Below are 62,686 nucleotides of genomic sequence, written 5' to 3'. Positions count from 1 at the left end.
TCTGAATAACCCTTAGAGAGAGAGAGAGAGAGAGAGAGAGAGAGAGAGAGAGAGAGAGAGAGAGAGAGAGAGAGAGAGAGAGAGAGAGAGAGAAGTAAATCACCAAGAAAGGGAAGAATTATGATATCCGGCCAGGGTCCAGAACTGGCTATTACCAGTCCTTTCTTTCTTCATGATTCCCTTTGGGTGGTGCACAAAAAGGCTCGGGCTTCCTTGCATAATTTGCATAATAACAATAATAACCGCAAGGCCTTCGACTGCGTGCCTCATAGTAACAAACTTTCTAGGAGAAACGATGGCGAAATGGAGTACCATCATTAAGGTCGAAAACATCACAACCAGGCCAAACTCTATCATGAGAGGAATCTTTCAGGGAGATGCCCTGAGCCCATCCCATTGTGGTTCTGTCTTGTACTTAACCCGCTGTCCAGTATGCCCAACAGTAGCAAGTACAGATATAACCTCAAAGAAGGAAGAACCTGTACACCTTCACCCACCTGTGTACATTGATGACATCAAGCTCTACGCGGGAACCGAGAAGCACCTCCAGATCACCGAAGAATTCAGCAAGCAATGATATTAAGGTGGAATTTGGTCTAGAAAAATGCCTACGGATTGCACCAGGGAAAATTAGACAACAGAAACTACCAGCTGCAGACTGGTAAAGAGATCGAAGCCACAGCAGAGGGAGAGGCCTACATATACTTGGGGATGATGCAGGCTGAGCAGTTACAGCACAAGGAAATTAAAGCCTGCCTGACCGAAAAATACCATCAGAGACTCAGAAGCCTGCTGAAAGCAAAGCTGAATGGAGGGAACACAGTTAAAGCCATAAAACGTATGCAGTTCCAGTGCTAACATACTCCTTTGGGGGTCATAGATTAGACTAACACCGAGCTGGAGGATATCATGAGAAAGACAATGATGACCAAGATCCACCAACACCACCCGAAATCTGCCTTGGAAAGATTGACAATTGCCCGGTCTGATAGAGCTCATTGACGAACAGAAGAAGCAATAGTTAACCCCAAGGATTACTTTCAGAAACACAGACATCAGGAGTCTAGTAAGTCATAAGGAAGATAGACAAGCGGTATACTCCACTTAATCTAAGCGAGGAGTCTCTCCCGCCAACCAGGAGGCAAAATCGAAGCTAGAAAGATACGCAGAAAAGACACTCCATGGCAGACAATACAATGGTCTAAAAAAAAACAAAATATCTTATAAAGGCCACACGAATTACTAAATTCATCTGCCGTACTGTGTCTTATGTCTGTTAATTGCGTGTGTTCTATGGTCGATTTGTACAATTTGCTAGACGAAAAACCCTGACTCTTAAGGAAACTGGACTTCAAACCTGGAGACCGATTAACTCGGCCACGGAGTGAAAAAAGCCCATTAGAATTCCTGGCGTTATCGACCGGATTCGAACCCGGGCCTTTTCCACCTGGTGTGGCGAGGACAGTGACGATACCAAGGTGATATCCGCACAGACACTACAATGATATCCACGAATATCACATAGATAAAATGTGACGTAGACATCAGCATTAGCATTAGTAGAGGCATAAAATCCAAGAAATCAAGCTTATGCAGCATCGTCCAAAAAAAAAAAAAAAAAAAAGCACTCCCATTTCACCCCTCTGTTCTCAGTCAGAGGTGAAAGAAATTCTTGCACTGCTTCTATTGGAATGAGCAGAAGCCTGAAAAACAAGATGCAGTATATTTCAGAGACTGCTGGGGGTCATTGCGGTACTAGTAAACACATGGGTTGTGTTAGGGTAGCTAAGAATAAAAATAGGTGCATGTATACTTGCGTGTACACCAATGCTAGGAGTTTAGTAAATAAATTTGAGGTATTGCTCAAAACATCAAAGGCAGATATTGTTGGGATATCAGAGACGTGGTGTCACACAGATATAAGGAATGCAGAACTGGAATTTGGGGAGCACAACGTCTACCGAAAGGATAGACTGGATAGGAAGGGAGGAGGGGTTATGCTATTAGTTAAGAAACACATAAAATCCAAGGAAGTGAAGCCAGTCGACATCGCTGGACAGTGCAGTGTCGAGTCAGTTTGGTGGGACATAAGCATTGGGAGATCAAAATTGAGAGTAGGAGTGTGCTATAGGCCTAATGACTGATGAGTATAATGAGAAACTGTACAGGGAAATAGAGTGGGCCAGTAAATCAGAGAGTCTTATAATGGGAGATTTTAATTTCCCAGATATTGACTGGAATTTGGGGGCTGGTCACTCACACACTAGCAAGGCTTTTGTGGATTTATTGTATGATTGTTTTCTACATCAGCATGTTCGGGAGGCAACTACAGGGAGGAATACTCTTGATTTGATTATCAGCAGTGATTCTTCATGCATTAAGAATCTGCAGATAAATGAACCACTAGGTGGCAGTGATCACAGTGTGCTGAAGTGGGATTTACTCAAAGAGGTAACTACCATTAGGGGTAAAGGGAAGGGTTATTGCTTTCGTAAAAGCGACTACGATGGACTGAGACAGTATTTAAATTCTATACAGTGGGACCAACTGATGATGTTACCAACAGCAAATGCAAAATGGGAAGCATTCAAAGAACTTATCTTGGAAGCTACTAGGCTTTACATACCAACTAAGAAATATTGTTCAAGGTTTAGGCCTAAATGGATGTCAGATGAACTGATGAGGCATATGGCAGAGAAGAAACATGCATGGGAAACATACAAATTAACACCTGACACAGAAGCCTATGATAGATACAAGTTGATCTGTAACCAAGTTACAAAGGAGGTTAGTCAGGCGAAGGCAGATTACGAGAAATCTTTGGCAACGGATGCAAAGAAAGACAACAAAGAGTTCTTTACTTATGTAAACTCTAGAAGGAAGGGGATGAATCAGATTGGTCCACTTGATATCGATGGGTCAACTGTTGATGATCCTGCTCAGGTAGCTAACAAACTAAATGAATATTTTGCATCGACATTCACACATGAGGAGTTATTTAGAGAGGGGAAAGCCAGAGGTGTATTCAACTCTAGCAGTAAGCTAGAGAATCTTGTAATAACTGAGAGTAAAGTGGAGTTTCAGACTGAGTCCAGGTAGCTACGATAATACACGAGAATCTAGCAAGGAAATAGCACTCTTTGATCTAAGAAGGTGTACCGTACTATAAGTACGAACCCCAGGCAGTACTAAAGACCCCAACTGACAAGCTCTACTGGGACCGCGCCATAACAACGGATATGACAATCCCGCACATAACCCTTGTGGAGAAGAAGAAAAAGGCTACCTATCTGATTGACATAGCGCCCAACACTGGCAACCTGCAGAAACCATTGGGAAAATCAAGAAATTCTCGAACCTAATACAGGAGATCAAAGTGATGTGGCATATGCTATTAAATGCAACAAGTAATGACCATCCCGATCATCGTGTCAACGACAGATATGGTGCCAAAGTCCCTACATAACTGCCTAGCAACAATAGGTGTCCCTGCGAACACTTACAAGGAACTCCAGAAAGTCGCAACCCTGAACACCTGTGGGATAGTCAGAGTTCCTCGACCAACAGTGTGTACATGGTAGCAATACCCATCACGAGGTGGAACCCCCAAATAGGGAGAAATAATATAAAGAACAATAATAATAATAATTTTTTGAAAAATTTAGACAAACATTGCTGTTTACTGTTCACATTTGGACATTTGTTATATAAATAAAAAAATAAATAAAAAATATTAAAACAGATATGTATGATATTATTATTATTATTTTTTTTTTTATTGATTTCAGGTCCCGAATTGATCCTGAAAGTACGGCCCGCATATTGTGATAAGCTTTAGAAATTCCGTAATTGGTTTTTTTTTTTTTTTTTTTTCCTTGTTTCTTTCGTGGCTCAGAGAAATGAAATGTTGTGTTAGTAACCCAAATTAGGTGGAAATTTTGCAATATGCGATAACCTTGTATCTACAGAAGTGTAACATATCTTAGTACTCTGTGGTTGTATCCATATGAAAATCGTACAGTATATGGGACAAAATGGCAGACAGATTGACTCAATTGCAGGATTCTGTGAATGCGGTAATGTCAATTTATATGAATACGCAGGCTTATGTTAATTTCGTTAACAGGTGAAAGCATTATACGCTTTAGCGAAAGGACGTGTGTGACCATTTGTTTACGTTACTGCGGTTTTAGAACCGTTTGTGGAAATTGGGATTTTCGAACTGGGTGAACTGAAGTCATAATTACACCAGCCAATAAGGTTTAAGCAACCTAAAGGAAACTTATATTTTTAAAATTAATTTTGTTTTATTATTTCCGTATATGGACGCCAACTTTACAGCATTTCACACGATAGTACCTTTCGGGGGGAAAAATGCAGTAACTGTTGGTTTTAGTTGGTATAGGGTCCTAAAAACAAGGACGCATGAGCCGTGAATCAATATTGCATTGTTGATCCATTACCTTTGGTTCTTGGTAGAACCAAAGGTAATGGATCAATTTGGTTGGTTCTTGGGAGGAATTGCCTTCATAAATTTGGCAGTGAATATGGTGATTAAACTAGTGACCAAAGCAGAACGCTTGCTTATAACAGGCTCGCTTCTGCGAATATAAAATATAATATGTGAATATAAAATCAATAGACCAAATTTCATTCTCTACAGAAAAAATGCATTCAATAAGAGTATTATTTTCCTTTGGTTGTAGTACATGGAACAAACTTCCATCTGTCCATTGTGGAAGTTAATACGGTAGCTTAAATAAATTCAGTGCACTTTGTTTTTAAAAAAATTGCCCACCCACATCATATAAATCTATATGATTTTGTTCCATCCTGAAATTTACAATATTTAAATGCACCTAAAATGTCTAATTATTTAAAATAGAAAAATAAGGATAAATATCACAGAATTACATGCAAACTACATTGTGCCGAAATGTGGCCTTGTTGCTGAGTGAGAGGTAATGAACTTATGTGAGAGAGGAAGTTTTTGCACATTAGAACAAAGTCCCAAAGGGGGGGATGATATAAATTTAAGAACAAAGCACAAAATTCAAATTAGTTGTACTTGAGTGTTTTTAATAGGTTAGGTTAGCCTTCTGTGTGCCCCCAATTTAATAAAGATGCTCATGTGGTATATGTGAGACACCTGTTTTGTTTTAATTATAAATTTTTTTTGTTTTCTTACTGATTGAAAATGATCTATTAATTATTATTATTAGTAGTAGTGACAAATGATGCAAGGAAGCAATCTAATGCAGCAACAAAAGAAAAAGAGAATCTACTCACCTCATCTATCCATACCCTCTAATATTATTCTAATTCTTCCTTAAATTTATTTAAACTATCCATTTCCAAAACACTAGATGGTAGTTTCTTTCAACAATCAATTACTGTACTTTCTGGCTGAAAGCACATTTATCCTGCAGCCATACTCTTTCAATTCAGGTTTATCCTCTTGTGTTAGTTGTATAAGAAAGAGTAAGAATACTAAAATCAAGTTTACTTAATCCATAAAAACTTCAGATTTGCTTAGTTTGCTCTCATTTGCTTGCAAATGCAAAGTTTGCATCAGTACCAAAGGGGAAGCATTATGATTTGTTACTGAATAAATTGATAAATAGTAATCTGTTAACAATGATATATTAAAACTCAACTAAAAAATAGTGAATGACAATAAACAAGTAAAACCAATAATGGTAATAGTTTTTATTATATTTTTTAGAATTTTCAAGGCTGTGTGAATTCAGATTTTTTTTTTTTTTTTTGTGTGTGTATATATATCATTTACAATGAAATAATAATGTCTAAAACATCCTTATTATCTCTATTTTCAATGCAGTTTTACAAATCAAGGCAGAAGTGTGTGTGCATATATGTTGCTTATCATGATGTGCAAAAGTTATTGATTGTAGGGATTGAAATGGAAAATTTTATGATATGGAATGCTATATAACTACTTTATTTTTAATAAGTATGTGCATGATATTACTAATGTGTGTGTGATGAACTTGAATGGTATTCCAATGCAATTTGGTTCCATTCTGATTACATAGATAAAAAGAAGAGCATGCCACTCACAGTTCCACTAACATGGTGTAAAGCAGGAGTGGCCTACTTAATTTGTGATGTGATCTACTTTTTTCCTTCAAAATGTGCCGCGATCTACCATCTCAAAAATTACATTGCACAAGATGCACAAATCGAGGGATGCTATATATTTAAAATTTGTCATGATCGACTGAAATTAAATCCGCGATTGACTCGTTGGCCACCCCTGGTGTAAAGTAACTGGCCTTAAAGAGGACTGCTGTTTCTGACTACAAGATTAAGTTTTTTTTTTTGGTGAGGAGCAAAAATTAAATAGGATATCAAAACATTGCTTCTTCAATAAAGCTGGTCCCATGTGAAGATCTTAATATTCCTGTACCACCAAATTGGAAAGAGCTCCTCATTTTTGATTAAAAAAAAGACTGAGTAGATTCAAGTCATATTCCACACCTAATTGAGAAAGTGAGCTTAAAAAAGAAAAACTACACATTTCTACAAACACAGATGGAAGTTTATTCTAACAATCAACCACCTGCTGGCCGAAGACAAACTTCCATATATTCTGCATCCTTTCTCAGTTTGAATTTGTGTAGTCTGAGCAAGAGGAAGAATGCCATCAGCATTGAACTTGCTCAAGCCATTCAGAGACTTAAACACCTCAATCAGATCACCTAGCCTCCTAGTCACAAATGCCTAGTCCGCAGACATTGCAATTTGCAGTGTCTGGAGACTGGAGATAGCCTTTCTTGGTAAGGCAACCCTTTTATTGCTCTTCTCTACACCCATTCCATCAGATCTACAACCTTCTTAAAATGAGGCCTCCAGACCTATATGCAGTACTCACGATGCAGCTTTGTACAATGGAATAATCACATCCTTATCCCTGCTAGCAAAGTTCCTGTATGTCATTGACAAGACACCATGAGCTACTCTTGCAGCCTGTCTGCATTGCTCAGAGAACTTCGTATCTGACTGCACAATTACCCTCGGGTCTTTTTCATTTTCCACTGCCCTGAGGTGTAGCCACACAGTATGTTAATCTGGGATTACTGCTACCCATATGCAGTACTTTGCATTTGTCAACATTAAACTTCAACTTCCATTTCTCAGCCCCATCTGTCTAATGTTTTTTTTTTTTTTTTTGGAACTTGTTGCAGTAGTAGCTTACCCTGATTACTGTTATTAACCACTGTGCCAACTTTTTGGTTAGCAGGGTGGTTAATGACAGTAATCAGGGTGGTTAAATCTGCAAACTTAGACATTAAGCTTGATATATACCTTCATTAATGTTGTGAACATTTTAAAGCATACAGAATTCTCCTTGTATGTGCCTAGATATAAATGGATTGAGCTTAGATTTGAAGACAGCGCAGAAGAATGGCTATATATAGAAAGAGGTGAAACTATATGTAAGAAAAAAATATATTTTCTTGAATTTTTAGCAACTTTTATATTTGTTGACAGTTCAAATTACATTTAAATTCGTAATGCATGTGTTCTTATTAAATGATATCATCTGTGCATGTGACAACTTTTCTCTTGTCTTTTTCATGAAATAGTTGGTTTTGTTGAAAGCAGTGTATTTCATGCACATTATCAAAAAAATCTGTTACCTTATTTTACTGTCGGTTGCATTTATCAATTTGCTTTAATCTCCCCTTTTTGATGCGAAACATCCTTGTGAGCACATCAACTGAGTAAATCTGATCGATCATGAAAAATGTGACGTTTAAGTGATGTCATCACTTCCACGTACCCATTTGATTGTAGCTATTCAAATGGCTACAATCAAATGGGTAATTACGCTGTTGGCTTGGATTTTGCTAACATTTTCAAAGCCAAGGAGGTTTTACCTAAAACCATGAATCGTACGTGATCGGCACATTCGCCATTTTTTTCATTGATGGTAATACAGTTTACCCACCCCATTTCTGTCCCTTTTGTAGAAACTGAAAAGCATTTTACAAATCGTACTTCAGTTATTTAATAGTTGGGGGATATACTATTGTAATGTCCCATTCTATATAGTATCCCTCCAAGTGTAATATACTTTTAGTTGTACTTAGTAACAATATGGTGGTATCTGTATGTGTCACTAATTTGAAAAGGTTCAAATCCCCTTGTATACTGAAGGAGTTTTCAACAGCTTCTTGAATCATGATTGTATACACACAAACACTACCAACTTGGTAAAGAATGGACAGGACAAAAAAGTTAGTTAGTTAGTTAGTTATTTTGGTTTTTAGGAGCATTAGCAACTAAGGCCATATTGCTCCGGAATATGCGGTGGTCATTCCCTGACCTTTCCACATCCTCTGTATTTGGTGGTGACGGGCTCGAACCCCGGTCTAATCAAGAAGCATGTGCTATGCACTGCTGCTCCTTCCCACCTGGCTACGGAGGCGCCTGACAAAAAAGTAAACCCCTGTTAGTACAGGGGTTTACTTTTTTTGATAATTAACATCTCTATTAAATAAATTGTGATATATTATTATGTAATAAATTAAATAATATTATAATATTATTTTATGTATTTATTTATTTATTTTATTTTTTTTTTTGCTTACTAGCAAGCAGATAATTTTTGCAACAGTATTGGAATTCTTCAGCAGTTTGCAACGCCAAGTAGCTTTCCTGAATTTGAAAAATCAGCCTCAAAGCCAGCTCAGAGCCAGGAAGGTATCAATATGTTTGTTCTTTTTTGGTTATTCTCTTTACATTTCAAGGATATATTTAAATAGAAATAAAATTTGTTCTTTTCAGGTTCTCTTTGACAGAATTGATTCACCACTTGTTTCTTGTTTGGCTGTGTCCAAATAATTTGGAGGCTGGAGGGATTGTAAAATCCTCTTTATTTGAGACTAATTAGCTAACCTCAACTGGGGGGGGGGTGTAGGGTTCTCCAAGGATTAATACAGGTTGTCAACTTCCCAAGACAACCTTAGTAGTACAAAAATGATCTCAGCACTGCCACCGGTTACCTAGGATTTCCGTAGCCCAAATGTACACAAATGTAATAAGGTTAGATTACCGAAATTTGCATAAAGAGAAGCCTGCAAATCAGAAATTCGCCATGTAGCCACCACCCCAACATGCCACACACAATGCCACAGTACACTATGGACATTGCTATGGAATGGTTTGCGGTGGCTACATGTAGAATGCATTAGCAGTAAGCTACAGACTGCCGTGGCACAGTTCGTTTTTACTCTTCTTGCTTAGTCGATCTTCACCGCATCAGTCACCCAGCTGTTTTTGCAACATTACTCCCTTCTTTTGAAAATACTCAGTGTAATTTATTTGTGCAAATGTGTCCCAAATTCAGGGAAGGGATTAGAGGGTGACACGAGTAATTACAGACCTGTCAGTTTAACTTCTGTTCAGGGGAAAATAATGGAGTCACTGGTTAAAGGAGTACTGTAGGATCATCTAGACAAGACTACAGTTATAGTTCAGACACAGTGTGGTTTGTTAAGGGGAACTCTTGTCTGACCAATTTTAATGGACACTATGATGTGGCTGACCGGGCTAGCTGGGTGGTAAAGTGCCTGCCTGGCAACCCAAAGGTTGCAGGTTTGAATCCTGTCTCGGGCTTGGATCAGAGTAGTGCAGAAACCTTGGGAGGTGCATTATAGCCACAGAAGCCGATGCGCCAACGACTAACAAAAAAAAAAAAACAACTATGATGCGGTTACAAAGGAACTGGATGCAAAAAAATAATTTTGTTATCGTACACTTAGATTTTAGGAAAGCTTTGGATACTGTTGCAAATGGAAGGCTACTGTACAAATTGGAGCAGTATGGCATTAAGGGCAGGTTGCTGCTGTGGATAAAGGAATGGTTCAGTGGGGGAAAACAGGAGTGGTAATCAATGACCACTGCTCTTTTTGGACTAATTTTATTAGTGGAATCCCTCAGGGTGTTGGGCCCATTGTTGTTATCTGTATTTATCAATGATATTGATGAAGGTATATCAGGGTTAATGTCCAAATTTGGAGATGATACAAAGATTGGTAGGGTTGTTAATGACACCTCTCAGCCTTGAATGGGTTGAGCCCGCTGAATTCTGATGGGATCCTTCCACTTGTTCAGATTACGAACCTAAGGGGGCATAAATTCAAATTAAGAAAAGACAGATGTAGATTAGATGTGTGGAAATTTGCCTCTAGCCAGCGGGTGGTTAATTGCTGGAACAAACTTCCATCTGTCGTTGTGGAAGTTGATAGGTTGAATAAATTTAAGGAGGAACTGGACAGGCATTTGGAGGGAATAGTGTGATTTTTTTTTTTTTTTTTTTTTTGGCTGATGCTGCATAAGCTCATACACTTGCTTTCTTGCATCAAATGCCGCCGCCACTGCTGCTGCTACTACTACTACTACACTACTGGAACAGGATCTAGAAAGTTGAGCAGATGGGCTGAGAGGTGGCAACTGAAGTTTGATTTTGACAAATATAAAATACTGCATATGGGTAGCAGTAACCCCAGAAGTAACCCCACGTACCAACTGTGTGATAATACACTTAAGGTAGTGGAGAACGAAAAATACCTGTTGTAATTGTGTGTTTACAAAAAGTGCAGATAGGCTGCTAGAGTAGCTCATGGTTTCTTATCAATGATATACAGGAATTTTACTAGCAACGTTAAGGAGATGATTATCCCCTTGTATAAGGCAATGGTCAGGCAACACCTTGATTACTGTGTGCAGGTTTAGAGGCCTCACATAAGGATGTAGAGCTGCTGTAACAAGTACAGACAAGATTAGCAAATAGAACAAAGGGTTGCTGTTACCAAGGAAAGCTTAAGCTCTGCAAATTCCAGTCTGGAGATTAGGCACTTGCAAGATGATCTGATTGGGATGTATAAGGCCTTGAATGGTTTGAGCAAGCTCAGTGCTGATGGAATTCTTCCTTCTGCACAGGTTAGTCACCTGAAGGGACATAAATTCAAATTGTGAAAAGACAGTTGTAGAATAGATGTGTGCAAATTTGCCTTTATCCAGCAAACTTCCATCTGTCGTAGTGGAGGTCGACAACTTAAAGTTCAAGGTAGAATCAGACAAACATTTGGAGTTAATGGATGGGTGAAATGGGAAGTTAATTATTATTTTTTTTTTTTTTTGGCTGATGCTATATAAGTTAGCTTTCTTGCATCATATGCCCCTATTAATGATAATAATTGGAAAATATATGACCATCCTTTAAGTACACACCAAAAAAAAAAAAAGAAGCATTTCATCAAGTTGTCACTGGCGCCTCCGTAGCCAGGTGGGCAGGAGCAGCAGTGCATAGCACATGCTTCTTAATTAGACCGGGGTTCGAGCCCGTGCCCACCAAATACAAAGGGTACTAGGAAAGTTTTGCAATATGACGCAACAATGAATCACAGGAAGCTGCTTGTTGCTGCATGTTGAGACATGTTCATACGTGCATAGTAGCCGCTGCGCCAAGTCGATGGGCTCAGTTATTCATTAGTAGTGAGAGTGTAAAGTGCTTGCGATGGCATCGTGGTCACGAAATGAGATAAGGACAGTTTTGCGGTATAATTTCGTGCGTGGTTTAACCATAGACCAGTGCTTAGAAGAAATGACTCTTGCACTAGATGATGATTGTCCACATCGTACAACGATATTCAGGTGGTATAGAGAATTCCAAAGGGGAAATTTCACTCTGGAGGATTCTGAGAGGCCGGGAAGGCCACGAACATCAGTTACGGAGGAAAACGTTACTGCTGTGAGGAAAATGCTTGACGAAAACAGGCGAGTGACCTACCAACAGATAGAGGATACTTTGGGCCTAAATGCACCAGCAATTCGTTCGATTCTGCAAGATCATTTGCACATGAAGAAACTTTGTTCTCTCTGGGTGCCTCATCAACTGACTGAAGAGCAGATGACACGACGTGTGACTTGGTGCCGGGAGATGTTAAAAAAGTTTGATAAGGGACAATCTCGGTATGTGAACAACATCGTGACAGGTGACGAGACTTGGATGTACTATTACGATCTGCCGACCAAGGCTCAAAACAAAGTTTGGGTCTTTGATGATGATGACACACCCGTAATTGTCAGAAAATCCCGATCTGTAAAGAAGAAAATGATAGCTGTATTTTTCAAATCGAGTGGAATTGTGGAACGTGTCGTTTTGGACACGCAGAAGACAGTCACAGCTAAGTGGTATACTGAACAATGCCTGCCTAAAGTCATTGGATCTATGAAGAACCTGCAGCCAAAGTCAAGAATGGACACCTGGTACCTCCATCACGAAAATGCTCCAGCTCACCGCGCCAAAGCCTGCACCGAATATTTGACCACGACAGGACTGAAACTTCTCGAGCACCCTCCCTGCAGTCCAGACTTTGCTCCCTGCGACTTTGCACTGTTCCCGCATGTGAAAATGAAGCTAAAAGGGAGGCGGTTTTCCAGTGATGAGGACCTTCTACGGGCTTGGGACAACGAGTGTGCTTTACTCCCTAGTGAAACTTGGCAGAATTGGTTTAAAGATTGGTTTCGGAGGATGGAGAGGTGTATTGAATGTAGAGGAAATTACTTTGAAAAAATTAAATAAACAAAGCTGTATTGCAAAACTTTCCTAGTACCCTTTGTACGGAGGATGCAGAAAGGTCAGGGAAAGACCACCGCATATCCCCGGAGCAATATGGCCTTAGTTGCTAATGCTCCTAAAAACCAAATAACTAACTAACTAACCAAGTTGTCAAGCAAGGTACTGCAAACACTTTGTGGAAGTTGACTCTCAGTACTTACTAATCTGTGGGTTCTTCCAGTGGGGTTATTTTGGTTTTTTCAGCTCACAGAATGCCATCTGAACTGTTGCACCATGAACAAAGTAATCGCAGCCAAAAACTCCAAACAAAAACAGAAAAATTCAGGAGTAGTATCCCACATATTGTTAATGCATTCAATGTGTATAAGCAGTCAATATATCAGTGGTGTAAAAGTAAGTCTAATTTTTCTAGATCTCGTTACATAGTATAAACTGATTTACTGTCATAAGAAATTAGGCCTGTATACCTTCATCAATGTCATAAATAACTATGAAAACAATAATGGGCCTAGCAATGAACTCTGAGGATTGAACTAATAATATTAGTCTCTGAACAGCGGTATCCATTAATAACTACCCTCTTTTTTATCCTACTCAACCATCCCTTTATCCCTAGCAGTAACTTGCCCTTAATGCCACTGTGCTCCAGTTTCAAAAGCCTTCCTGAAATCCAAATATATGATATCAAAATTATTTTTTGCATCCAGTTCCTTTGTTACTTAGTATACAACATCACTTCGCAATAAATGTGTGGGCAGGTATGGTCAGTGACTGCTTAGTCGGCCCATACCTGTTACCATCCCGCATGAACTCCGCTAAATATCGGATCTTTCTTGAACAAGTTCTACCAGGGTTACTTGATGATGTTCCAGCAAATGTGAGACACAACATTTGGTTTCAACATGACGGGGCGCCTGCCCATTATGGAAGGTGTGTTCGTGACCATTTGAACAGACGTTTTGGGCGCCGATGGATTGGCCGTGGTGGACCCGTTGCCTGGCCCCCATGCTCACCTGATTTATCGAGCCTTGATTTCTTTCTGTGGGGGCCCTCAAATCTATTGTGTATGAATCGCCTGTGGAGACAGAAATGGATCTCATGGCGAGACTCGTCTGCGCTGCTGCTACTGTGAAACTTCAGGTGTGTTCGACCGTGTCCGCCAATCCATGCTGCGTCGGTGTCACGCATGCATCGCGTCTCATGGTTGAACCTTCGAGCATCTGTTGTAACATCATGAAATGCATCCATCTCGTACTCCATTGTTAATATTATGTCAAATAAATGTTTGCCACTAATTTCTGTCTTGTGTCATTTCTGCTTCTTGTGCCTCTGCTACTACTTTCCCGTGACATTTCCGGTTATGGGTTCCTATGCGATTCACATTCCTTTAGATGTTACCTACTTCCCCTAAACGTTTGTACCAATATTTTTGAGACGCCCTGTATATCCTCGAATGCTTCCCATTTAGAATTTGCTGTTTATAACTTTGATTTGGTCTCACAGCATACAATTTAAAATTGCCTCAGACCACATAAACAGTTTTCCAGTAAATTCATGAACTTCTTGCTACTGTGTGTGTGACCAACCCATATAAGTTCCAGTTGCTATCTGTAAAATTAAAATCCTCCATTATAAGACAATCTAATTTACAGCTCACTCTGTGTGGTCTTTACAATGGCTCATTGCTCTCATCACAGTCATTACCCATCTGTAAAACTCCTACTCTCATTGTTGTTTTTTCAATGCTTTTGTCACACCAGACTCGCTTCCACATGACACTGGCCAACCATGTCAGCTGGATGCACAGTTTTAGATTTTGTGCTTTTTAAACAGGAACATAACTGCACACCCTCCCTCCCTCTCCTGTCCATCCTTTCTGTACACATTGTACTTCCCATTTCAAATTCTTCATCCCTTATATCTGAGTGACAATGTGTCTCTGATATCCCCACAATGTCTGAATTTGATGATCACTTCAGATCTATCAAATTTATTTACTATGTGCCTATTATTGGTGTATGTGCAAGTATACATGCACCCATTTTTACTTTTAGTAACACAGCCCTTGTATTTGCTTATTCCACTAACTCCAGCAAATGTCAATCCCTGACACTTCAGTTCCCATCTATTTACATGTTCCAGTAGAAGCAGTGCAAGAGTCACACCTCTCCCTGCAGCTGCTTTTAATTTGTTAGTCTGTATTTCCCCCCTCACCCAGCTAGCAGTTTTCCGACTGATTACCCAACTCTTCCTCAGTAGCTTCAGCAAATATTCTTGCATCCTTTCTATTTAAGTATAACCTATCCCTATGAAAACAGGGCATATCCCTATGCCCTGTTAACAAACTGAGCAAAGTTATGTCTCAATGAGCCTTGCATAGTCTCTTCAGGGCTGAATTGATTGACAAGGCTCTCATCATGTACTTCTTCCTATCGCATTTAGGCAGGATTGCAGCTTGCAACTTTTTCTCATCATTGCTCTGTACTTATTAAATCTTCAGATTTTCTACTCTTAATATCATTAGTACTAATGTCCACAATAATGTCACATTTTGTGCCGGTAAAAGATGATAGCTGCTCTATAACATCATCAAATTTAGCCCCTGGCATCCATTACCCTGGTCCTATTTTACCTGTCCTTTTTGCACAATATATTTTAAATTTCCCTGACAGTCAAGTCACTAACTATAGCCACTTCCTGTGTGACACCAACCGGGCTAGCCAGGTGGATAAAGTGCCTGCCAGGCAACCCAAAGGACGTGGGTTCGAATTCCGCCTTGAGCTTGGATCACAGTAAAATGCAAGAGCTTTGGGAGTTGCATTATGGCCACAGAAGCTGATGCGCCAACAACTAATAAAAAAAAAAAAATTCCTGTGTGACCAAGGAAAAATCCTTGGTCACACAGGAAGAAGATTTTGGCTGCAGAGGATGTCATATTGTCTACTGCTGGAGCATGTGATCAAACGTTTGGGCTGGGCAGCTGAGTGCTTGATGGGACCCTCTCTTGTGATCTTCTGAGGACATCAACCTTATTCTTCAAGCTCTCATATAAGCCATCCGAACACTGAATTTCTGCCCAGCCTCCTCGTGCTTTTTTGTGTTTTGAACTCACAAATTTTGTGTTGAATAGTAAGCTGAGTATTGATGGAATCCTTCCTCTTGCTCAGACTGCACATATGAAGGGTGGATAAATTCAAAATGGGGAAGAAAGGTTGTAGAACATAGGTGCAGAAGTTCATCTTCAGCCAGTGTGTAGTTGATCGTTGAAACAAACTTTCATTTGTTATTGTAGAAGTGGGTAGTTTTAATAAATTCAAAAAAGAACTAGACAATTTTTCCCCCCCCTTTTCTTCTTTGGTTAATGCTGTATATAAGTTTACCTTCTTGCATCGTTTGCCACCACCAAAACTATTGTAGTAGAACGTCAATTATCCGAACTAATTGGGACCAAGATTGGTTCGATTAATCAAATATTTCGTATAATCAAACATACATGAGAATACCCAGTAAGCATTAGCATGGGCACATGATGCAAGAAAGCAAGCTTATATAGCATCAGCAAAAAAAAAAAAAAAACCACACAGACCCTTCTCATTTCACCCATCCACTTGCTCCAAATGTTTGTCTAGTTCTGCCTTGAATCTGTTTAAGCTATCAACTTCTACAACAACAGATGGAAGTTTGTTCCAGCAATCAACCACCTGCAGGCTAAAGGCAAACTTCCGCACATCTATTCTACAACTGTCTTTCCTCGATTTGAATTTATGCCCTCTCAGGCGATTATTCTGAGCAAGAGGAAGAATCCCATCAGTATTGAGCATGCTCAAACCATTCAAGGCTTTATACACCTCAATCAAGCGGTCCTTGAGGTAGTCACAGACATTCTCTCAGATATGCCAGACAAGCTGTACTTGCTGCCTGGGAGTCTAAAACACTGATGGAACTGATATTCGGGTGACACTCAAGTCAAGTGGACCCAATTTCGGCGAAGTCCGGACAGTCTGTGACAGCCAAATCCTCTGCTTGCACCTTCACGATGGTGGGACTGTTAGTAATCCTGGGTACAACCTCCATGCACTAGTACATGGTGGGTGACCACCCAGGTGTGAACCAACGTAAGCAGGGGTTGAGGTGTGGCCCCCACACAACATGGAGGAATGCCACCCTTCTATGTTACCAGGCAGTACTAGGTGGTAGATGACTCTCATCAACCGGTGCAATACCACCACTGTGCTTATTGGAGGCTTGAAGTGGTGGAACCCATGTTTAGTCTCTAGAGCTAAGTTCTGGTCAACCCTTCCCCATCATGCAGTATGATTGATGACTTTTGAGGTTATGATGAACATCATGGAGATCCAATATTCCTTACATTTCGAGGGTACAGCTCTAAAACGGTGTTCACAGGCTGGCCTCTAGTTATTACACCGGACTGAACTTGGTAACTCTTTAGAAGGCTTACAGATCAGCTAGTGTATAATCTTGTACTGCTACCTCTACTCTGCCAGATAGTGACTGGAGGGAGTCTGAGTAGTGTATATGCGGGGAGCATTGTCGAGGCCACGTTATGTCAAGGATCTGGGTATATTCTTACCATGTATATGCCATATCCAAAAATTTCATTGATTAATTCAGCATGTCCCACCCACTTTTTTTTTACTATTGAATACACCATGAATTGTCAAACTAATAGAGCAAGCTTATCTGCGAAAAGATCTAAACCTCCCCAACACTTCCTAATTCATTTCACAAATATATGTGGTCTTAATTCTAATCTCAACGATGTCCATTTCCCATTGCAGTCTGCCAAACCCCATGTACTTTTTCTGACAGAATCTCAGTTATCGGTTGATTCAACTACTGCTCATCTCAGACGCCCAAATTATTCGCTGTATGATTCCTTTTGCCTCCGTTCTGATATTCCCTGTCAAGAGACTTGGCAATTTGGAATCTCCTCTCTTTGATCTTCTCTGGCTTAAAATCTCTCTTCTTCATTGTATCAAATTCATCTGTTGTCTCTACCGTTCTCCCAACTCCACTGATCATTTGGAGCTCTTTGACTTCCTCCTTTGCAATTTTACTTTCTCCAGTCCAACTTTCCTAACGGTGAGGTAATTTTCCTTGGTGATTTTAATGTTCACAACTCCAGCTGGCTTCCGTTTTCTAGTCACACCGACCCAGCAGGTCGAGATGCTGAGGCTTTTGCAATTACTAATGACCTAGCACAGATTGTTCATTTACCTACAAGAATACCGGACAATCCTAATCATACAGCCAATATGCTTGATCTTTTTCTCACAAACAACCCTTCTAAGTACACCGTCGGAGTGAGAGGTCCTTTAGGCACTTCTGATCACAACTTGGTGATTGTCTCTTCTTCAATGGAGCCTTTATCTCATGGCTATTCTCAACCTCGTATTGCTTGGTATTATAAGAATGCAAAATGGGATGAGATGCGAGATTTCTTTTCTTCTTTTCCTTGGTCGGACTACTGTTTCAAAACTTCTGATGTCAACCTTTGCTCAGATCGTGTCAGTGAAATTATTCTTGCAGGAATGGAATCCTTTATCCCACACTCCACTTTAAAATCTCGTCCTTCTAAACCTTGGTTTTCCAATAAATGTGCTAAGGCTGTTCAAGAGAAGAATATTGCATATCGTAATTGGCTTGTTTCTAATTCTTCAGTTTCATTTTCTGCCTACAACAATTGTCAAGCAGTTATTAATCAGTCAAAACTAGAATTTGAACAGGCTAAGACTAGAAAACTTGCTTCTTGCCCTAATGGTAGCCGAGTATCCTGGTGTCTTGCCAAAGCAATTGGCTGCAACTTTTGCCCATCTCTGCTCCCACCTCTGTCCAAACCAGAAGTTCTGTTGTCACTTCAGCCAAGGATAAAGCTGACCTGCTAGCTTCCCATTTTTCTTCCAACTCATGTATTAATGATCTTGGTAAAACACCTCCCACTGTTCCCAACACGCTCCATTCAATGCCTCCTGTGGTCTTCCGTCAAAAGGATGTCAGTAGGATTTTGACAAATCTTGATGCTAAGAAAGCTGCAGGTCCCGATGGTATTTCACCACTTGTTCTCAAAACCTGTGCTCCTTAACTTACTCCTACTCTTTGCCGCCTTTTTTCACTTTCTTATTCCAAAGGTGTTTTTCCTTCTGCTTGGAAATTTGCTCATATCCAGTCAGTTCCTAAAAAGGGTGACAAATCCCCTCCCATCCAATTATCACCCCATTGCAATTACTTCTACTCTTTCTAAAGTAATGGAGAAATCAATTAACCGCCAACTCTTAAACTACCTAGAAACCTTCCGTCTGATCAACGATCGCCAGTATGGATTCCATCAGTGTCGATCCACTGGTGATATTCTGGCTTATGTTACTCATTTATGGACAAATTCAATGGAAAAGTTCGGAGAAACACAATCAGTTGCTCTTGACATCTCAAAGGCTTTTGATTGTTTTTTTCGATTGCATAAAGGTCTTCTAAACAAGCTTCCATCTTATGGTCTGCCAACTGTTTTTTGTAATTGGTTATCCAGTTTTCTCTCTGATCGCTCACTGAGGGTGATGGTAGATGGCTCTCTGTGTTCTAACTTCTCCACTAATGCCGGTGTCTCCTAAGGGTCAGTTCTTTCCCCCACTCTTTTCCTCTTGTATATATTAATGACCTTCTTCCATTGACTGGAAATCCTATCCATAGTTTTGCCGATGATAGCACATTGCATTCCACTTTCCATTTTGAGAAACCTTGCACTGCTCAATCAGCTTCAACTTCTCGAAAATCTGCTACCAATTCCTTAAATGCCGATCTTCAGGTAAACCTCCAATGGGACAAAGACAACTTAGTTGATTTCAACTCTTCTAAAACTCAGTCTTGTCTTATATCTCGCAAAAAGGATTTTTCTGCTCCTATGCTTATCTTTGGTGACACTCCGATTTCTAGGCAAAATGATATATCTCTTTTGGGGATTACCCTGACTTCTAATCTCTCTTGGCACAAGCACATTACAAATATCGCTTCCTCTGCATCTTAAAAACTTGGTTTTCTCTTTCCCTTTCGGCGTTACTTTTCTTCCAAACAGCTGTTCACTCTGTATAAATCGCAAATCCGGCTAACCATGGAATATTGTTCCCACATCTGGGGTGGTGCCCCCAAAGCCTCTCTCAAGCTTCTTGATTCCATTCAGAGGAGGGCTGTTAGGTTAATTAATGATTCATCTCTAACAATGTCTCTCCACTCACTGTCTCATGGACCTACTGTTTCTGCTGCATGCCTCTTCTACAGATACTTCCATGGGCACTGTTCTTCTGAATTGGCTTCTATAATACCTGCTCTGTCTTTCAAAACAGTCCAAACCAGTGCAGCCAACATCCATTTACTGTCCAATTTCAAACTTACAGACCCAACTTTTCATCTTTCTCATTTATTCATTCAACTGCCATTTTCTGGAACAACCTTCCTTCATTCGTATTTCCTGAAAATTAGTCTACAGAAGTTCAAGTCCAATGTCAACAAATATCTTCTTTCGTCTTCTGAACCTCCAAACCAAGCATGGTACTAAGTAGTATAGGTTCTAATACCTCTCGTTTGGGGTTTACATAAAAAAAAAAAATCAGATCAATAAGGCCATATTGCTCCGGGATATGCTGTGGTCATTCCCTGACCTTTCCGCATCCTCCGTATTTGGTGGTGACGGGCTCGAACCCCGGTCTAATCAAGAAGCGTGTGCTACGCACTGCTGCTCCTTCCCACCTGGCTACGGAGGCGCCTCCAGACCTGTATGCAGTACTCAAGGTGTGGCCTGATCATTGCCTTATACAAGGGGATAATCACCTCCTTATCCCTGCTAGAAACATTCCTGTATATCATTGACAAGAAACCATGAGCTACTCTTGCAGACCATCTGCACTGCTCAGAAGACTTCATATCTGCCTGCACAATTACCCTCAGGTTCTTTTCAGTCTCTACCAATGTCAGTTTAGTACCACCCAGTTGATACGTTACTCTGGGGTTACTGCTTCCCATATGCAGTACTTTACATTTGTCAATGTTAAATTTCTGTTGCCCCCTCTCAGCCCATCTGCTCAACCTTTCTAGATCCTGTTACAGCAACGTACTCTCATTAGTGTCATTAACAATCCTGCCAACCTTTGTATTGTCTGCAAACTTGGAATTAAGCCTGATATATCATCAACAATACCATTGAATACAGAAAACAACAATGGACCCAACACTTAACCCTGGGGCACTCCACTAATAACTTTAGTCCATGAAGAGCAGTGTCCATTGATTACCACTCTGTCTTCTTTCACTCCACCATCCCTTTATCTGTAGCAGCAATTTGCCTCCAATGCCACACACTTTATAGGAAACAAAGTGTAATGAGGCCTACAATTAAATTGTTGTATGCAAGGTTATTACTACTGTTTGAAATATGAAGTATTAAAAAATAATTGATTTAGGAAATGGTTTGTAAATAATAACCAAAACGTTTTGAAGAAACAATGTGTGTTATATTTATTTTGAACTTACCTAATTGTTTTACATGGTTTCTACTATAAATCACACTTTTTTTATATAAAGAAATAAACACAAGTAATTGTACACAAATAAGAGTATAATAAATCTTAGGAAGGTTTAATGAATCTTGGGAATGTCACGGGAGACTCTTGGATCCACACAGTAGTTAAAGCCAACATTCGATTTTTAACTCCTGTAATGATAAATTAAGACTATTATTTTTATTCTATACTGCATATATCTTTGAATAAATAATCGAAAATGAATGCATTAAGTGGCAGGAGTAATTTGACAGCATAACAACTAATCTACCAGTGCAATAAAAGTAGATACTGTAATTTTTTTGGGGGTGGTGGTGATTTCAGATAATTAATGGTTCTAATAATTGACATTCAGGTAATCAATGTTCTACTGTAATGACTACCACACTTCAAGATAACATACTGACTAATTACACTTTCATAAATCTGCTATGCACTGCGCTGCGCTGCGCTGCGCTACACACAGCCGGCTTGTGCTCAGCTCAATATAGAAGACAGTGGTATATGGGGGAACCCACACAAACTCACATTTTGTATTGTATACTGACTAATTCACAAATCAAAATTTTCTGCTATTCTCTGTTGGGGATTATATGTTCTACAAATTTCATTTCACTATAACCATTAGGTAGCGCTCCAGACAGCTCTGAATAGGGATACTCTGATAATAAATATCATTCACTTTCAGTTTTTTCCATTTTATTTTATCATTTGTTTTATCGTTAGACTATTCTGATACTACATTTTTAAAAATGTAGTATTAGAAAATACCAGTAGTATCAGTACTAAACATTTCTAAATAATATTGTATGCATTTTGTACCATATTTGATTTTATTATGATATACACCGATGAGCCAAAACATTATGATCAGCAAGTCATCGTGTAAATCGAAGCAACTGCAGGTTGAACTATGGCATGTGTTTGGGTCGGGACACTGTATAAAAATACACCCGATACTGAGCTTTGTTAATCAGTGTTTACTCTTGTTCTTCAGATGGGAAAGGCAGCGGACTTTAGCGAGATTGACAAAGGCCAAATTGTAATGGCTAGATGACTGGGTCAGAGCATATCCGAAACGGCATGGCTGGTGGGATGCTCACAGTCAGCCGTGGTTAGTACCTACCAAAAGTGGTCTGAGGAGGGAAACCCACAAACCACCGATGAGGTGTTGGACGACTACGGCTCATTAATGCTCGAGGTGAGCAAAGGCTCTCCTGGATAGTACGTGGCAACAGAAAAGTGACTGGCGCAACTTGCCTGTAATTGGAATGCTGGTGATGGGAGTAATGTGTCACCATGCACAGTACATTGAACCCTGCTGAAAATGGGGCTGCATAGCCGCAGGTTTCCTCTGAGCTCCTATGCTAACCACGGTTCACCGGCGACGGCACCTATGGTGGGCACGCAAGCATCGAAACTGGACCTTGAATGATTGGAAGACTGTCCGATGAAGCACGTTTCTTGTTGTACCATGTGGATGACTGGGTATGTGTGTGTGTCGTTTACCTAGGGAAGTGACGACACCTGGATGCACTGTGGGACGAAAACTAGCTGGTGGCGGCGGTGTCATGCTTTGGGCAATGTTCTGCTGGGATACCCTGGGTCCAGTCATCCATGTGCTGGGCACTCTGGCGTCTACCACCTACCTAAATATCATGGCACATTATCCTACTGAAAGATAGCAGTGCCATCTTTCAGTAGGATAATGTGCCATGCCACACTGCTCGGATTGTTTGAGACTGGTTCGCGGAACATGAGGAAGATTTCGAGATACAGCACTGGCCTCCAAATTCCCCAGACATCAATGCAATCCCATCGAGCATCTGTGGTTTGTGTTGGAACAGCAACTCCGATCTGTGGCATCTCAACCACGGACCTTACAGCAGTTAAAGGATCTGCTTGTTACACGTTGGTACCAGATACCACAAGACACATTTAGATATCTTGTGTCCATACCTCGCTGGGTACGAGCTGCTTTGGCTGCACATGGAGGACCAACATCATATTAGGTAGGTGGTCATAATGTTTTGGCTCATCAGTGTAGTTATTACTGTACATTTGTGTGTAAATATTAGATAACAGTAATACTAATGTGACTGGAGTTGGCTAACTTGGCCTAATGAAATTAGCGACCTTTGAGAAATTTTTTCTTACTGCAATGAAATTAGTTTGTTTCAGATGTGGATTGTATGGCTTTTCTGTCTGTAACTTGAATTTTTCCTCCGACAAAGAGGCAGGCCAATCAGAGAAATAATTGTTTACTTGGGTTGGACTGTTTGTAAAAAGCCTCGTCAGCAAGCAGTCCTGTAACATAAGTTTAATCTATGATTGTAGAAGGCGTTATAAAGTATGTAGGTGTAATGTATTTTAAATTAAAAAAATCGCAAGTCATCTAACATTTGAGGATGAAGGTAATTATTCCTTTGTCAATAATTTTACAAAATTTAATACCGCTGTGACACCATATCTTGTCTGTGCAGTCTATATCAAGACTTCAAGAATGCGAGTTAAAAGAAAGAGAAAAAAAAAAGGCTTTTGTTTTGAATGATATTCTATGAATATGATATTTTATTTGTATGTTGTATAGTATTGATAAAAAAATAATAATAATATTCACGAATAGCCATGCTGATATTTATTCTGTATATTCCCACATCTGTTGATGCGTCAGTTTGCATAATGCAAACTAATTCATCTGCTGATGGAAGCAAGCATGTCACAGAGCCATATTGTAATTGAAATTTATTCTGTTTACTTTTGGTCTGTTAGATTATGCCCAGCTGTTTGCTTCATTAATTGCAAGAACTGCAAAAGATATTGATGTACTAATTGACTCCCTTCCAAGTGAGGAATCTTCACCAGAATTACAGGTATTTCTTTTTATTGATTGCTTCCACAAAATAGTTTAGTGAAATGTTTTTATAGCATTTATCAATGCAATAGGCACCATAGGGATGATTAATACTTTTTAGAGGAGCGTTCCTCAATTTTTATTTGGTAGCAGATTTCCTTCAAAATTGAATTCTTCTTAGTGAACAGTTCATACTTTTTATTTATATAGCCTAGAAATATAGTAATTTTAACTTTGAAGCAATAACTCTGCCAGATAGTGACTGGAGGGAGTCCGAGTAGTGTGTATGCGTGGAGCATTGTCGAGGCCACGTTATGTCAAGGATCTGGGTATATTCTTACCACATGTATGCCATATCCAAAAATTTCATTACTTCATACAGCATGTCCCACCCACTTTTTCTTACTATTGAATACACCATGAATTGTCAAACTAATAGAACAAGCTTATCTGCGAAAAGATCTAAACCTCCCAAGGACTTCCTAATTCATTTCACAAATATACGTGGTCTCAATTCTAATCTAAACGATGTCCATTTCCACTTTCAGTCTGCCAAACCACATGTACTTTTTCTGACAAAATCTCAGTTATCGGTTGATTCAACTACTGCTCATCTCAGATGCCCAAATTATTCGCTGTATGATTCCTTTTGCCTCAAAGGTGGTACTTGTGCATATGTCCGTTCTGATATTCCCTGTCAGAGACTTGGCAATTTGGAATCTCCCCTCTTTGATCTTCTCTGGCTTAAAATCTCTCTACCTCATTGTGTCAAATTCATCTGTTGTCTCTACCGTTCTCCCAACTCCACTAATCACTTGGAGCTCTTTGACTTCCTCTCGTTGCAACTTGACTTTCTCCAGTCCAACTTTCCTAACAGTGAGGTAATTTTCCTTGGTGATTTTAATGTTCACAACTCCAGCTGGCTTCCGTTTTCTAGTCACACCGACCCAGCAGGTCGAGATGCTGAGGATTTTGCAATTACTAATGACCTAGCACAGATTGTTCATTTACCTACAAGAATACCGGACAATCCGAATCATACAGCCAATACGCTTGATCTTTTTCTCACAAACAACCCTTCTAAGTACACGGTCGAAGTAAGAGGTCCTTTAGGCACTTCAGATCATAACTTGGTGATTGTCTCTTCTCCAATGGAACCTTTATCTCATGGCTATTCCCAACCTCGTGTTGTTTGGCATTACAAGAATGCAAAATGGGATGACCTGCGAGATTTCTTTTCTTATTTTCCTTGGTCGGATTACTGTTTCAAAACTTCTGATGTCAACGTTTGCTCAGATCGTGTCAGTGAAATTATTCTTGCAGGAATGGAATCCTTTATCCCACACTCCACTTTAAAATCTCGTCCTTTATCTAAACCTTGGTTTTCCAATAAATGTGCTAAGGCTGTTCAAGAGAAGAATGTCGCATATCATAATTGGCTTGTTTCTAATTCTTCAGTTTCATTTTCTGCCTACACCAAAGCTCACAACAATTGTAAAGCAGTTATTAATCAGTCCAAACTAGAGTTTGAACAGGCTAAGAGTAGAAAACTTGCTTCTTGCCCTAATGGTAGCCGAGCATTCTGGTCTTTTGCCAAAGCTATTGGCCGCAACTTTTGCCCATCTCTGCTTCCACCTCTGTCCAAACCAGATGGTTCTGTTGTCACTTCAGCCAAGGATAAAGCTGACCTGCTAGCATCCCATTTTTCTTACAGCTCATGTATTAATGAACTTGGTAAAACACCTCCCACCATTCCCAACACGGTCCATTCAATGCCTCCTGTGGTCTTCCGTCAAAAGGATATCAGAAGGATTTTGATGAATCTTGATGCTAAGAAAGCTCCAGGTCCTGATGGTATTTCTCCACTTGTTCTCAAAATCTGTGCTCCTGAACTTACTCCTATTCTTTGCCGCCTTTTTTCACTTTCTTATTCCAAAGGTGTTTTTCCTTCTGCTTGGAAATTTGCTCATATCCAGCCAGTTCCTAAAAAGGGTGACAAATCCCTCCCATCCAATTATCGTCCCATTGCAATTACTTCTACTCTTTCTAAAGTAATGGAGAAATCTATTAACCGCCAACTCTTAAACTACCTAGAAACCTTCCGTCTGATCAACGATCGCCAGTATGGATTCCATCAGTGTCGATCCACTGGTGATATCCTGGCTTATGTTACCCATTTATGGACTACTTCAATGGAAAGGTTCGGTGAAACACAAGTAGTTGCTCTTGACATCTCAAAGGCTTTTGATCGTGTTTGGCATAAAGGTCTTCTAAACAAGCTTCCATCTTATGGTCTGCCAACTGTTTTTTGTAATTGGTTATCCAGTTTTCTCTCTGATCGCTCACTGAGGGTGATGGTAGATGGCTCTCTGTCTTCTAACTTCTCCACTAATGCCAGTGTCCCCCAAGGTTCAGTTCTGTCCCCCACTCTTTTCCTCTTGTATATCAATGACCTTCTTCCATTGACTGGAAATCCTATTCATAGTTTTGCCGATGATAGCACATTGCATTCAACTTTCCGTTTTGAGAAATCCTGTCCTGCTCAATCAGCTTCAACTTCTCTAAAATCTGCTACCAATTCCTTAAATTCTGATCTTCAGGTAATTCTCCAGTGGGGCAAAGACAACTTAGTTGATTTCAACCCTTCTAAAACTCAGTCTTGTCTTATATCTCGCAAAAAGGATTCTTCTGCTCCTATGCTTATCTTTAGTGACACTCCAATTTCTAGGCAAAAGGATTAGCATTTTAGCATTAGCATTAGTAGAGGCATTTGATGCAAGAAAGCAAGCTTATGCAGCATCAGCCAAAAAAAAAAAAAACCCACTTCCACTTCACCCCTCTGTTCGTTCAAAATACCTGTCCAGCTGAGCCTTAAACTTATTTAGGCTATCAACCTCCACCACAAGGGATGGCAGTCTGTTCCACCAACCAACCACCTGCTGGCTAAAGGCAAATTTCCGCACGTCTATCCTACATCTGTCTTTCCTCAATTTGAATTTATGCCCTCTCAGGTGATTTTTCTGAGCTAGAGGAAGAATCCCATCAGCATTGAGCATGCTTAAACCATTCAAGGCTTTATACACCTCTATCAGATCACCTCGCTGGTGCCTAGTCTCCAGACACTGTAATTTGCAAAACTTAAGCCTTTCTTCGTAAGAGCACCCCTTTGTTCCATTCACTAATCTTGTTGCCCTTCTCTGTACTCGTTCCAGCAGCTCTACATCCTTCTTGAAATGAGGCCTCCAAACCTGTATACAGTACTCTAGGTGTGGCGTGACCATTGCCTTATACAATGGAATAATCACCTCCTTATCCCTGCTGGAAAAATTCCTGTATATCATTGACAATACTCCATGAGCTACTCTTGCAGCCCGTCTGCACTGCTCAGAGAACTTCATATCTGCCTGCACAATCACCCCCAAGTCCCTTTCATTCTCTACCACTGTCAGTGTAGTACCACAGAGTTGATACGTTGCTCTGGGGTTGCTGGTTCCCATGTGTAGTACTTTACATTTGTCAATGTTAAACTTCATTTGCCACCTCTCAGCCCATCTGCTCAACCTTTCCAGATCCTGTTGCAGCAGCATAGTGTCAGTAGTGTCCTTGACAACCCTGCCAACCTTTGTATCATCTGCAAACTTGGACATTAAGCTTGATATACCATCATCAATATCATTTATAAATACAGAAAACAATAATGGACCCAACAATGAGCCCTGAGGGACTCCACTAATAACATTAGTCCACGATGAGCAGTGTCCATTGATTACCACTCTCTGTCTTCTCCCCCTCAACCACCCCTTTATCCATAGCAGCAATTTGCCTCCAATGTCACACTGCTCCAATTTGTGTAGCAGTCTTCCATGTGCAACAGTATCAAAAGCCTTTCTAAGATCTCTTTCGATATATCTCTTTTGGGGATTACCCTGACTTCTAATCTCTCTTGGCACAAGCACATTACAAATATTGCTTCCTCTGCATCTAAAAAACTTGGTTTTCTCTTTTGCTCTCGCCTTTACTTTTCTTCCAAACAGCTGCTCACTCTGTATAAATCGCAAATCTGCCCTGCCATGGAATATTGTTCCCACATTTGGGGTGTAGCCTCCAAAACCTCTATCAGGCTTCTTGATTCCATTCAAAAGAGGGCAGTTAGGTTAATTAATGACTCATCTCTAACAGAGTCTCTCCACTCGCTTTCTCATAGATGCACTGTTTCTGCTGCATGCCTCTTTTACAGATACTTCCATGGGCACTGTTCTTCTGAATTGGCTTCTATAATTCCCGCTCTCTCTTTCAAAACAGTCCGAACACGTGCCGCCACCAGCCAACATCCATTTACTGACCAACTTTTCATCTTCCTCATTTATTCATTCAACTGCCGTTTTCTGGAACAACCTTCCTTCATACGTATTTCCTGAAAATTACAATCTACAGAAGTTCAAGTCCAATGTCAACAAATATCTTCTTTCGTCTTCTCAACCTCCAACCCAAGCATGGTACTAAGTACTATAGGTTCTAATACGTCTCGTGTTTGGGGTTCACATAAAAAAAAAAAAAAAACTAACACTAAACTATAAATGAAAATATTAAACCTTATATAATGTGGACAGTGCTATTATTAAGTGAACATGTAAAAATGCTGCCTAATTTATGGATTTATAAAGGACAGTATAAATACAAAGCAAAATCATATCATTCACACCTCGTTACTCTGTGCTCCACTTCTCAGTGTAGCACAGACCTTTTCTAGGTCAGAAACAGCATCCTAAAACAGGGATTGGTAGGCTGCATTTGATTTCCACCTTTGTTAAAGAGTATTCATAACTAAAAAATTTAAAGAAAAAGTGAAAGGATATCTTTATTACATTATAGACATAATTGCTACATTTCATTTCATGATATCAGTTTTACAGTTATTTTATTTCAGCACAGAATGTTGATAGCCATTTTATTTTGTCTCTAAAAAATCAGAGACTAAACAGAAAATGAACTTTAAAAGAAAAGAAATAAAATGTTACCTTTGCATAAACCTTGATTTTCCATTAAATGTGTTCAGTACAAAAGTCTGTTCATTATAAGAATATTGCATATTTCAATTGGCTTGCATCCAAATCTCCAAGATTATTTTCTGCTTACACTAAAGCTTACAACAATTGTAAAACAGTTGTTAATGAAGCCAGACTTCATTGTGAAGAGGATAATAGTAGAAAACTTGCTTGTTCAAATGGCAGTCAAGCATTCTGGTCTCTTGCCAAAGGTATTGCCCACAATTTTTGTTCAGCTCTGCTCCCACCTCTATTGTGATGGTTCTGTTGCCTCCTTGATTAAAGATAAAGAAACTTCCTACTTCTAATTTTTGTATTTATGATCTTGATAAACCACCTATCATTCCCAGTACACTCCACTCTATGCCTCCTGTAGTCTTCCATCAAAAGGATGTCAGAAGGATTCTGAACAATCCTGATGTCAGGAAAGCTCTAGGTCGTGGTGCCATTTCTCCACTTGTTCTCAAAACCTGTGCCCCCTGAGCTTGCTATTCTTCTGTGTTGCATATTCATTACTTTTTTCAAAGTACTGGAGAAGTCCATTATCTGCCAGCTCCTAAACTATTTTGAATTGTCTTCTGATCAGTGATCACAAATATGGATTTTATCAGTGTGAATCTACTGGTGATATATTGGCATATGTTACCTGATTATGGACAAATTCAGTGGAAAAGTTTAATGAAAATCAAGCAATTGCTCTTGGCATTTCTAAGACTTTTAATTGTGTTTGTCATAAAGATGCTCTAAATAAGCTCCTATCTTATGGATTGCTGACTTTTTTTTTTTCTCCTCTGCCCACCCTCTGCAGGTGGTGGTAGATCACTCTCTGTCTTCTGTTCTAGTGAGATTAGCATGTCCACCAGGCTGTCCACACAAGGAAAGACTTTGAATATGTGAGCTACAGAGCTTAGTAATCTGGCACCTTAAAGGAGCTCTAATTGAGTTGTGTAGGGTTCTGAGAGGAGCAAGTAAAATTAATTATTGTGAAATTTTTGCTGTTAATGATTCCAGATTCCATAAATTAAAATTATGGAAGAAGAGTTTTAGAATGGATTGCAGGCAGTTTACTTTTTAGCAAGCGAGTTGTTACTTACTGGAATCTAAGTTGCCTGAAAACAACTGAAAATAAGTTGCCTCGATTGAGGCTGTCAGCATGGGGAAATTCAAAGTAAGCTGAATACGCACCTACATGTTGAGGGAGCCATTTATCATTTAAATGAGCTTGCAGGTCTATTGTTACCCAAGCTCTCACCCATTACTGACATATTCTCATCTGTATACTACTATCTCACAACATACAGTTGGTTATACAAACAAAACAGTAAAAAGAGACCCAAAAGGTCAACTTAACAAACAAACAAAATGAGAGATTAGTATAATAATAACCATTTAGCCTATGTATATATTAAGTGCAATAGCATCATTAATACACAGCCATTTCTGAATAAACAGAATATTTATAAGGCGGCATCGTTTTAAGTTATATCTCTTCACAACGAGTTGCCATGATAGTGCATTACTTCAAATAAGTAATGCTTCACCTAAGGAGAAGCCTAATGTTACTTATTCTCAGATAGGTACCACCACCCATTAATGATGCTATTGCACTTAATATATACATAGTCTAAATTTGCTCGCAGCTTGAGGCTTTAGCCCTAAATGCATCTTAGTCTAAATACATCATACACCATCAGGCATCTCTCATATTGTGGAGTTATACTTCATAACTGTTCTGCCATCATTGCATCACTTGGGTACCTACCCACCCACCGAAGAAGGGCCAAATAGCCCTGAAACGGTGCCATCTGGGTGGTGGTGGTGGTGGTACCACCTATCTGAGAATAAGTAACATTAGTCTTCCCCTTAGGTGAAGCATTACTTATTCAAAGTAGTGCAATATCATGGCAACTCGTTGTGAAGGTATTCACAATATGAGATATAACTTAAAACTATGCCACCTTATAAAGATTCTGTTTATCCAGAAATGGCTGTGTATTAATGATGCTATTGCACTTAATATATACTTAGTCTAAATTTGCTCGCAACTTGAGGCTTTAGCCCTAAATGCATCTTAGTCTAAATAACCATTTAGCCTCGTGGCATGCCCCCACCACAAGTTACCATCTCCACCACAGAGGTAGGTCACTGCTATATAATAAGAGACATTCATCTCTAGAAAACTCTTAATAAACTCACAAAACACATTCTTTGAGAACACAAATTTTCAGAGAGAGAGAGAGAGTGTGCCCCCACTCCAGCCAAACCCATGTCTAATTAAATTGAATAACTGAACATGATGTGGTGGCCAGTCTCTTGCTCTGTGTAATAACAGAGTGCAGAGTCAGCTAAGACCAACTGATTAAGCCTGGACATCAAGCAATGTCCAGTCAGGACACAGCAAGCAGGCATCCCAAAATGCAGTCAAGGCCAAAGCCTCCATCTAGCAGTGTAAACACTAAGGTAGGAAAGCAAACATCTGTCTTCTCTTTTCAGAATTAGCCATTGGGTCTATCATATGGTTTCCTAACTCCACTGATTTCCCTTCTGTTCTGATGGAGGGGAAATCAGAGTAAACTCAAGCCATTGGCCTCCCACTCAACTGACATGACTGGAAGTCAAAAATTTCTCTGAAAATCCCTCATTTGAAAGCATGTCAGAATAAATTTTGCCACTCGCACTTCTGTGGGAATCTTCTTGATGAGAACTCTTCAGTGGAGATTGATCTTGCAGCTTGGGTGAAAACTAGAAGAGTGAAATGCTGTGCAGAAAGGAGAGCTTTCCTTATATGCCTGTGGAATACACGTCCTCCTGCAGCCCTGACTGTTTAAGTCATGATCGGGACAAAGATGTCACAGGAGTGGTGGAGTGCCCTTCCCTTAATCAGTGCTGGTTACTCTCTGAGATTACTCAAAGCTGTATTGGTACCTACGTGAGGAGGGAGTCAAATAAGTAATTTTTTTTTTTTTTAAATAATTAATTTTTTGGCTGGTGTAGCAAAAGCCTCAAGCTTCCTTGCACCATATGGCTAATCGTAATACATTTCAAGTATATTATAAGAAGTGTCTATAGGATACTCAAATTCTACAGTTTTGCTGACAGCACATTACATTCCACCTTCCAGTTTGAAAATTGACTATTCATCTTCTTGCGCAAACAGTTTCAACTTTTTAATCCACCATCAATCCCTTTAAATGCTGATATCCAGATAATTCTTGTTGTATGAAGAAAACCTAGTTAACTTCAATCCTTCCAAAACTCAGTGTTGTCTTATTGCTTGCAAAAAAGTGCACTGCTCATCTTCAATGACTTTTGATTTCTGGATATGGAACTTCTAAGAAACACACACACACACACACACACACACACACACACACACACACACACACACACACACACACACTCTCTCTCTCTCTCTCTCTCTCTCTCTCTCTCTCTCTCTCTCTCAGTATTACTTTTCTTCTAAAGAGATATGAATTCTACAAATCTCCAATCTGTTTTTGCCATTGAAAATTGCTTCCCTATCTTCAGACTGAAACTCTCTCTCGAGCTTCTAGACTATCATAGAAGTTCAGTTTCTGCTGCTTACTTTTTCTATAAATACTTCCATAGACACTTCTGAATTGACATGTGTAATGCCACTGTTCTTCCAAACCAGACAACACCATTCACTGTCCAGACCTCAAGTTCACAGAACTAACTTATCTCACTTATTCTTTCTACTTCTGTTCTCTGGAACAGCCTACCCTGACATTTATTTCCTGAAAATTAGTCTACAGAAATTCATCTCTAATTTCAACAAATATCTTCTGTTTTCTCAACATTTAGAGTGGTGATGCTACACAAACATGTAATATATTGTGTGTAAAATATCACCAGAAACATGGTGTGTAACACAGTGTAGTAACCTAAACAGGCATTTTTTGCAATTCCCAAGATGGAATTCATTCAAGTCTGCAAGTCTGTGTCTATTTAAAAATAAAATCACAAAAGCGAAATCATTTGTAGAACCATCCAATGCTTAAGAGAATTCTAAGTACTTTTTTACATTTCGCAGTATTCATTCGAAGACGGTCAATGTATGATCAAGTGTTATCAGGGCAACACCCTCTTGTTGCCCATGTACTTATTTGTTGGCTGTCTAGTTTCAATTTCATATAAATTTCAATGAACAAAAAGTATTCTGAAAAATTATTTTCATATTTCAAGTCTGCAAGTGTGTGTTTATGCCCGTCTGCATGTTGCACGTCCCGAGAAACCCAGATTAACCCATTGGGAAAACCCTACCCTAACCTATTTGGCTGAAATTGGCTAACCATAGCCTTGCTTGACCTTTGAAATTCCTCCAGTCTTATGGTGAATATGTATCCAGATCTCTTGAAATGAGTGACAAGTGGTAAAGCTACTACTTTATGCTGTCATGGAGAACATACTGAACAGTGGTTTTATACTAATGCCCATTGCAAATTCAGCAGATACATATTAGCAGAGGCAAATGATGCAAGAAAGCAAGCTCATATAGTATCAGCAAAAAAAAAAAATTAAAAAAAAGACTCCCATTTAACCTGTTCATTCCCTTCAATAGTTTGTCTAGTTCTTGAATTTATTTACGCTATCAACTTCCATAACAATAGATGGAAGCTTGTTCCAGTAATCAACCATGTGCTGGCTAAAGCCAAATTCCGCACTTCTATTCAGCAACCATCCTTCATCAATTTGAATTTGTACCCCCTTATGTGTGTCTGAGCAAGAGAAAGAATCCTATCAGCATAGAGCTTGCACAAACCATTCAAAGCCTTATACACCTCAGTCAGATCACTTCACAGGGGCCTAGTCTCCAGACACTGCAATTTGCAAAATTGAAGGCTTTCTTGGTAAGAGCCTCCTTTGTTCTGCTCAACAATCTCGTTGCCCTTCTCTGTGCTTGTTCCGGTAGACAATGAGATAATCGCATCCTTAACCCTTAATCCAAAACCCCAAGAGCTGTCCTGGCAGCCTGTCTTGCATTGCTCAGAGACCTTCATATCTGACTTCACAATTACTCTCAGGTCTTTTTCCATTACTTTATGTGGTAGTTGAAAAAATAGAAATGATCATATATAGTACTATGTATTTATCAATCTTACACTTCAATTGGCACTTATCAGCTTATCTGCCTAACTTTTCTAGATCCTGTTGCAATAGCATACTGTCATAATTGTCATTAACCATCCTGCCAAGTTTTATATCATCTGCAAACTTGGAAAGTATAGCCTGATATGCCTTCATCAGTATGATTGATAAAGATAGAAAACAACAATGGGTCCAACACCAAACCCTGGGGAACTACACAAATGCCATTAGTCCATGAAGAGCAATGTCCATTGATTACCATTCTCTATCTTCTGCCACTCTACCATCCCTTTATCCATAGCAGCAACTTTCCTTTAATGCCACACTGCTCCAATTTGTGTAGCAGTCTCTTATGTGTAACAGTATCAAAAGCTTTCCCAAATTTCAAGTATATGATATCAAAGTTATATTTTTGCATCTAGTTCCTTTGTGACCACATCATTGTATCCAATCATATTGATCAGACAAAATTTCCACTTAACAAACCCATGCTGTGCCTGAAGTATAACTGTAGCTTTGTTTAGATGATTCTGCATTACTTTTACCAGTGACTCTGTTATTTTCTCTGAAATGAAACAGAAGTTAAACTAACATTTCTGTAATTTCTCATGTCACCCTTTGATCCCCCTTTTTGAATTGGGGATACATTTGCTCATCTCCAGTCTGTGTGACCTCTCCTGAATCCAAGGATTCTCTCATAATTATGACTAAAGGTTTGCTTACTTCCTTTGCTGCCTCTCTTAATATAATTGGATAGATCCCATCCACCCCACTTGCCTTTCTTATGTTTAACTTCAACAATTTCTATTCCACCCTCTCAGTTAATACAAAATCATTTAACTCCCTCTTGATTGTGATCAACTTCTGGCATCTCCTTCCCTAAAGAATTGCTTGTGTCGATATTGATGCAAGATACCATCAACTGGAGCAGGTTCATCAATAGTCAAACCATAGATATGAAGTTCACCAATTTCATTCATCCCATGCTTTCTATTGTTTATATATCTGTAAGAAGTTACATCTGTTTTCTGTTTTTCTTTGCATCATTCACCAAAGATTTCTGGTAGTCTGCCTTTGCTTGCCTGCTTTGTGGTCGGTGCAGAGGTAAAGTTTGGTTCAGAACTGTTCAGTGTATTGGAAGAGGGTTAGTGTATGATCAAGTATTAGTCCTGAAGAAAATGAACACCCCTCTGTTGATCATGTACTGTTATTGGTTGGCTGTCCGGTTTCAATTCAGGATCTGGTTACTGTGAGTTATAAAAGCATTGCATGAACTAGGCAGTTTAAGTTCTCCTAGTTTTATCTAATGAATAATTTTATCTAGTTTTATCTAATGAATAATTTTATCTAGTTTTATCTAGTTCTCTCCTAGTTTTATCTATTAAATAATTATACAATAACAGCTATTGTATAATTTTGAAGCTGTAATTTTTATGTTCAATTTAAAAAGTAGTGACTGTACCTTTTATAGCTTTTATAATATATATTTTTTTTTATTTGCATCAAATAATATACAGATGAAATACAAAACAAATAGCATACAGAAAAGCAAATAAAAATTTTCATACTACTTAATAAATTTTTCAGTGTCGGACAACTAGTTGATACAGGAACACTATGGCTCAGTTGAGAAAGTGTGTTTTTACCACTTGTCTACATTCAAAAATGTATCTGTGTGGGCAAATTGTCACATGGAGCATCTACCTACACATCCCAAAATGACATGACAAATGTGACTTTATATGTCACATTTGACAGAATACTGTCAAATGTCAATAATTAATATTGATTATATTCCATCATGTAATGTGGCCTTATGTGCTCATGTAGCAATGCCTTTAATCCATTCATGGTACTAAATGCTGTATTTTCTAATACCTTTCATATTTAATAAAACAAAGCAAAGTAAATGAAGTTTCTAAGGTTAGGAAGTAAAAAATATCAAGTGATTTATCACATTGGAAAGGGCATTAGAGACTGAATGATTTTGAAGAAGTCTAAAAATCTCAGTTCATGTTCAGAAGTGATTTTTCTTGTCTATTTTTATTGGACACAAACAGGAATTGGCCATCTGCAGAAGGAAGTGTTTCATTTGGTTTTTCATGATCAAGTTCTGACACCTGCATCTGTGATATCCATACTATGATTTTATCATCCATACATACGTATATTAAATATTACTAATAATAGATAACAATCCTAATAACCTCTTGTTTACATCCTTCTCCATTCTGTGAAGGCATTCGCAACTGTTTTTCTATCACTGTGTGCGTGTGTGTGTGTGAATTGGTGTGAATAATTAGGAATATTTAGGGTTTCCATAATTTTCTTGTGATTATCATCAGCTTTTTTTTATTATTATCTGATGTTTAAGGAGTTATTAAATTCACAATATAGGTAGTATTTTGAAAGTAAAATTAGAGTTAGTGTCAGCCATTCTTCTTCTCCACATAAGTTTTTTTCTATATATTAATTTTAAAACCAAATTTTTATAATTTTTTGTTAAAAATATTAACAAAAATTATGCTATTGTAATTGTTACATATATATAAAAAAAACTACAAATTATAAACTTGTGGAATATCTTGTACTCTTTGATTATTTCTCAAAAATTTGTGAAGTTGAAATATATATATATCAATTATATACGTGAAGTTTCTAATAAAGCAAATTATGGATTTTATTTTGTTGTAGGTAGCAAGTCTTCGCCGTCTTGAGCAAGAGAACCAAGATTCTGCTCACCGATTAGAGGAAGTTGTGCACAGAGGAGAATTACTGTTGGAACAGATACAGCAAGCTTTACATGACATTGCACAGTCACAATTAGAAATGCAAAGGTTGCAAGATACTGTATCTTAATATAAATAAAGCTAATTCTGATAATTCTAACTCAGTCTGTTCTATGGCATGCATATACAAATTGTGTCATTTGAAACGAAAGAACAAACCTTTTTTAGTACAGAGTATTGCAGAGGTCAATTGCAATTGGAAAATTTATTTACAGCTTAATTGTGAACCTAATCACAGTATTTGTAAATATTGTATACATATTTACAAATCTGACCGAACAATGTGGTATGGTTGGAGACAATCGTAGGGTAATCTCCTGTGCTGCGGTCTTCTGCCCCAATTAAACGGCATGTTCCAATTAAGCGAAGTAAGCCCTGGCTATTTTCTCGATTGGGTACTGTTTTTTTAAGATTTTCCCCAAATAAACGGCTGCCCCGATTAACTAGTGGCCCAAATAACCGGAATCCGCTGTATAATCTTTCAGGTGAGTGTTTGAAAGGAATATGAGAAACATCATTTCATTCTGATGTATTGAATGTACAATTTGAATTGCATTAATGCAGTGCATCTAAGGAAAATAAATTACAAAGAGGAGAAGGAGCAATTGTGCTTTTAATTGTAGAATGTCAATTCAAGAAGAGCATATAAAGTAGATGAGAATTGTTACAATATTGAACATGTTAGATGTGACCTAATGTAGGAAAGAAAACAAGATACTGGTGTGCTACACATTAAATGAGGGGTGGATAGGATGGAGTAGGCAAGCAGATATGAATACATGTGGGAGATTTTAAATGTTCTGATATATCAAAGAAATAATGAAACAATCTAGAATAAAGTTCACATTTTCTTTGAGGTCTGCACATTTGATACAATTTTACTCATCTGAATCTTTCCCCTACATTTAAACAACAGTTCCGGTCCTGTGACTGCCTCTTGACTACCCAAAGAATATCATTGTTTAATATTCAAAAATGTACTTTAAAATTGATTTTTTTTTCTCCTCCTCTTATCACTGTTGGGGAACAGGTAGTAATTCATAGGGTAGGGGGGGAAAAATACTGCTACTAATGTACATGTGCTGCACAAGCATAACCAGAAGTCATACGATGTTTATACATGTGAGCGAGGGAAATGCAATAAAAGTATGCTAAAACAGATTACAAAATAGATGTAAATTGATAGCTGATAATTGTGCAAAAGAAAAAAATTGTGTGCCGATCTCGCACAGCAGAAGTTAAGTTAAACTTCTTTAGACATTTACCAATTGACCGAGGATCCAGTATTGATTCAATGAATGCCACAGGAGACGAATCTGTTATATTCAGTAATATAACAGATTCGTCACCTGTGATGAAACAGTAATCCCAAAATAACTTATTCACTTGGTGGAGATCAACTAAACCCAGTACTGGAGGAAAGGGACTTGGGTGTTACGATACGGTCAGACATGAAATTCTCTGAGCATTGTAAACAGGTTGTAAGGAAGGCCCATGGTGTCCTATCAATGTTCTATCGAACTTTTGCAAGCAGAGATAGGGACGTGATAATCCCATTATATAAGGCTTTTGTTAGACCACACTTGGAATACTGTGTTCAAGTATGGAGACCGCACCTAAAAAAACATTGAGCTTCTTGAAAGGGTGCAAAGACGGGTAACTCGCCCGGTGACATCGGCAAAAGGGCGTTCTTATGAAGAAAGACTTCAGATATGTGGGTTGCAGAGTTTGGAAACCTTAGAGGAGATTTGATTGAGGTGTTTAAGGCTCTGAGAGGCATCAGTAAAATGAATGAGGACAAAATTTCAAGATTATAAATGATGCTAGAACTAGGGGATATAAATTCAAGTTACGGGGGTAAATGTTTAGATTGGACTGCAGGAAGTTTTATTTTAGCCAGCGAGTTATAAATTACTGGAATAAGTTGCCTACGTGGATGGTAGAGCCCGACAGTTTGGGGAAATTCAAAGGTCATCTGGATAGTACCTTCGGGTGAGGGAAGCACATAGGATGATAGGTTTGATTTCCTTTTCTTTTATTAATTATTATTTTTTATTTATTTATTTCTTTTTTATTATTGTTTTATTCGGTTTTTTTTTTTGGCTAGTGCAATAAAAGCCATAGGCTTTCTTGCACCATGCGGCCATTCAAAATACTAATAACTGATTACTCAGTTATATTAAAGGAGGCAAAAGGAAGTAAGCAAACCCTTAGCCATAATTTTGAGAGCTTTGGAATCAGGGGAGTACCCATGGTCAGAAGATGTGCAAATGTAACCCCAATTCACAAAGGAGGATGAAAGAGTGACTCAAGTAATTATACACCTGTTAGTTTAACTTCTGTTCCAGGAAAATTAATGGAGGAACTGGTTAAAGAAGCACTGCAGGATCATAAAGACAAGACTTCAGTTATAGGTCGGACACAGCATGGTTTTCTTAAGGGAAAGTCTTGCCTGACCAATTTGATTGGATACTAGGATGTGGTCACAAAGGAATTAAATGCATGGAATAACTTTGATATATATTTGGATCTTCGAAAAGCTTTTGATACTGTTCCACATGGAAGACTGCTCCACAAATTGGAGCAGTGGGGCATTGGAGGCTAACTGCTGCTATGGATAAAGGGATGGTTGAGTGGGAGAAGACAGTGGTAATCAGTGGACACTGCTCATCGTGGACTAATGTTAGTGGAGTCCCGCAGGGTTCAGTGTTGGGTCCATTGTTGTTTTCTGTATTGATAAATGATGATGATGGTACATCAAGCTTAATGTCCATGTTTACAGACAATAGGGCGATTGGCAGAGTTGTTAAGGACACTAATGACAGGATGTTGCTGCAACAGGATCCAGAAAAGTTGAGCAGATGGGCTAAGATGGGGCAAATGAAGTTTAACATTGACAAATATCAAGTAATACATATGGGAAGCAGTAACCCCAGAGCAACGTATCAACTCTGTTGTACTACACTGACAGTGGCAGAGAATGAAAAGGACCCTGGGGGGTAATTGTGCAGGCAGATATGAAGTTCTCTGAGCAGTGCAGACATGCTTCAAGAGGAGCTCATGGTGTCTTATCAATGATATACAAGAATTTTTCTAGCAGGGATAAGGAGGTGATTATTCCCTTGTATAAGGCAATGGTCACGCCACACCTTGAGTATTGTATACCTGTCTGGAGGCCTCATTTCCAGAAGGACGTAGAGCTGCTGGAACGAGTACAGAGAAGAGCAACAAGATTAGTGAATGGAACAATGGGTTGCTCTTTCGAAGAAAGGCTTACGTTTTGCAAATTGCAGTGTCTGGAAACTAGGCACCGGCGAGGTGATCTGAGGTGTATAAAACCTTGAATGGTTTGAGCATGGTCAATGCTGATGGAATTCTGCCTCTTGCTCAGAATAATCACATGAGAGGGCATAAATTCAAATTGAGGAAAGACAGATGCAGGATAGATGTCCAGAAATTTGCCTTTAGCCAGCGGGTAGTTGGTTGGTGGAACAGACTACCGTCCCTTGTTGTGGAAGTTGATAGCCTAAATTAATTTAAGGCTCAGCTGGACAGGTATTTTGAACGAACGGAGGGGTGAAGTGGAAGTTTTTTTTTTCTTTTGGCTGATGCTGCATAAGCCTGCTTTCTTGCATCATATGCCTCTACTAATGCTAATGTTTTTTTATAAAATATTGCAAAGTCTTTAATTTATTATTTTTTTCTTTTTATGTAAACCTCAAACACAAGAGGTATTAGAACCAATAGAACTTAGTACCGTGCTTGGGTTGGAGGTTGAGAAGATGAAAGAAGATATTTGTTGACATTGGACTTGAACTTCTGTAGACTGTAATTTTCAGGAAATACGTATGAAGGAAGGTTGTTCCAGAAAACAGCAGTTGAATGGATAAACAAGGTAGATGAAAAGTTGTTTCTGTGAGTTTGAAGTTGGACAGTAAATGAATGTTTGCTGGTAGCGGCACGTGTTCGGACTGTTTTGAAAGACAGAGCGGGTATTATAGAAACCAATTCAGAAGAACAGTGCCCATGGAAGTATCTGTAGAAGAGGCATGCAGCACAACCAGCGAATGGAGAGAATCTGTTAGAGTTGAATCATTAATTAATCTAACTGCCCTCCTGTGATCGGAATCAAGAAGTCTGAGAGAGGTTTTGGGAGCACCGCCCTAGATGAGGGAATAATACTCCAAGGTAGGACGGATTTGCGATTTGTACAGAATAAACAGCTGTTTGGAAGAAAAGTAAAGCCGAGACCGAAAGAGAAACCCAAGTTTTTTGGTTGCGGAAGAAGCAATATTTGTAATGTACTTGTGCCAAGAGAGATTAGAAGTCAGGGTAATCACCAAAAGAGAAATATCACTTTGCCTAGAAATCGGAGTGTCACTAAAGATAAGCATAGGAGCAGAAGAATCCTTTTTGTGAGATATGTAGGACAAGACTGAGATTTAGAAAGGTTGAAATGAACTAAGTTTTATTTGCCCCACTGGAGAAATACCTGAAGATCGGCATTTAAGGAATTGGTAGCAGATTTTCGAGATGTTGAAGCTGATTGAGTAGGGCAAGATTTCTCAAAATGGAAAGTGGAATGCAATGTGCTATCAACGGCAAAACTATGGATAGGATTTCCAGTCAATGGAAGAAGGTCATTATTATACAAGAGGAAAAGAGTCGGGGGAAGAACTGAACCTTGTGGAAAACCTGCATTAATGGAGAAGTTAGAAGACAGAGAGCCCTATACCATCACCCTCAGTGAGTGATCAGAGAGAAACTGGATATGCAATTACAAAAAACAGTTGGCAAACCAAAAGATGGAAGCTTGTTTAGAAGACCTTTGTGCTAAACACGATCGAAAGCCTGTGAGATGTGAAGAGCAACTGCTTGTGTTTCACCGAACTTTTCGATTGAATTAGACCATAAATGGGTAACATAAGCTAGAATATCACCAGTGGATCGACACTGACAGAATCCATACTGGGGACTGTTGATCCGACGGAAGGGTTCTCGGTAAGTTAAGAGTTGGCGGTTAATTGATTTCTCCATTACTTTTGAAAAAGTAGAAGTAATTGCAATGGGACAATACTTGGATGGGAGGAATTTTTCATCCGTTTTAGGAACTGGCTGAATATAAGCAAATTTCCAAGCAGACACCTGGGGAAAATCAGCTTTGAAATAAGAAAGTGAAAAAAGGTGGCAAAAAATAGGAGTAAGTTTAGGTGCACAGGTTTTGAGAACATGGAGAAATGTCTTGAAGACCTGGAGCTTTGTTAGCATCAAGATTCGCGAAATTCTTCTGACATTGTTTTGACGGAAGACCACAGGAGGCATTGAAACGAGCGTGTTGGGAATGGTGGGAGGTGTTTTACGAAGATCATTAAAATATGAATTAGAAGAAAAATGGGATGCTAGCAGGTCAGCTTTATCCTTGACTGAAGTGAGAACAGAACCATCTGGTTTGGACAGAGTTGGGAGTACAGATGGGCAAAAGTTGCGGCCAATAGCTTTGGCAAGAGACCAGAATGCTCGGTTAGCATCTGCTCTTAGCCCGTTGAAACTCTAGTTTGGACTGATTAATAACTGCTTTACAATTGTTGCGAACTTTGGTGTAGGCAGAAAATGAAACTGAAGAATTAGAAACAAACCAATTACGATATGCAATTTTCTTCTCTTGAACAGCCTTATCACATTTATTGAAAAATCAAGGTTTAGATAAAGGACGAGATTTTAAAGTGGAGTGTGGGATAAAGGATTCCATTCCTGCAAGAATAATTTCACTAACAGGATCTGAGCAAACGTTGACATCAGAAGTTTTGAAACAGTAATCTGACCAAGGAAAAGAAAAAACGAAATCTCGCAATCAACGAAAAGAAATCTCGCAAATTCCTCAAACACAGTCATATCGTCAATATCCCGATCGTCCGAATTTTTATTTTCGCTAATTTTTATGTGTTTGCATGTGTTTAGTTTTATGTGTTTGGTTTTATGTGTTTATATCTTTGCAGTGTTTCAATAAATCTTCATCACTCCATTCTTTTAATTTGCTTATGTCGTGGTAAATTTAGTCTTCATTGTGCTGTTTGAACTGTACAAATCTTTCTGTAATTGATGATACTGTAAGGTCTAAAACCGTGAAAAAAATTTGGATTTTAAAATTTTGTTTAGCATCATTTATTGACTATCTGATGCTTCGTATCCAAACATTCTCTTTCGAATTTCTTGAAAAACAGGATCGATGTTAAAATCATTTGCCACTTCCTTTGCAGAAGTAATAATGTTTTCAAAATTTTGATTGGTCCTACGATTCTTCAAATCCTTTGTAATGAGATCGAGATTTTCTGTAACTGTTTGTAGATTAAATGTTAGTTTCTGCATCATTTTGCTTACAAAATTGATGAGACTTATGATGTCGAACCAAACATTAATAGAGCAAACAAATTTAAATGAACAAATTTTTGAAATTAAGTTGTCAGTCTGAAATCTAGGATCGATATCTTTAGTATCATCTTCCGTAATATATAAAAAGGCCTGATAAATTTCTCTGATGTTACTCTTTAGCGGCCTTATTGCTTCAATTCTAATTTTCCACCTAGTAGTACAAAGCAGTTTTAAACTTAAATTTTGAATGATTTTTAATATAGCTCAACGCTTCACAGACGCTACTGTTCATTCCCTGTGTTGCAACGATGTTTAGAGTGTTCCCATAAAATACGGATTCTACTTTGGATTATCAATTCCCTGGACTGTGACGACCATTTCAGTGGATGCAGCATCGCTCTCTCTACCTGCAGGTAAAATTTTATCTTTTATTTGATGTGGGAAGGCCATTTTACAAGCAAGTGAAATATATCGTCGTATCTTCCCTATGGAAACCCACGTGGTCGCCGTAGAGATAGTGTCATTGAGGCAGTGAAACCTGTAAACTGTGAAACTGGCTGGGAACGGAGTTCTCCCAGGAAACTTTTAAACTGGTCACCTCACATACAACGTCTTTATTTTAGATCCTAGCAGTTTATTTTACCTTTTACCATGTTTATCGCCAGTCTCCTTTGTTCGCCACCATATTGTTTCACTTAGCGAACCTACGTTTTTCGAGTTGGCATTAAGAAGCTTCCTGCTAATTGGCTATAAATTCTAGCTGTTTTGAACAACTTCAAAAAATAATAATAATAATAATAAATAAATGAGTAATAATTATAATACATGGATAAATAATAATAGGTGAATAATAATAAATAATTGATAATAAATAAAATAGTAATAATAAACAAAAATAAAATTAAAGAAAATATGTCAAAAATCGAATCTCAAACGGGAAACAGTACTCCCGTAGTTGTGCTATTGCGCCCTTCATGCAGAGCACGGCACACCTCAAGCAACCAGGAACTACTTGAAAACACCTGCCCAAACTCAGCTCTGATTAAACAGCTCAACAAACAACCAGCTAAGTTAGGCACTGATGTTTCCTCGCAACGGGATCCAAATAATAGCAATATTATTATTGATGAGGAGGTCGCGGGTGTGGACACCAATATGAATAACCCCACCCCTCCAGCTGAGCGAAAACGGCTAAAACCCAAAAAAAAGGTCAAGAAATCCACTAAAACCTGTTCTCCTTCAGCTACTCTCTGGGAGAACCTAGAAGAAGAACTGAACTCCATGCAGTCCTCACTAGATAAGGATTGCTCTCACTTGGAGAAAATTATGATCCTCAGGTCCATGATGGAATGCTGCCTTCGCTTTGAAGGAAGTAGAGTAACCAAGCCAGCTGCCCAAAAAGTTACAGGCTGCTGGGGTACCCTCGAGAAAATGTTACATGACCTAATACTACAGAATGAACAACTAATTGCAATCAATGAACAACTGAGGGAAACAAATTATACTTTGACAAAGGCCCTCAGCAGTCCAGCTTGGACCAGCCATAGCACTCAGAACTCTTTCCTCCCAGATCTGACAGCACAATCAAACCGCCAGACACGACCAGCACTTCTCCCTACACCTATCCCAGAATCAACCTATGCTGCTATGGTACAGCGGCCAAAAATTAATGCCCATCCTCCCAATCACACTGACTGCCACCTTATGGACAGTGAACCGAATATCACAGTTAATGATTATCACCAGACCAAGAACCGGGAACCAAGTGAAATGCCACAGCGCCCCCGGTCCTATTCAGATGCGCAGAGGATCCAACCAATGGCAGATAAGCTATTTGCCCCTCCCAACACCAGACAGAATAGAGAACAAAACCTAGTCATCCTTCGTGCGACCCAAGAGGGTTGCTTTACTTCAAGCGAGGCTGTCAAGGAGGTTGTTACTACCAACTTGAAACCTCAAATGAAAACCATAAAAATTAAAAGCCTCAGAAAAATCCGTAATTCTGGAATCATCATTGAGACTGCTTCCAAAAAAGATGCAGAAAACATTATTCAAATCCCACAGATAAATGAACTGGGTCTTAGCGCTGAGATACCCAAACCAAAAGGCCCATCAATTGTAATCTTCGATGTCGAAAAAGGAATTTCCAAAGATGACCTCCTTGAAGAAATATATGACAGGAACCTTGCTGATCATATCACTAGACATGAAATTCAAAGTGAACTTAAAGTCAAGTACTCCACCAAATCCAGATCGGGTACTTGTTGCAACTGGGTAGTCGAACTCTCCCCGAAGATATGGCAAATATTATTCCAACAACAACGAATATTTATTGGCTGGAGCTCTTGCCGGTTCAAGGAGCACATACCTACCATCAAGTGCTTTAAATGTCTCCGATTTGGACACACATCCCATGTCTGTGCCCGACAAGACTTCACCTGTGGCCACTGTGCTGAACGCGGACACACCTACAACAATTGTCCAAACAAACATCGAGCCCCTAACTGCGCCAATTGCAAAGCAGCAAAAATGGATCCCAATCACTCCGTCCGGGATGTCAAATGTCCAATCTATTTAAGGGTATTGAGAACCATCCATAACAAAACCGACTATGGCTGTACACCATAATCGCCATTCCACCAACGTCCTCAAAATTCTCCAACTGAATGCCCAAAGAGCTAGAAATGTTGTCGAACAAATTAGAATGAAAATGGATGAAGAAGAAATTGATATCCTTTGCGTTCAAGAGCCCTACACCCACAAGGGACGGGTACAGGGCTACCCTCGCGCTTATAGGATCATTGAGACAACCACAGATACTCCATGGGCAGCCATCATTATTAGGAATACAACAATTACAGTCACAAAGATCGACTCCTTATGCACCCCCTTTGGTGTTTGTGCACACATTATCTGCCAACAAGGCTCTCTGCACGTAGTCTCGTTGTACTGCCGACCACGAACTGATATCGCAACATATATTGAATATCTCCAGTCAGTCATAACCCTCTTACCTTCCAGCAAAATCCTAGTAACGATGGATGCCAATTGTAGATCTCGCTTGTGGCATAGCCGTGTGGATGGCCACATAGTTTCCCAGAATGGACAGCAATTAGAAGATTTCCTTTCATCTTCCCCATTTGAAGTCCTTAACAAACCACATCACCTTTCTACCTTCAGCAATACCCTGTGGGAAAGCAACATTGACGTTACGCTCGCCACACGGTCCATAGCACAAAAGTTCTCATCATGGATGGTTCATGAGGCCTGGACCACCTCAGACCACAGGGCCATCTCCTTCCATCTATCTAGACAACTTGATAGTACTCCTCCCACCTACCACGATATCATCAGATACTCCACCAAAACAGCTGACTGGAATGCCTTCAAGGACAATATAAAATCAAAGCTACAAATGGATACATCCCAACTAAACCATCTTGATCCACAGGAGCACCTCTCCCTCCTAACAAGCACACTCCAACAAGCATGTGAGAGAACTATGAAAAAACGTCAGAAGCACCTAAAGGCTGTCCCTTGGTGGTGCAGGGAACTAGAAAACCTAAGGCGGCAAGTCCACACTGCCCGAAAAGCCTTCCAGAGAGCGAGGCACTCCTGGCCTCCTGCTGAGGTCCAGGCTCTACGGGAAGCATATAGAAGATATCGTAACGACTACACAAGCCTCATTCGGCAGAAAAAGAAAGTGTCTTGGCAGAACCTTGTGACAACCACTGGTAACGCAGATCCTTGGGGGGTCGTTTATCGCATTGTTATGAACAAGCTGCCCAGGGGAGAGATGTTAAATGCAACCCTGACTCCTGATGGCAATCCAACACACACATGGGCTGAATCTATGAATAATATTCTGAATGCCCTACTTCAGACAGATGAGAGTCCCCTCAATGATGAACAAAAGCAAATTAAACAAGACAACCAGGCCTTCTCCAACAATAAAATAGAACCTCCTTTCACCTCTGAGGAAATGAACAAAGCACTTGACAGAACAAAAATGAATAAATGCCCTGGTCATGATAATATTGAGGTTGAGGTCATCAAGAAAGCAGCAACACATCTCCCAAACCACCTATTAGCACTATTCAACAAATGCCTTGCGAAAGGAATTTTCCCTGATTCTTGGAAACAGGCAGTGCTTCGACTCATCCTAAAAGGTCCAGATAAAGATCCTACTCTACCCAAATCTTACCGCCCCATTGCTCTTCTCCCGGTCTTGGGAAAGGTAATGGAGCGGCTGCTTCAATCCAGATTATCCACCTACTACCAGACAGCCAACTTAGACTCTCCAAAGCAGTATGGCTTTAAGCCAGGATGCTCCACTGAAGATGCTATGAACAATCTGCTCAACACAGCAAACTCAACCACAGAAAAATATCTACTGGCTATTTCCATTGACTTTGCTGGTGCCTTCGATTCCATCTGGTGGCCCAGCATTGTCAGGAGATTACGTCAAATCAATATTCCACTCAACCTCTACCGCTGTCTCCAGAACTACCTCTTCAACCGCTCAGTCACTGTTCAAACAAATTTTCAGAAAACCTCCCGACCAGTTGTTAGAGGGTGTCCACAGGGCTCGGTTCTTGGGCCCTACTTCTGGAACTTGATACTAGATGAATTTCTTCTTATGGATTTGGGTCCTGTGGACTGCATGGCCTATGCAGATGACCTCATCCTCCTTATCAAAGCTGATTCTAGAACTCAGCTTGAGCAAATTGCCTCCCCTGCCTTAACGATCCTCCAAAATTGGGCAAACAACCACAAGTTAGTCATCTCTGGGGAAAAAACGAAGACAATCCTCCTCAAAGGATCCTTGGACATAAGAAGACCACCCCAAATTAAAATCTCTGGGCAGACATTGCAACTCAAAACAGAACTAAAATATCTAGGAGTAACCTTTGACTCCCGATTAACATTCTTACCTCATCTTAATTACCTCTCCAATAAAATACGTCGTTATACTGCCATGATCGTAAGAATTAGCAGAGCAGACTGGGGTTTGAAGAGGAGGACTCTCATGCTACTTTATAAAACCATCTTCTTACCAGCTGTGTGCTATGGTGCAGCCATATGGTTCCCTCGTGCCATCATTGCACGTAATAAAGCAAAGCTACATACAATTCAACGCAATATCCTACTCACTGTGACTAGAGCATGCCGCACAGTCAGTAATCCTGCCCTGCAGGTCTTAGCAGGCACTCTTCCTCTGGACCTGGAGGTTATTCGTCGCGGCCTTGCATACCGCATAAAGAGAGGAATTGCCACCACCATTCTGGATATAACACTCGATCTAGCTAATGATCCAAAAAACGAAATGAAACAGATTTACACTAAGCTCTTCCAGCATTGGCAAAGATCTTGGGAGCAAACAACCAAAGGTGAAACAACTAAAAGATTTCTTCCACAAGTTATGATAACTGCACCAAAACCTCCTCCGTGGTACTCACCAGGCCTTCACGTCTCGTTCTTCCTCACTGGTCATGGATCGTTTCGGGCCAAGCTGCATGCCCTGGGTCTCACCGATTCTCCTCTCTGCACATGCGGTGACAATGAAGACTGGATTCACCTCATGTATAATTGCCCTCTTTATGATTTACCCAGAAGTCTCCTAATTACCAAAACTGGAAATATACCCAGTGGGCAGGAACACCTCTACATAATTGACGAAACCAACTACAAAGCCTTCACTACTTTTGCCCAGACTGTATTTGAAATGCGTCAAATTCACCTACAGCAAACTGTTCAACGCACCCCCATCTTATAATGAACCCAAAACTCAATTCACAGAACATATCCTGAATGGAATCAAAGAAAACACAAACAGAATATTGATCTTTGTCATGACCTAACAGGAATCTCTCGACGTTCACAAAGGAAGCTATCTGACAAACCCACGAACCCAAAAAGGACTTTTCTACAATAGCCACAAGAACTCCAAGCAATCCTTGAGTTTCATGAATCCATGTGCCTCCTCTCATCCCCTAAGAGAAGATTATTCAAGTCCCAGTGTGGGACACTGCCCATTGCCTACAAGTCACCCTTGGATGAAGAAGATTAAATTGTTGACCCTGGGCCCCCTGCCCATTGTGGGACCCACTCACTTGCTGGCACCTCTTCTCTTCAAGGTGTATGACAATATCTGATTTTCCTACTTGTGCAGGAACTCATATAAATACTCCTCTGGGAGTGGGGCTGGCATTTGACTTTCAAATGCAGGATCATGCTATTAGGCAATCTGACTTTGTGGGTCACTTGACCTCACAACCTTTTCTCTTCTTCCTGAGGTAGGGTGGGCTCCCCCCAGGGGGGAGCCCACCCTACCTCACCCTCTCTCTTCTGCTTACCTTCTTTCTTCTCCTCAATCTCTCACCCCTTCTCCTATTTCAAAAAAAAAAAAAAATTTTTTTTTTTTTATTTATTTTTTTATTTTTATTTATTTTATTTTATTTATTTATTTTATTTTTTATTATTATTATTTTTTTTTTATTAATTTTTTTTTTTATTATTATTATTTTTATTTTTTTATATTATTTATTATTATTCTTTTTTATTTTATTTTATTATTTTTTTTTTTTTCTCGGCCCTCCCTGGGAAGCTCAGGCTAACCCCAGGGTCGGCCAGCCAGAGTTCTCTTTCCACATACCTGGTCCGGCTCCCAGTGCCAGTGACGGTAACTAGCAGTCTGTGGTGTTCCACAGACCCTAGGCTAAGCGGCCAGATGAACAACATAACCCGCACTAAGCAAACATGAACATACACTAACATATGATATCTGGCCTTGACAGTACTGTACTGTCTTACTTCACAAGAGATTCAAATGCGGAGTTGTGCGAAAGCACCGGTGCCGCTTGTCAAAAAACACTATGTCACTATGTCACTAACGCTTCACAGATACTGAAAAATAATTGTACAGTATCTGTATTACCCCAAAAAAATTTACTGTTTCAAATGAAATTTTAGCTGCATCATTAATTACCAAATTTAAATTTGCGTTATGTTTGCCTTGCATATTGGCACCATTGTCATATTGTCATTGTCCCCGTAAATCCGAAATATTCAGGAATTTTAAAAGATTTATAATAAATTCGAATAATCCCTGACCTGAAGTATCGTCTACAGACTGAAAACCCAAAAAATTTCACGCATCGATATTTTTGCAAATATCGTAGAAATTCGTGAATTTCTGCGATATTTGTGCGAATTTCTGCCATATTATTTATTATATTACGATAAACAAATTTAATAAGAATAATTAATTGTTCTGTGTGGCTCAAGTCCGGGGTAGTATCAATAATTGAAGAATAGTATTTTGACACTTTAACCATTTCTAAAATATTTTTTGTTTTATGGCCTCAGAGATAATACCCCAGGGGATAATATCTGGTGAGCATGGGCTTGGCACATCTAGGGTCCTGAGCTGGATATCATCATTCTTCTCTTTCTTGGTGATTCCCTTCTGCTTTTCTCTCTTTCTCTCACGGGGTAACTCAGAATTTGTTTTTTTTTTTTTTTTTTTTTTGGCTGGTGCAAGATAAGCCTCAGGCAGATTACCGCAAGGTCTTCGACTCCGTACCTCATAGCTGGCTAATAGAGACCCTGAAGATTTACAAGGTCAATCCGACAGTGACAAATTCCTAGGAGCAACAACGGCGAAATGGAGTACCACCATTAAAGTCGAGAACATCACATCCAGGCCAATCCCCATTAGAAGAGGAATCTTTCAGGGAGATGCTCTGATCCCATTATGGTTCTGTGTAGCACTCAACCCGCTATTCACCATGCCCAGTGGCAGCAAGTATGGATAAAACCTCAAAGAAGGAAGAAAGAACCTGTACACCCTCATCCACCTGATGTTCATGGATGACATCAATCGCTACGCGGCAACCGAGAAGCAACTCCAGCAACTACTCCGAATCACCCAAGAATTCAGCAAGGACATCAGGTTGGAATTTGTTCTAGACAAATGCAAGACCCAAACTGCACCAGGGAAAATTAGTTGGCCGAAACTACCAGTTGCTCACTGGTAAAGAGATCGAAGCTATGACAGAAGGAGAGACCTACAAATATCCAGGGATGATGCAGGCTGAGCAGTTCGAACACAAGGAAATCAAGAAGTGCCTGACCGAAAAATATCATCAGTGACTCAGAAGCCTGCTGAAATCAAAACTGAACGGAGGGAACACAGTTAAAGCCATAAACACCTATGCAGCTCCAGTACTAACATACACATTCGGGGTCATAGATTGGAATAACACCGAGCTAGAAGATAGAATGCGAATGACAAAGACAACGATGACGAACAGTCGCCAACACCATCCGAGGTTAGCAGTGGAGAGACTAACAATAGCTCGGAAAGAGTGAGGAAGGGTCCTGATTGAACTGATAGAGCAACAGAAAATAGCGACAGTTAACCTGGAGGATTACGTCGAGAACAAGACAGCACCAGACCATAAGGAAGATAGATAAATGGTATACCCCATGAGTGGGGTATACCACTTATGGGCCAGCATGAATCCTTCTGCCCAGACGGTAAAAGAAACGAAGATAGAACGATGGGCATAGAAGACACTCCATGGCAGACACTATAATGACCTCCATCAAGATCACATCGATAACATTGCATGGCTCACAAGCGGGACGCTGTTCCCCGAGACTGAAGGATTCATGCTGGCCGTCCAAGACCAGGTAATCAACACAGAAACTATAGAATATACATCGCAAAGGAGTCCGGAATGTCAAATGACACATGTCGATGATGCCACATGGCCTCAGAAACTATTCAACACATCCCCGCGGGGTTCAAGACGATCACCCAAACTGAATACACTCATACACACGACCAGGTAGCCAGGATAATACATCACAAGCCAGCGAGGAAATATCAGTTGACCAAAGAAAGTGTACCATACTACAAGTATGAACCCCAGGCAGTATAAAGACCCGAACGCACATGCTGTACGACAGCGCCATAATAACGGATAAGACCATTCGGTACAACAGACCGGACATAACCCTTGTGAACTAAATGGAAAAGGCTACCTACCTGATTGAAAAAGCGATGCCCAACACTAGCAATGTCCAGACAACCAATGAGGAAAAAATTAAGAAGTACACGAACCTGAGACATGAGATCAAGGAGATATGGTATATGCAAGCAGTATCGACCATCCCGATCATCGTGTCAACCACCGGTATGGTACCAAAGACTCTACAGAGTAGCCTAGGAGCAATAGGTTTCCAAGAGAACACCAACAACGAACTCCAAAAAGTCCCAATCCTGAACACCTGTAGGAGAGTCAGAGATTTCCTCGACCAACAGTAACACCAGACATTTCACCCACCCTGTGTACTTGGTAGCAGTACCCGTCACGGGATGGAATCCCCCAATCAGGGAGAAATAAAAATAATAATAATAATAATAATATGAATAATTTCATTTTGTATCCTATCACCTAAATAATGAACAACATTCTGTTTTTGTGATGTATATATATATATATACACAATGCAAATGTTCTTTTTGCCATTATCGAGTCAAATTCAGCGTCAGGTTTCACTACTTTAAAAACGTTACTGTTATCATTATCAAATAGATTCTTTAAGGAACCTCTAAAAGCTATACACTGTCTTGACAAATATTGTATTATGTAGACTAACCGTTCTATAACAGATTGCCAATATTTTTTTCCCAGTTTTGTATAATCTTTCGTATAATGTTGTGTTGGGTCAATCGTTTATATATACGAGAAATCTTTGGCAAGGGATGCAAAGAAAAACAGCAGGAGTTCTTTATTTAAGTAAACCCTAGAAGAAAGGGGATGAATCAGTTTGGTCCACTTGATATCGATGGTTCAACTGTTCATGATCCTGCTCAGGTAGCTAACAAATTATATCAATATTTTGCTTCTACATTCACACATCAGGAGTTATTCAGGAAGAGGAATGCCAGAGGTGTATTCAACTGTAGCAGTAAGCTAGATAATCTTGTAATAACTGAGAGTAAAGTGGAGGAGAAATTGTTGAAGATAAATACAAGAAAGGCACCTGGGGCGGATGGGATCTCTCCAGTTATATTAAAGGAGGCAGCAAAGGAAGTAAGCAAACCGTTAGCCATAATTATGAGAGCTTCTTTGGACTCAGAGGAGGTACCCACAGACTGGAGATGTGCAAATGTAACCCCAATTCACAAAGGAGGATCAAAGGCTGACACAAGTAATTATAGACCTGTGAGTTTAACTTCTGTTCCACGAAAATTAATGGAAGCACTGATTAAAGAAGCACTACAGGATCATCTTGACAAGAATTCAGTTATAGCTCAGACAGCATGGTTTTGTTAAGGGAAGGTCTTGCCTGACCAATTTGATTGGATACTATGATGTAGTCACAAAAGAATTGGATGCAGGGAATAACTTTGATATTATATATTTGGATCTTAGAAAGGCTTTTGATACTGTTGCACATGGAAGAATGCTGCACAAATTGGAGCAGTGTGGCATTGGTGGCAAATTGCTGTTTTGGTTAAAGGGATGGTTGAGCGGCAGAAGGCAGAGAGTGGTAATTAATGGACACTGCTCATCGTGGACTAATGTTATTAGTGGAGTGCCTCAGGGTTCAGTGTTGGGTCCATTGTTGTTTTCTGTATTTATAAATAATATTGATGATGGTATATCAAGCTTAATGTCCAAGTTTGCAGACGATACAAAGGTTGGCAGGGTTGTTAAGGACGCTACTGACGCTATGCTGCTGCAACAGGATCTCGAAAGGTTGAGCAGATGGGCTGAGAGGTGGCAAATGAAGTTTAACATTGACAAATGTAAAATACTACATATGGGAAACAGCAACCCCAGAGCAACGTATCAACTCTGTGGTACTACACTGACAGTGGTAGAGAATGAAAAGGACCTGGGGGTAATTGTGCAGGCAGATATGAAGTTCTCTGAGCAGTGCAGACGGGCTGCAAGAGTAGCTCATGGTGTCTTATCAAGGATATACAGCAATTTTTCTAGCAGGGATAGGGAGGTGATTATTCCCTTGTATAAGGCAATGGTCAGGCCGCACCATGAGTACTGTACACAGGTCTGGAGGCCTCATTTCAAGAAGGATGTAGAGCTGCTGGAACGAGTACAGAGAAGGGAAACAAGGTTAGTTAACGAAAAGAAGGGTTGCTCTTACGAAGAAAGGCTTATGTTTTGCAAATTACAGTCTGGAGACTAGTCACCGGCGAGGTGATCTGATGGAGGTGTACAAAGCCTTGAATGGTTTGAGCATGCTCAATGCTGATTGGATACTGCCTCTTGCTCAGAGTAATCACCTGAGGGGGCATAAATTCTAATTGAGGAAAGACAGATGTAGGATAGATGTACTGAAATTTGCCTTTAGCCAGCGGGTAGTTGGTTGGTGGAACAGACTTCCATCCCTTGTTGTGGAAGTTGATAGCCTAAATAAATTTAAGGCTCAGCTGGACAGCTATTTCGAACGAACGGAGGGGTGAAGTGGAAGGGTTTTTTTTTTTTTTTTTGGATGATGCTGTATAAGCTTGCTTTGTTGCATCATATGCCTCTACTAATGCTAATGCTAATTACTTAAAGACCGTTTTTAATGTGCGCGGAATTGTTTTGTTTTTTTTAATATATGACTCAAATGTTTCCAATCACTGCACTGTAAGTTGCATATTTTTATCACCAAATATTTTCGAATGATAACAAAAAACCGAATTTCGCGATTCTGAATAAACTAAATGACTTCTGGTAATTTGTTTCTCCATTTGGTAACATTTGATAATAATATGATTCGGAAACCTTGCGACCCGATTCGTCTTTAGGAAAATCGTTATTTACTACTTAACGAGGACAATTTTCACCTAAACAATCTATAATTTTTATGATTACCTGTTTTGGCCAAGTACTTGCATCGTTAATATTAAAATTTAAATTGAAATTCGAAGTTTGGGGTTTCCCTGAATCGGAATCCAAGATTTCATTAACTGCAACTTCTGGTGACATAATGGTGAGGCCAGTTTCATCTTCATTAGATATATCAGTTTCTTCAAACTTATCTTGTCGTACTGTCCGTTCTTCAGTGTTCTCATTTGAAGTAGAAGTAGTGACATAGTGACATAGTGTTTTTTGACAGGCGGCACCGGTGCTTTCGCAAAACTCCGAATTTGAATCTGTTGTGAAGTAAGACAGTACTGTCAAGGCTAGGTAGCATATGTTAGTGTATGTTCATAATTTATTTATTTTTGTTACACACAGAGCATTAAAATTATGATAAATGAATTAACTTTCGGCTGGGTGGCAGCCTTCATCAGATTAAAATACTTTGAATGGCAGTTAGAATAGAGATGCACTGCCAGGATGGTACGTGAGACACGTGGTTAATTGTTTGTTGATGTTTGTGGCTGTAACGTATGGTGGTGACGTGGCCAGCGTTTGTCTATGGACAGAATTATTGTTTCTGTGATGGGGTTAAGTTGACAACCACTGTTCCTGTTCAACGAGGTATCCGAGCATTTTATACTTAACGATTCCAACCAGGTGTGCCTTAGGTAATGGTGGGACTTGTCTACAACCACGACATCGCGGTGTGGGTCGATGTCGCGGTGGGTTGTCCAGACATGCTCGGCAATAGCTGAGTGTTCTACATCCGCCAAACGGATCGCCCTTTTATGTTCTGAGAGGCGTTTCTCGAGACGACGACCAGTCTCTCCAAAGTAGCAGCTCGTGCAGCCACGGCAAGAGATGCGATAGACCACACCACTCTGTAGAAGGGTGGCGACAGGTGTTTTTATGTTGGAAAGGAGAGAACGCAGTTTCTTGCCTGGGAGTTGGATGCACTTCACCCCATGCGATCTTAGGATTCTACCGATCTGCTGTGACAGGTTGGGGTAGTATGGGATGAATGCCCTCGTGGAAGACTCGTCACTGTTGGCGTTGCTGTTGGTCGTCACGTTGTCGCGTGCTTGTAGATCACATCTGTTAAGGACATCGATGGGGTAGCCACACCTCGTAAGGTCTACTTTGACTCTGGTAATCTCTTTGCGCCTTTCATCTGCAGAGCTGGAGTGTGTCCAGGCGCGAGTTAGCAAGGTTCGGGCGGTTGAGAGGAGGTGGCCCCGTGTGTGTGCTGACTGGAAGTTGGTAAATTGGCCAGCACACATAGGCTTACGATAAACCGTCGTCTTCAAGCATGTGTCTTCGCGCCGGACAAGTGTATCTAGGTATGGTATAGAGTTGTTCGACTCCAGCTCAACCGTGAATTTTATGAAGGGCGACAGTGAGTTGAGGTGGGTTAGGAGTCGCTGACTTGAGTCTCTAGGGATCACTACGAAGACATCGTCTACGTAGCGACACCAAAAGGCGATGTGATCCGGTGCGTGTGTAAACGCACGTCCCTCTAACTCCTCCATCACGATGTTTGCTGTGACCGAGCTGACAGGGGAACCCATGGCTGTGCCATGTATCTGCTGGTAGATTGAACCATTAAACATGATTGCACCCCCTGTTAAGCACAGTCTGAGGGCGGCGGAAATGTCATCAGGCGTCAGCTTAGTTCTGTCGCTGAGGGTTCCATCATTGTCCAAGAGTTGTTTTGCGCAAGAGATGGCAAGTTCCACAGGGATGGAGGTAAAGAGTGATACGACATCGAACGATGCCATGACTTGATCTTGCGAGATGGATATAGTGCGGATCCTTTCTATGAACTCAACACTGTTGGAGACGGTGTAGGTGGTCTTGCCAACTAGAGGAGAAAGAAGTCTCGAGACAAATTTAGACAGCTCGTAAGTCGGTGATCCACAGCAGGATACAATAGGTCTTAGTGGCGTGCCTTCTTTGTGCACTTTCGGCAGGCCGTAAAACCGTGGGATCTGACACCCGGAGGCACGGAGGCGATTACGGGTTGACTGTGTGATTTTCCCTTGCTTCAGCCAAGTGTTGGTGAGGATATTCACCTCTGACTCCCATCGTTCCAAAGCCTTGTTGGGGTCGATGGTTAGGGGTTTGTAGACGGTAGTGTCTCGTAAGAGCAGTAAGGCTTTCGCCATGTAATCAGTGCGGTTCATTAGAACTGTACGACGGCCTTTGTCCGCCGGTAGAATGACGATGGACGAATCCCGTTTCAGTGCCTTGAGGGTAGAAATCTGTATACGGCTGAGGTTTGAAGAGACGGGGCGAGCATGGTGTAGAACTGCTGCAGTCTTTAAGCGGATTGCGTTGGCTACATCTTCTGGGAGGCGTGATAAGCTTGCTTCCACACCCAAGGCGATGTCGGTGATTGGTGGGTGCTTTGGAAGAACGGCAAATGTCATGCCAAGGGTCAACAAGTTTGTTTGTTCTGCAGATAACTGCTTGTTGCTTAGGTTCAATACGAAATCCGTGCAATTTGTGGGAGGGGCATTACGCTGGCGCCGAAATTGACGGGATTCATTAATCAAAGTATTGAACTTACGTTTCTGTCGGTCACAATAACGATCTGATTCTCTGACGGCCTGGTAACATAAAGTATTGATTACCTTGGTGTAAATAGGATCGGGAATCAGAGCCTTAAGGTCGGCAAGTAGGGCTGCTTTGCTCGCTGAAGCACGTTGTATGTCACGATGGAGGCAGCCGATCCATATGCGTAGAGTTCTGAAGCCGAGGTACCGACAGGCACGTCCCATACGCTCACTAGGAAACGGTTGTTTGTAGCGAAACCCTTTTGGTATAATCCAGTTAGCTTTGCATCTATGTGCAAACCTCAGGTGTTGCCTGCTACGGGCTATGAAGATAAAATCTTTCTGGAGTCTCACGACCATATCATATGTTGGTTGGCCAAGAATAGTCCGTACATAATAAAACACGCCTGCGTGCTCTGGATTCATAATTTATTTATTTTTGTTACACAGAGCATTAAAATTATGATAAATGAATTAACTTTCGGCTGGGTGGCAGCCTTCATCACATTAAAATACTTTGAATGGCAGTTAGAATAGAGATGCACTGCCAGGATGGTACGTGAGACACGTGGTTAATTGTTTGTTGATGTTTGTGGCTGTGACGTATGGTGGTGACGTGGCCAGCGTTTGTCGATGGACAGAATTACTGTTTCTGTGATGGGGTTAAGTTGACAACCACTGTTCCTGTTCAACGAGGTATACGAGCATTTTATACTTAACGATTCCAACCAGGTGCGCCTTAGGTAATGGTGGGACTTGTCTACAACCACGACATCGCGGTGTGGGTCGATGTCGTGGTGGGTTGTCCAGACATAGTTGCCTCCGGGTGTCAGATCCCACGGTTTTACGGCCTGCCGAAAGTGCACAAAGAAGGCACGCCACTAAGACCTATTGTATCCTGCTGTGGATCACCGACTTACGAGCTGTCTAAATTTGTCTCGAGACTTCTTTCTCCTCTAGTTGGCAAGACCACCTACACCGTCTCCAACAGTGTTGAGTTCATAGAAAGGATCCGCACTATATCCATCTCGCAAGATCAAGTCATGGCATCGTTTGATGTCGTATCACTCTTTACCTCCATCCCTGTGGAACTTGCCATCTCTTGCGCAAAACAACTCTTGGACAATGATGGAACCCTCAGCGACAGAACTAAGCTGACGCCTGATGACATTTCCGCCGCCCTCAGACTGTGCTTAACAGGGGGTGCAATCATGTTTAATGGTTCAATCTACCAGCAGATACATGGCACAGCCATGGGTTCCCCTGTCAGCTCGGTCACAGCAAACATCGTGATGGAGGAGTTAGAGGGACGTGCGTTTACACACGCACCGGATCACATCGCCTTTTGGTGTCGCTACGTAGACGATGTCTTCGTAGTGATCCCTAGAGACTCAAGTCAGCGACTCCTAACCCACCTCAACTCACTGTCGCCCTTCATAAAATTCACGGTTGAGCTGGAGTCGAACAACTCTATACCATACCTAGATACACTTGTCCGGCGCGAAGACACATGCTTGAAGACGACGGTTTATCGTAAGCCTATGTGTGCTGGCCAATTTACCAACTTCCAGTCAGCACACACACGGGGCCACCTCCTCTCAACCGCCCGAACCTTGCTAACTCGCGCCTGGACACACTCCAGCTCTGCAGATGAAAGGCGCAAAGAGATTACCAGAGTCAAAGTAGACCTTACGAGGTGTGGCTACCCCATCGATGTCCTTAACAGATGTGATCTACAAGCACGCGACAACGTGACGACCAACAGCAACGCCAACAGTGACGAGTCTTCCACGAGGGCATTCATCCCATACTACCCCAACCTGTCACAGCAGATCGGTAGAATCCTAAGATCGCATGGGGTGAAGTGCATCCAACTCCCAGGCAAGAAACTGCGTTCTCTCCTTTCCAACATAAAAACACCTGTCCCCACCCTTCTACAGAGTGGTGTGGTCTATCGCATCTCTTGCCGTGGCTGCACGAGCTGCTACTTTGGAGAGACTGGTCGTCGTCTCGAGAAACGCCTCTCAGAACATAAAAGGGCGATCCGTTTGGCGGATGTAGAACACTCAGCTATTGCCGAGCATGTCTGGACAACCCACCACGACATCGACCCACACCGCGATGTCGTGGTTGTAGACAAGTCCCACCATTACCTAAGGCACACCTGGTTGGAATCGTTAAGTATAAAATGCTCGGATACCTCGTTGAACAGGAACAGTGGTTGTTAACTTAACCCCATCACAGAAACAGTAATTCTGTCCATAGACAAACGCTGGCCACGTCACCACCATACGTTACAGCCACAAACATCAACAAACAATTAACCACGTGTCTCACGTACCATCCTGGCAGTGCATCTCTATTCTAACTGCATTCAAACATCAACAAACAATTAACCACGTGTCTCACGTACCATCCTGGCAGTGCATCTCTATTCTAACTGCCATTCAAAGTATTTTAATGTGATGAAGGCTGCCACCCAGCCGAAAGTTAATTCATTTATCATAATTTTAATGCTCTGTGTAACAAAAATAAATAAATTATGAATCCAGAGCACGCAGGCGTGTTTTATTATGTACGGACTATTCTTGGCCAACCAACATATGATATGGTCGTGAGACTCCAGAAAGATTTTATCTTCATAGCCCGTAGCAGGCAACACCTGAGGTTTGCACATAGATGCAAAGCTAACTGGATTATACCAAAAGGGTTTCGCTACAAACAACCGTTTCCTAGTGAGCGTATGGGACGTGCCTGTCGGTACCTCGGCTTCAGAACTCTACGCATATGGATCGGCTGCCTCCATCGTGACATACAACGTGCTTCAGCGAGCAAAGCAGCCCTACTTGCCGACCTTAAGGCTCTGATTCCCGATCCTATTTACACCAAGGTAATCAATACTTTATGTTACCAGGCCGTCAGAGAATCAGATCGTTATTGTGACCGACAGAAACGTAAGTTCAATACTTTGATTAATGAATCCCGTCAATTTCGGCGCCAGCGTAATGCCCCTCCCACAAATTGCACGGATTTCGTATTGAACCTAAGCAACAAGCAGTTATCTGCAGAACAAACAAACTTGTTGACCCTTGGCATGACATTTGCCGTTCTTCCAAAGCACCCACCAATCACCGACATCGCCTTGGGTGTGGAAGCAAGCTTATCACGCCTCCCAGAAGATGTAGCCAACGCAATCCGCTTAAAGACTGCAGCAGTTCTACACCATGCTCGCCCCGTCTCTTCAAACCTCAGCCGTATACAGATTTCTACCCTCAAGGCACTGAAACGGGATTCGTCCATCGTCATTCTACCGGCGGACAAAGGCCGTCGTACAGTTCTAATGAACCGCACTGATTACATGGCGAAAGCCTTACTGCTCTTACGAGACACTACCGTCTACAAACCCCTAACCATCGACCCCAACAAGGCTTTGGAACGATGGGAGTCAGAGGTGAATATCCTCACCAACACTTGGCTGAAGCAAGGGAAAATCACACAGTCAACCCGTAATCGCCTCCGTGCCTCCGGGTGTCAGATCCCACGGTTTTACGGCCTGCCGAAAGTGCACAAAGAAGGCACGCCACTAAGACCTATTGTATCCTGCTGTGGATCACCGACTTACGAGCTGTCTAAATTTGTCTCGAGACTTCTTTCTCCTCTAGTTGGCAAGACCACCTACACCGTCTCCAACAGTGTTGAGTTCATAGAAAGGATCCGCACTATATCCATCTCGCAAGATCAAGTCATGGCATCGTTCGATGTCGTATCACTCTTTACCTCCATCCCTGTGGAACGTGCCATCTCTTGCGCAAAACAACTCTTGGACAATGATGGAACCCTCAGCGACAGAACTAAGCTGACGCCTGATGACATTTCCGCCGCCCTCAGACTGTGCTTAACAGTGGGTGCAATCATGTTTAATGGTTCAATCTACCAGCAGATACATGGCACAGCCATGGGTTCCCCTGTCAGCTCGGTCACAGCAAACATCGTGATGGAGGAGTTAGAGGGACGTGCGTTTACACACGCACCGGATCACATCGCCTTTTGGTGTCGCTACGTAGACGATGTCTTCGTAGTGATCCCTAGAGACTCAAGTCAGCGACTCCTAACCCACCTCAACTCACTGTCGCCCTTCATAAAATTCACGGTTGAGCTGGAGTCGAACAACTCTATACCATACCTAGATACACTTGTCCGGCGCGAAGACACATGCTTGAAGACGACGGTTTATCGTAAGCCTATGTGTGCTGGCCAATTTACCAACTTCCAGTCAGCACACACACGGGGCCACCTCCTCTCAACCGCCCGAACCTTGCTAACTCGCGCCTGGACACACTCCAGCTCTGCAGATGAAAGGCGCAAAGAGATTACCAGAGTCAAAGTAGACCTTACGAGGTGTGGCTACCCCATCGATGTCCTTAACAGATGTGATCTACAAGCACGCGACAACGTGACGACCAACAGCAACGCCAACAGTGACGAGTCTTCCACGAGGGCATTCATCCCATACTACCCCAACCTGTCACAGCAGATCGGTAGAATCCTAAGATCGCATGGGGTGAAGTGCATCCAACTCCCAGGCAAGAAACTGCGTTCTCTCCTTTCCAACATAAAAACACCTGTCCCCACCCTTCTACAGAGTGGTGTGGTCTATCGCATCTCTTGCCGTGACTGCACGAGCTGCTACTTTGGAGAGACTGGTCGTCGTCTCGAGAAACGCCTCTCAGAACATAAAAGGGCGATCCGTTTGGCGGATGTAGAACACTCAGCTATTGCCGAGCATGTCTGGACAACCCACCACGACATCGACCCACACCGCGATGTCGTGGTTGTAGACAAGTCCCACCATTACCTAAGGCGCACCTGGTTGGAATCGTTAAGTATAAAATGC

The 62,686-nt window shown here is 40.6% G+C and overlaps 1 protein-coding gene across 1 annotated transcript; it reads left to right on the top strand.

The window, feature by feature from the left end:
* Nucleotides 1-3,883: 3,883 nt before the first annotated feature.
* MED21 (mediator complex subunit 21) lies at nt 3,884-37,077 on the top strand. Its single transcript, XM_090371040.1, has 4 exons — nt 3,884-4,076; nt 8,622-8,730; nt 23,953-24,053; nt 36,883-37,077. The coding sequence occupies exons 1-4, from the start codon at nt 4,035-4,037 to the stop codon at nt 37,045-37,047; spliced, it is 417 nt and encodes a 138-aa protein (XP_090227166.1). The 5' UTR covers nt 3,884-4,034; the 3' UTR covers nt 37,048-37,077.
* Nucleotides 37,078-62,686: the final 25,609 nt, after the last annotated feature.

This window comes from Mastigoproctus giganteus, chromosome 3 (assembly GCF_048544385.1).
Source record: "Mastigoproctus giganteus isolate SK-2022 chromosome 3, ASM4854438v1, whole genome shotgun sequence".
Taxonomy (NCBI): Eukaryota; Metazoa; Arthropoda; class Arachnida; order Uropygi; family Thelyphonidae; genus Mastigoproctus; species Mastigoproctus giganteus.
The sequence above is the reverse complement of the archived record's forward strand: the minus strand, read 5'-3'. Positions and strand labels throughout refer to the sequence as shown.

What these genes read in the sequence shown, in the direction of transcription:
- MED21 (XM_090371040.1), top strand. Translation starts at nt 4,035, where the DNA reads ATGGCAGACAGATTGACTCAATTGCAGGATTCTGTGAATGCG. An exon ending in TGCAGGATTCTGTGAATGCG is followed by an intron (nt 4,077 to 8,621) that starts GTAATGTCAATT and finishes TTTGCTTACTAG; the next exon opens with CAAGCAGATAATTTTTGCAA. An exon ending in GCCAGCTCAGAGCCAGGAAG is followed by an intron (nt 8,731 to 23,952) that starts GTATCAATATGT and finishes TTGGTCTGTTAG; the next exon opens with ATTATGCCCAGCTGTTTGCT.